Here is a 72,089-nt window from a genome sequence, read left to right on the forward strand (position 1 = left end):
CATCAGGTCAGGTCCTGTATTCCAAGACCTCATATTAAAAAATTCAATATTGAATGAGAGCCAAGGATAAAACTATATCAAGGCACTATTGGTTCAGTTCCCTTTCTCCCTTCTCACATTCTCTCTATCCGCTTGCCACTTTTTCAGTCATACGTATACATGAGTCAGTATATATTGGCAGCCGGAAAACTGATCTATGCCCTATCTTACGTTCTTTTCTGATTGTTATTAACCTCATCATCCAGAGATGTGGGTTCTGTATGATGAGCCGACTGGAGTTAAACCAAGCCAAACCAAACCCTTTTTGAAATTCAAAGCAAATTTTTCTTTCTCTCAAGTGCCTAGTTATTGCAAATCAAAAATTGTTTGCCTTCGGTCGATTGTGCCTGATGTGAGTTGAAAATCCATTCAACTCAACAGATATCTTTGTTCTGCTCTCTAACCTACTCTTCCTGAAGCAATGAACACCTGTGATTAAATGGACTGGGAATGTTAGGCTCAGCAGGAACAACAGTGACTACAGAGATCAAAGCTACTGATTAATATTTCAGAAATTTCATCCAGATACAGTCATGCTGACTATTGAAAATAACCAAAAACAAACAGTAAAAAAGAACCCACTTTTTTTAAATGGGGGCTTTGCATGTTTCTAAATGTAAATTAAATAAGAGTTTGCTGTTTTTACTGGTATTTTCATCGCTTTGTTTCGAGCTTGGCGTCAATAATTTATACACATAAATATAGCAAAATTTCTTCTCTCAAAGAGCACACATACAATAATAAAAATTACATTACAATGTCAAGAAAGAACTTTCTTCTTGTCTCTATTTTCTGGACTTGATACAGCTGAGAAAATATTCTCTATATTTTTATACCCTTGGAAGTTGTGCTGGGGGAGGAAATTTCAAACTCTTCACCTGCAGATTGGGTAGCTCACTTGGTAAGAGTCAGATACATACAGGATCATAGTTATTAGGGGATGGAGTTTGATCCATAATATACGCTTTCATAGGTGAGTCACAGAAAGAAGAAAAGAATCAAATATTGCTTTGGGTTCTTATTTCCATTAGGTAAGCTGCCTACCTTCTAGAATCAGTCTGGAAGAGTCTATATAGAAGCTTGAAGATACAGGAAGGAATGGAGAATAACAGAAATGTTAAATATATGGTAAACAAAAATTAATACTAACTAATAATGCAAGAATACTGTTTTCTGAATATTAAAATAGACATAGAATTGAGATACATGACAAATATATTATAAAGTCAGGCAAAGAAAAAATAGAGTTGAAATATTCTAAAACCCTTGCATTGATAAAGCAAAAATGCATGTTATGACCTCTTGAATAATCAATAAAGTAATAATAAAATGTATATAAGTGTCATGCTAACAGAAGAAAAAAATGTTATAATAAAGTTAATCTATAAAAAAGAAGACAAGAAAAATAATTGGTACAAATACAGAGCAGTAGTAAGATGGAGTTAAACTCAACAGTATCTTAGTTGATAATTACCAAGAATAGATTACTTCAATTAAATGCACAAATTGCCAAACCAGATTAAGAATAAGCAACTATATGCTCTTAGAAAATCATGATAGGTGACTAAAGATAAGAAGTTTAAGTAAAAAACGGGAAAAAGATAACCCATGCAAACACTAGCCATAGAAAACTATTTGCTGCACTGATATTAGATGAAGGAGAATGGGTTCAGGGTCATGGCATAATAAATAAAGAACAGATTTACCAAGAAGCTATAACAATTCTAAATGCAATTGTATGCAATATATATATATAGTGTGTATATATAAAAATTTATTTTTATATATAATTTATACTTATAGAATTTATAATATACATCTTATATAAATTATGTAATTCACATAAAGTGAAAGTTCAAAGAACTGAAAGAGAAAGAAAACCATCTATAATCATTGGGGAGATTTTAAAACATATATAATGCATATTATTTTAGAATATTTGTAAAAATTGCACATATCGGGCCTTAAGAAAGTTTCAGTGGATTTCTGATGAGTTAAATCATGACATATAATCTCTGACCATAATATAAATTAAAACTGAAATCATTTAGCATAAATTCTTCACAGTAGAATTAAGCTAAAACAAACTTAAAACGTGATTAAAATCACTAAACATTTTTTTTTTTACTGAGGTCTTTGTGTTAATTCATTTCTTTTTTAAAATACACTTCTTATTTAGAATGTTTTTAGATTTATAGAATTATTTTGAAGATAGTACCAGAGTTTCTATAGACCCCATAAGCAGGTTCTTCTATTATTAACATCTTACATTAGTATAGTACATTAGTCACAATTAGTGAACCAATATTGATATATTATTAGAAACTAATGTCCATACTTTATTCAAGTGTTCCAGCTTTTTCTTAATGCCCTTTTCATTTCCAGGATTACATTCAGAATACCACATTACATTTTGGTATTCATGTCTCCTTAGGCTCCTCATGGTTGTGACAGCGTTTCAGACTTTTCTTGTTTTAGATGACTTGGACAATGTTGAGGAGGACTGGTTGCTAATTTGTAGACTGTCCCTTTATTGGCAGTTGCCTAAAATTTTTCTTGTAATTAGGCTGAGGTTATAGGTTTGGGGATGAAGACTGGAGAGGTGAATTGTCATTCTCATCACTTCGTATCAATATGAATTACCCTATTGAGGTTAGCCTTGATCACTTAGCTTGAGATAGTGTTCATCAGGTTTCTGTGCTATAAAGTTACTCTTTTTCCCTCACCTTCCCACACTGTACTTTGTAGGAGAAAAGCACTACGTGCAGCCCAAACTTAAGGAATGAAGAGCTATTCTGTCTTTTATTAAGGGTAATTACATCAGTGATTTGAAATTCTTCTGAATGGGAAATCTCTCTCTTCTCTCCATTTATTAAATTACTCAATAGTTTACATCAGTTTGGACTCAATAATTTGTTTACATCAGTATGTATGGACTGAGTCCATAGTATGGTCCGTAGTAGAGTATAGTCTACACTATAAAATATAAAGTATGTTATACTTTAGGTTAAAATACAATACTGCTTTATTTATATTATTGCTCAAGTTGTTCCAGCTTTGGAAAAATGGAAGCTCTTTCCATTGATTTCTTTGTTACTTAGACACACTCCATCATTATTTGTTGCATGTTTGTTCATTTTTAGCATTTTCTTACTTTCTGTCTCCACAAGATGCTCCAGGATCATCTTGTCTCTTTCCTACCCCAATCCCCAAGTCATCCATTTCTCCAACCAGCCCTGGCTTCTCTTTATGGGCAATAAGTAATATCAGAGACCAGTATCTGGGCACTTGGTATGCCTGGTAAGATTGGGATATTATTACTCTTAGGTCCTCCCAGTTGAAAGAACAAGGAGATACAAATGTGTGTATCTAAATATTTCAATTCGAAACTATCTGTGTCAAGCTAAACAGAACTTCATACTGATTTATCGAACTCTGAATCATTATCACAAGAATGATTTTTAAGATCTTCCCCTTGGTTTTCTCTAACCTCCCGCTGCACCACTGAAAAACCCATCTTCCACCCTCTACTGTTGACTGAATTGTTCAATTTAAGTATGGACTTATAATGTTTTCAGAATTGTTAAACAGTACCCCATAGGGTAGAAAAACTTTGTCAACTATAGTAAAATGTTTACATACTCTTCCTTTTCTTTAGACTTATAAACTCCACTCATTTCCAAAGTCACTGAGGTCAGCACTTACTCCCTCACCCTCTTCACCGAGGGTGAAGAGACAAATATACATTTGTCTACATTTACATGACTTTCTCTTATTCTGAATCCATCTTGGGATTTCGAATTTTTAAAACTTTACATGTATTAAAATTCACTCATTGTGCTATAAAGTTTTAGTTTTAGAAATGTTTGATTTATTATATTTACCATTAGAGTATGCTACAGAATGATTTCACTGCCCTAAAATATCTGCTGTACTTCACCTCTCATCCCTGAACTCCTGGGAACCACTGATCTTTTTTATTCTCTCTATATTTTTGCCTTTTAAGAAAGTCATATTATTGGAATTATATAGTAGGTAGCTTTTTTCAGGCTGGATTCTTTTACCTGTCAGTATGATTTAGGATTCATCAGTGTGTTTTTGTGGCTTCATAGCTGTATGAGCACTTACCTTATGACAAAGACAGCATTGCTGAGCAGGGGTGATAGAAAGGCCTGGCTAGTGAATGGTACTGGGTCAAAGAATTATACAGATTACAGTTCTAAAATGTTAAAGGCCAAACAGACTTCTGAAGATACAGAAAAATATTCTTACAACCTTGAATTAGAAAAAACATTCAAACAACTCACACAAAAAATTAACCATAAGGGGGAAAACTTGATGAACTAAATTAAATTGTAAAATTTCTGTCAATTAAAACATAGCATTCAGAGAGTAAAAAAAGAAGCTTACAGAGCAAACAGTGAATTTACAACTCATATATGTGATAGGATTTATATCCAAAATGAAAAAAGGACTCCTATGGATTAAAAAGGAAAAGAAAGACTTCCAATATAATGATTGATGAAGTGGTTGAACAGGCACTTCAGAAAAAGAAGACATCCAGTTATCTAATAAACATAGAAAAAAATGCTCAACCTCATTACTAGTAAGGGAAATACTGATTAAAAGAGAGATTAATGAGATACCATGTCACACTCACCATTGATGCATTTCCTAATTAAAAGAATGATGGTACCAAATATTAGTAGACACTTGGGATATCAGAACTCTCATACACTGCTGGAGAGAATGTAAATTGTTACAACTTTGAAACCCAATTTGGCTTATCTTCTGAGGTTGATCATGTAATCTGTGACCCAGTAAAGCCAATCTTGGGTATAAACTCCACAAGAAGTTTATATGCATACCAAGAGTCTTATATATGAGAATGTACCTAACTGAAATATTCTTAATAGCCAACACTATTAACACTACTTAAAACCCAAATACTAGGAGTAGAATAGGTTAAAAAACTGAATGACCCATTAATAAAACAGAATAATATGCAAGAATGAAGATGAATTAGCTGCAGCTACAAAGAGCAATCTTTACAAATTTCTTAAATATGATGTTGAAGAAGCCAGATATAAAACAAAACGTGCCTTAAACAAGACATATATCTACATTAGACACGAAGAATGTGCTCACATGGACAAAAGTCATATGAAGACGCAGTCTTCAAGCCAGGGAGAGAGACCTCAGAAGAAACTCCTTCATCTTGGATTCCTGACTTGCTGAACTATGAGAAAATAAATTTATGTTATTTAAGCCACCCAGCCCTGGCATTTTGTTTTGGAAGCCCAACCAAATTCAATACAGATTATATGTTTTATATAAATAAAATATACAATGCTAAGAATCAAACCAAACTAATCTATAGCTTTAGAAGTCAAGATAGTGGTTATTTCTTGGGAAAAGAGAGTAGTGACTTGGAAGAGGCCCAAGAAAAGTTCCTAGACAATATAGATATTCCATTTGCAATAATTCATTTTGCTCTCTGCATATTTTGTGCATTTTTGGAATACATGTCATATACTAATAGAAATATGTATATTATCTATGTCTGTCTGTCTATCTATCTATTTATCATCTAGCTATCTCATAGAAATAGCAATGTCATAAGAGTTTAAGAGCACTCATCCTGTACTTAGGGTCTATTTCAGGATTTAATACAGATTTATCTTGGAAAAATAAATCAGATCAGTAAGCTCATAATATTTTGAAAAGAGAAGTATAACTGTGTATCCGATCTTCCAGATATGCACATACATTTAAAAGCTACATTACATAGCTATTAGAGCACATCAGTGGGTGTTTTGATCAATGATACATACTTGCCGACTCTAGTGTTTAAAATATTTCATAAATCATGTGCAAGAATTACTAACTAGTAGGAATGGGTATGTGATAAAATAAATAGTACTGAAAAAGTAATCCATTATTAATAAGTAATTTATAACCCAACTTTATGCAAAATTGAAATAACTGTCAGGTAGATTTTCTTAAATAAGATAGAGTTTAAAATATTAAAATATTTCCTAAAATCTGACATGGATATTAACATAATCAGATGGCAAGGGATTTTGTAGTAGTGAATATAATGTATTGAAGAAAACTATTTGATATAGTCAAAAACATAAATTCCAAACAGCAACCCAAGTAATAGGTTTTTATATGCGTGAATGAGAAATGATAATGTTCTTAATATTTAAAGAGTTTATTCAAGAAACAGTATAGAGTAGAATTTCAGAACTCTGATTTAAGAGTAGACAAGTTTGAACTGCAGCTTAACTACGTGTTAGCCATTTTACCATGGAAAAGTTACTTGATCTCTTTAAATATTAATAGCTAATGTATAATGTAGGTATAATAAGTATCAACTTCTTAGTTTCATAAGAAAGATCAACTAAAGTAATGCAGTGTTTGGCACATTGTAAGCGCTCAGCTATTATTGATACTATCTCAGTTTTTATTATGTTATAAGTTCGTACATATTTTCACCATAATAGTAAAGACATAAATATAATATTCCATTTTTCTTGTCAAAGTGGTTTAGGTAAAGAAAGAAAAAAATATTATGTTGTATTGATGATATAGTACAAATTGCTGCAAGTTTCAAATACCTAATTTAGTCAAGAACCTGAAGAATGTTATGTTCTTCCACTGATATGACTTCTAGTGCATTTTTAAAATTAATCTGTTTCTTTCTTAGACAGCCTCTTATTTGGTTTGACTATCTTATTTGTCTCTGTGTCTATCATTTCCTTTGTTGTTTTAAAATATTCATTCTGCTTCTCTTTTTTCCTTTTATCTTGAGACCTTTTCTAGTCTGGTTTTAGTTTGCTAATTCAATGTCTGTATTTCAAATTTTCCCATTATTGCTTTTAATGTGTTATAATTTTTCTTTTTAAATACTTTTTCATCCCTTTTCATTTTATTTTTATTGCTATCATTTATGTTATCTGATTCACTTGTTTTATCAACTCACATTTATCTGATATTCCCCCCTCCCTGCCTTCCAATGTTTCTTTCTCCTTTTTTCTATAATGCAGATATAATCTAGATTGTTCTTTGGCTTTCTGTTGTAAATATTTATCCAACACTTGTCTTGCTTTGTAGTTTTAGAATAGTTTCTGTCTTTAAGTCACAGAATACCTTTTGAATCGAAATGTTGGTTTTTTTTCCTGTTTATTGATTCTTGAATTAACAGTAGTCTATCAGGTTTGATATTTGTGCCTAAGATAGTGTCAGTAGATTACTTTCCCCTACATTCCATTGCTGTCTACTTGAACATAGAGAATACCAACCTCTCATTCTCAAATCACATAATAAACTGAAGCATCCCTAAATGCACAAATGTTAAGTTCCTGGTATATTAATAAGGTAGTTTAACTTTGTTGATGTGATAAATCTGATTTTGCCTAGCCAATTCATTAATTTTGAAAAATACAATATATTTTGACTGTATAGAGTATATAAAAACTATTCAAATACACTGTTCCTGGTGCTCTGAGGGCTAATCTTCATGAACAGTTCCTTTTGTCTTTATCCTTAACAGCTCCTAATCAAACTGTTTTCCCAAAGTTTCTTAGGTCAGCCCTTCATAGAACCTGTTTCACTGAGGTTGTGTCATGTAATTTAAAAGTTTGATACAATGGCCACATCTTGCACTGCATCCCGGGATTAGTGTGTATATGCACGCATGTGTGTATTTATTTTTTATACATCAAAATTCACTTTTCGTGATGCATAGTCTTTTGGGTCATGATAAATGTATACGGTTGTGGATCCACTACCTCAGCAGCATACATAACAGTGCCATCATTCTAAAAATTCCCATGTTTGTCCTCTTCACAGTCAACTTCCCTACCCTATCAATCCCTGGCAACTGCTTTCCATTTTGTAGTTTCTTTCCTCTCTTTCTTTCTTCCTTTCTGTAGCATGCAATCTAAAAGGGATCATGCAATCTGTGACCTTTTGGATCCAGATTCTTTTACCTAGCAAAATGCATTTAAGATATATCCATGTTGGATGAATCAATAGCTCATTCTTTTTTATCAATGAATAGTATTGCATTCTGTGCATGTACCACAAGTACTTTATGTATTCCTCTTTTGAAAGACATCTTATTGCTTCTAGTTGTTAGTGGTTATGAATTAATGTGCTGTAAACTTTCATGGACAGGTTTTTGTATGAACATAAATTTTTAATTAATTTGGAGGAATATTTAGGTTTACAATTGCTCTATTGTATAAGTCTATGCGCAACTTAAAAATAAAAACAATAAAACCTTGCCAACCCATTTTCGAAAGTGTTTATACAATTTTGCATTCCATTGCTACTGAACGGAAATTCCTTTCATTCGACATCCTTGTCTACATTAGGTATTGTTGGTTTTTTGGATATTTCCGATAGGTGTATAGCTGTACCTCATAATGATTTTTAATTTGTATTTTGTTATTATTATTTGTTGATTGTCTTTTCATGTGTTTATTTGTCATCATATAGCTTCTTTGGCAAAGTATCTTTTAGATTTTTGCCTTTTTAAAAAAAGTTTATTTATTTACTTTATAGAGAGAGAGAGAGAGAGCGAGAATGAGCACAGAAGCAGGAGGGGCAGAGGGAGAGGGAGAAAGAATCTGAAGCAGACTCCTCACTGAGCCTGGAGCCTGACGTAGGGCACAGTCTCACAACCCTGAGATCATGACTTGGGCCTGAACAAAGAGTTGGATGTTCCACTGACTGTGTCAACCAGGTGCCCCTTCTGCCTTTTTTTTTTTTTCTTTTTAATTTCGGTATTTGTTTTTCTAGATTTGTTTTCATTTGACCTTCTAATATTCTAACATCCCCAAGGCAATGAGAAAGATCCATGTAGATATGTCTGGATCACATTACTCCCATTCTTTTTTTTTTTTTTTTTTTTTTAGATTTTTTATTTATTTATTTGACAGACAGAGATCACAAGTAGGCAGGCAGAGAGGCAGGCAGAGAGAGAGGAAGGATGAAGGGAAGCAGGCTCCCCACTGAGCAGAGAGCCCGATGTGGGGCTCGATCCCAGGACCCTGAGATCATGACCTGAGCCAAAGGCAGAGGCTTTAACCCACTGAGCCACCCAGGTGCCCCACATTACTCCCATTCTTAAATCCCATTCACAATGTCCCCATTCTACTAAGTATAAAATACAAAAGTAGGAACATTCTTGCTTTCTTCTTCAACACCTCATGTGCTATTTCTACCTCACTATACTCTTACCACACTTGCTTTGAATTCTTCAAATACTTAGTCTTTCCCAATTCAAAGACTTGGAATATATTTATCCCTTGGAAACAACTACTCTTCCTTCATATTTTACATTTCAGTTTAAATATCACTGCTTCTGAGAAAGTTTCTGTAATCACACAAAATAAAAAAGATACACACACACACACACACACACGTACTTTCATTGATCATACTACCTTTATTTATTTATTTTTAAAATTTGTAATATTTGTCCTATCAACTAAGCTTCAGGAAGTGAGCTCTAGGAAGTCAGGAACTTATCGTTGTATGTCCTTCAAGAAGCCAAGCAAACAATCAATGAATACTTCGTACACAAATGAATTAACTTAATGAAATGGTAACAAGAAGGTGATACGAATGTTGAAAAGTATGCATATGGATAGGTATTTGAATTTGATCTTGATAATGTATAAATATGCACATCTCTCCTATAATAATTTGAGTCTCCTTGAAGTCCAAAATATTCTTCTTTAGTAGGCAAAAGTTATCAAGGCAATCAAGGTGATTTGTAATGTATGCCTTCTGCTTCAAGAAAACCCCAGTAAAAATGATTTATCTTAGTGGTTCTGACCTGATTAGCTATTGTAGCAGTCAAAAAAAAATTCTTCATGGGTTACAGTTTCTATTGTAAGTTAGAACATTGTAGGAAAGTCTCATATCTTTTTTATTTGAGATATAATTGACATATGACATTATATTAGCTTCAGGAGCACAAATAATGACTTGATATTTGTATACACTGCAAGACAATCACCATATTAAGTCTAGTTTCCCCTGTCACCATATAAAGTTAATATGTAGTATAATATTATTGACTATATTCACCAAGCTATACATTAGATCCTTATGATTTATTTATTTTATGACTGGAATTTTATACCTATTGACTCCCTTCTCCCATTTTGCCTACACACCCAACACCATTCCTCTGACAACTACTAATCTGTTATCTGCACCTTTGAGTTTTGTTTTGTTGGTTGGTTTTTTTTTTTTTTTTTTGGTTTTACATATAAATAAAATCATACAGTATTTGTCTTTTTCTCTCCAACTTATTTCATTTAGCATAACATCCTCAAAGTTCATCCATGTTGTTGCAAATGGCAAGATTTCATTCTTTTTTTTTATGGCTGAATAAATATTCCATTGTATGTATATATATTACACCTTCTCTATTCATTCATCAATCAATGGACACTTAGATGGCTATCATATCTTGGCTATTACAAAGAATGTTGCAACAAACATAGGTGTACTATATCTTTTTGAATTAGTGTTTTTATTTCCTTTGGATAAATACACAGAAGTGGACTTACTGGATCACATGGTAGTTCTATTTTTAGTTTTGGGGGGAACCTCCATACTGGTCTATGTAGTGGCTGCACCAATTTACATTTCAACCAATAATGCATAAAAATTCCCTTTCTTCATGTTCTTACCAGCAACACTTGTTTTATTGTTTGCTTGTTTTATTTTCTTGTCTTTTTGATACTAGTCATTGTGGCAGGAATGAAATGGTATCTCACTGTGATTTTTATTTGCATTTCTCTGATGATTAGTGGTGTTGAACATCTTTTTTATGTGTCAAAAGAGATCCGTATGTCTTAGGAAAAATCTATTGAGATCCTAATCTTTGCCCGTTTGGATTGTTGTTGTTGTTACTAAGTTGTATAATTTCTTCATATATTTTGGATATTAATTCCCTATTGAATATATGATTTGCAAATATATTCTCCCATTCAGTAGGTTGCTTTTTACTTTTTTTTGATGGTTTCACATTATATTAGTTTTTGAGGACTGATTTTAACCAGCTGCAACCGCAAGTTCCATTGTGCATGTGCTCCCATTCCAAGAAGCAAAAGCCTGACCTGATGTTGAGGTCTCAGCCTTGCTATACTCATATTTAGAGTGATTAAAAAATATGAGCATCTAAACAACATTTTTTGAGGATCATGATCAAAATAAAAATAAATTTATCATGGTAAAAATTCATGGTCAAAAATATACAGCTTTAAGATTACTTTACTTGTTTTCTTACAGGTTTTTATAACCATGAATCTCTTTTGTATAATCAGTAACTTCAAGCACTTAATTTCATCCTGTCACTAACACTAGATCTCAGCAAACCTCCATCCAGCAAACCTTCCACAAATAAGTTGAATTTACTAACACATAAGTCTATTAAAATGCTCTTTTCTTTTACTTTTTATAAAGAATAAAAGCATGAATTTAAAATACGGGGTGGAATCCTGAAATAAATGTTTGAATTTGACTGTCACATTTGACACTTGACTGTATAGACTACTCTCAAACAACACAAAATTAATGATAATAATACGGAAACATGACAGTGATGTGTAATGCTTTAATTTATGTTTACCCTGCAAATAAAAAATTTCAGCTTCATTTGACCATGTCAAAACTAAGTTCAAAAGTGGAATCATAATGTGTTAAAGAAATCACTCAAAATAAGAAAAAAAACCCAGAAATATTCTTTAGTCTTGCGTAAATAATATATATTTAAACAGAAAGAACTATTTTACTGAACTTGCACTTTCCAAACCAAACATACAGACTCTATTCCTACTTCTGTCTTTCTGTTATTAGTTGGTATGTCCTAGGAAGATTGTCTTTCCCATATTTTTCCAGTCACATCAGCAGTGCTTTCTTATTGGTCTCCTGTGCTACTGCAATACTCTTGTACATTATTTGACTACATTTTGGCATTATTTTACAAAATGCACTCTATGATTGCTTGCCTTTGAAATGTATGGTTGATAAAAAGAAGATCAGTTGTTAAAAATTGTGTAAGGTGCTGCATACATTCTCCCTTTCCTGTAAATGTGTGATCCACTATAGCATATTAACATCTATGAGATCTTCCTGCTGGGCTCCCAAATCTGTTGTCTTTGTTTTACTTTGCTCCAGAAATTACTAGTAAAGAGGAAACAGGTAAATATAAGGAGAAAGTTGCAGTGGAGAAGTAAATAGCTGTTGACTCTCTTAATTCCTCCAGCTGGCACATCTAGGTCATTGGTCTGGGCAGTCCATATGGATTGAAGCATTTGCCGGGTCAGAGGAGCCAGAACAGCAAACTCGCTACGTGTTATATCCCCAAACTTATCAGTACCCAGAGGCAACTTACGCCATCCTATAAGGCAATGATACTGCTTCTCAGCAAGGCACATCTCAATGTTCTAATGGTTTGATTCTATACCTTGAGCATCCTGCTGTGTCAGCACAAGACACATCTCCATTTATCTACTTCCTCAAAACAGGGCCAAGAGTTTTCCATTTTTATTTCCTTAGGGGATTTTATTACACATTGCCTATTAGAGCTCTAAAGTAAAGCAATCTATCTAATTTTGTTTAATCCAGAGTTCCCAAACAGATCTGACTAGAGAACCCTTTCTTTCCAACTTACAACTAGTGTCTGGTGTAAATATCGTGTGGGGAATTACTTAGCTACAATGAACTCTCCCTGCATTTGTGTGCCCACAGAAATCCTATTAAGAATAATGGATTCCAAGAGCTGAGACATTTGTGTGATTTCTGTGAGCTCAAACCACAAAATTGCAGCTGGATTTTTTATGGTGCATATTTTAATAAGAACACTACATAGCACAACAGATACTAATACAAAGCTAAATATCTAAGGCAGAATGTGGCTTTTCGTAGCAGCCTCCTATATCTCTTCCTTAAGGAACTTTTAACAATATTTAACCAGTGGGTTTAACTAAGAAGAGAGTTCCAATACAATTCCAGATCTTTCTCTGAACATTTCATTCAGTTTTGTGTTGGAATCCTCCTTTCTCTTCCCCCTCCACTTCCTGTTCCCCTCCCCCTTCTCCTTCTCCTCCTCCTCCCCCTCTTCCCTCTCCCCCCTTCTCCTCCTTACCAATCAATCTTTGCTGAATTTTTTAGCATTTTACTTGTATTACTTGTATTTACATTTTACTTGTATTACTTGTATTTGTTTAGTTATTTGTAAAAGTATTAAGACCACCTATTCCCCACACTGCCTGCTTTTCTTTTCTTCCCTCTTTGCTTCATGAACTGATTTCAGTAAGTTGGTATGTATTCCCCTATAACTTTATACTTAAATAATTATATCCCTATATATACACCTATATGTACTTTGTTTTAAATAAATGGATTACATATTATAAATGCCTGAAATATTTCTTAGCTTATCATTGAAATTCAATAGATATAATTAAGCATGGTTTGCATGTCCTAGTATTGTGGAGTATTATGTAATGATAATACTTATGACTAGTGGGAATATAGAGGAAAATATACACTGTAGAATAAAATGGGAATTGATACAGTTATTTTGGAGATCTTGTATCCATTAAAAAGATAAATGTATTGGGACGCATGGGTGGCTCAGTCGGTTCAGCTGATGCCTAACGCTCAGGTCATGATCCCGGAGTCCTGGGATCGAGTTCCACATCCGGGCTCCTTGCTCAGTAGGGAGCCCGCTTCTTTCTCTGACTTTGCCGGCTTGTGTGCACTCTCTCTCTCTCTCTGATGAGTAAATAAATAAATAAAATCTTAAAAAAAATAAATGTATTAAGGAGGGCACGTATTGCATGGAACACTGGGTGTGGTGCATAAAAAATGATTCTTGGAACACTGACAAAAATAAAATTAAGATGTTAAAAAAGATAAATGTGCAGTGCTTTATACATATATATGTATATATATGAATTCTACAATATAATTTGTGAGGATGACACAAAAACTATTAATTAGGGGCACCTGGGTGGCTCAGTGAGTTAAAGCCTCTGCCTTCAGCTCAGGTCATGATTCCAGGATCCTGGGATCGAGCCCCACATCGGGCTCTCTGTTCAGCAGGGAGCCTGCTTCCCCCTCTCTCTCTTCCTGCCTCTCTGCCTACTTGTTATCTCTGTCTCTAAAATAAATAAAAATAAAATATTTTAAAAAACTAGTAATAAAATGTATATTAATGATTATTTTTTTAAGATGGTGGTGCAATAGTGTTTTAACTTGATGTTACCTTTCTCTTGACTCTATCCTTAAGTCTACTTTTAAAAGAAACCTTTCTGACTTAACATGTTGCTAAAAAAAAAAAAGAAAGAAAGAAAGAAAGAAGCCCACATATATCTTCTCTAACTTTCCACTAAAATTGATAGAAGGGCATCATGTCAAGAGGCAGTTGAATATGTAAGTTTAGAACTCAGAAATCCAGGGGTGAATATTCAAAATTAGGACATTTCTAGGGTCATGGTAACATTCTGGTTTAGGGTTAGAGTTACCTAGTTGTGTTTTTATTTTAATTTGGGGGAGCTGCACATTTATGGCTTATGTGCTTTTCTCCATGTATGTCAATTCCAATAAAATTTAAATTAATACAAAAATTTTCCTACTTGTTAAGTTTGGCTTCCCACAGTATACCAGCTTTAAAAAACATAACAGACTGTACATTGTCTGTCTCTTCTTTTTTATCTTCTAATTATAAACATGCTCCTAATTGGCAACCATTTTGGGAGGAGAGAGGGGAAATTTAGATCTAGATCAAGGTTTCTCAACCTCAGCTTTATTACCTTTTTTTTTTTCCTGAATAATTCTTCATTGTGGGAGGTTATCCCGTGCATTGTAGACTATTTAACAGCAGCCCCGTTGCATCCAGCAGGATGCCAGTAGCATTCTCCCAGTTACAGTAATGAAAAATATATCCAGACATTGTCAAAAGTCCCCTGGCAAGGAGCACTGCCCCCTGGTTGAGACTAACTGGTTGAGGCAAACTAGATATGACAAAGAAAGTCTGCGCAGAATCCCAAGTGATGAAATTAGATCATTATCAAGATTAAAACTAGGAAGGGAAGCCTGCTGAAAATGGGTCATTGAAGAGAATTAGATCAAATTTCAGAAAACTTAACAAACTTCCATGAGTAGAATTTATACTCAGGGTTTATAATAGCATCAATGTCCTCAGTCACAAAACCAATATCTGAAATCCCAAGAGAGGACTAAATTGTCATGCAGCGTTCCTTTGATAAAAGAAACACCCATAAACTCCCTATTAGGATAACTGATTGCATTTATTTCTAACATCTAGCAATGCATACTCTTTAATCTCAGAAAATAATATTTGTTTTTCCTTTTATTTCTTTTTTTCTTCTTATTGTATTATGTTAGTCACCATACAATACATCATTAGTTTTTGATGTAGTGTTCCAAGATTCATTGTTTATGCACCACATCCAGTTTTCCATGTAATACATGCCCTCCTTAATACCCACCACCAGGCTCACCCGTCCCCCACCCTCTCCCCTCTAAAACCCTCAGTTTGTTTCTCAGAGTCCACAGTCTCTCATGCTTTCTCCCCCTCCTCCAATTCCACCCTCCTTCACTTTACCTTTCCTTCTCCTAATAATTTGTTTTTCTAACTTCATCTGCATTTGGTCAGTTTTAGCTTTCTTGGATATTATGAAATGTACTCATGGTTTTGAGGAGCAGTATTTCATGCACATGATCAAGTTACCCTTTATAATTAAGTAAGCGCTTAGGTGAACAGTTCTTGGTTCAGCATACTAATATTTTATACCAGCTACTATGGTGAATGGTGTAGCACCTAATTATTTCTTATTTCCTGTAGCATCTTTAATGAAAAATGTCATCCATCAGCTACTGTACAAAGTTTCGATCTAAATGGTTGGATTAACCAGGGTGACCCTGGAAAGTAAGGAAATGAATGCATCAGTGAGGGTGTAGCTACTGGCAATTTAAGATTTTTATAGCTTGTATAGTTAAAATTCCCCCCATATTATTATGAACTGTTGTGTTTTAAGGATTAAGTGTTTTCATCGGAGATGTCTCCTTTTGTGTGAAATGCCTTCAGAAGACAAACTATGCATAATGCAAAACCTTGTGAATGAGGTATTTACTATTACACATGAGCAGCAGACTGCCGCTTAAACTTACAGAGTAACAGCGGAGCAACACACCCACAGATGCAGACAGGATTAAATTTATTGTGCTCCTTCAGGGGTGAGAGACATACTTAGAACATTTTATATGTAATATGGCTTGAATTAATAGATGCTTTTAATTAGCCTAGCTTTCAGAAAAACTGAGAGAACATCAAATCCCTATTTGGGCACAAAGAATGTTTAAGCAAATGCACTGTCAAAACAATACTACCATGTTTTTACTAGAGATATTATTATGCTGTATCTCAATTAGAACTTTTATCTTATGGATATTAAAAAGCTTGCAGCAGTGTTTTCCAAGCTGCACAAGGAATCATCCTATTGAACACATGTTTTGGGAAATCAAGCCACGCTTAGGCTTAGCATATCCTCCCCATTCTCTATTTTTCTTTGCCTTCCCCACTGTAGTAATTTTACACCTACATTGAGGACATTTTGCCCGGATGTAATGTTCCTGAGTTTTCTGTTTTGCTGTTGAAAGTGTAGGGAAAAAATGTATAGGAAAATATCAGTTGACAAAATATTTCCATCAGCCTGATGTAGATTTACTAGTCCTCATTAAGAGATCGTCTCTATTCAGACTCTCTGGATTTATCGTGTGTATACGTACAGGGTTTTAGGAATTCCAAGGGTTTCTGAGAGCTTTAGCTCTTCCTGTGACTGGATGATCATCGGTGTGTGAAGTGTCGGACACGATCAGAGCACAGGGGAAATATTTCAGCATCTCGGTCAGGTGCCAGGAGAAGTTCCAGATCTTGAATAAATTTTCCCTGCGTAAACAGAATGTCCAAGGCAAATTCAATCCCAGTTCTGTTTTGTACTCTCCATGGCTACAAGTGGAGATAGGGGATTTTAGGGGAACAGTCTTTTTTTTTTTTCAATGGTTTGTAAGATTTACCGGTCTTTTGTGGTCATAGATACTTTGCTGTGGTAATGAGAATAACCTCCAGACCAAAGCTGGCCCTGAGGTCTTTAGGTTTCTGAAATGCTATACTAAATTGAATTTATTTTATGAATAATTATGTGCAGCTGGCTCTGCTCCCTGCCTGGATCAAGTATTGGATGACAATAGGAAGCCTGGCTGGGATTTGGAATTAGTAGTGGTTTTAGGCTAGGAGCCCTGGTAAAGAATGAGATTGGTTTAGAGAAGGATAGAGGAGAAATACTGACAGACAGTTTTGTAACACGTGTCTTTATGTTTATAGACAGCTGATTTTGCTCACAATTGATGACGTTATTCTTACCATAGATTGTAGAATCATAAGACCTGTTTTCTAATCATGGATCTTTCCTTACTGGCATTTTTCCATTTGGTAATTTTCTTAATCTCTCAAATGCTCTATTTTCTTTTTCTTTTTAGAATTTAATTATTTATTCATTGGGGAGGTAGTGGGAAGGAGCAGAGGAAGAAGGGGAGAATATCCAGAAGGAGCCCAACACAGGGCTGCATCTCACAACCCTGAGATCAAGACCTGAGCCTAAGCCAAGGGTCAGTCGCGCAACTGAGTAAGCCACCGAGGCACACAGCTCTATTTTCTTATTTATAATAGGATGTAGTGATTCTATTTTAACGAGGGATATCATAAGCATTAAGCACCTTTAAGATGACTAAATGGTTAGCAAGGAATTCCAGTTGAACACTGGGTTCATTCTCTGTGGATAACACAGAGGACAATGGATCTGTAGAAAAAAAAAATTAATATATCAGGCTGTGAAATTCTGAGGATAAGAACTACATCTAATATCACTTTGCATAACATTCAACGCAGTGTGGAGTATATAGTGAATACCACACGTGTTGAATCAATTGAATGATGTAGATCCAATTGTAAGAAGAGAGAGAAAGCGGGCAGCGTACTGTTACACCCAGTTATCTGCTATGCAACGGCATTTATGAGACTGGACTCGTCGGTTCCAAAATTTTCTCATCATCATAAGTGTGAGTTATTAGTTCACTGACCACAGTATTCTTTTCTTGCCATTCTTTTAGACTCAAAACATATCAATATACCATTTTAGATAATTTGAGGAATAAAAAAAATATTATAAGTAGGTAGTGGAGAATCTATTACCACGGTACTATGTTAACATTAAGAAATCCCTGCCAGAGATATAGTTTAGTACTTATGAAAACATACCCTAAACACTAAAAAAAGTTATCCATTGCCACTGATAGTTCTTTATACACTTACAGAAGATGTTTCTCTATTTTCCCCTCCCAATGAGATTATTATGTTGGACTTTGATGTGCAGTATAAAAACTGTGCTTGTAAAAGGTGACAGTAGAATAGATAATTCATAAAACTTGTTTCTGCTTATTTAGATAGATTTTTCTGTATACATCTCTTTTTTAAATTTCAGCTTCATTGTAGTTTTTATTTATTGGCTTGTAAGATCTTTGAACTGTTAGCAAAGTATTACTGTAATATTGACATATTACTAATAAAGGAATTTTATTTCCTAGAGAAAGTAACCATTTCAGCTTCATTTTTTAATTAATAAAAACTGTAATATGGTTTTTCCATTTAATATTTCAAATAATTCTTAAAGGATAGGTCCCCTAAAAAACAAAAAAATTCCTCCCACTTAGACTTGAAGAATTACATAGTATATGTGCCATGATGAGTGCTGTGAATTGTATGACTGATGAGTCACAGACCCCCGAAACAAATAATACAAATTATAATATAATAAAACATATTATAAATATGATAACATATAAATAATACAATATAAAACATATATAATATAATAAAGCAAATTATATATTAATAAAATTTTTTAAAAAAGAATAGCATAGTATAAATTTAACACTAGTTTATTTCTTTTATTTCTAAAGAATATGTTTAGCTTTATATTTAGCCTCCCAGAAATTAGGATAATTTATCTGAACTGTCTGGGCCTATATATGTGTGTGTGTGTACATATATTTTTAAAGATGTTTTATTTATTGAGAGAGAGAGAGAGAATGAGCAGGGGGAGGGCAGGGGAGAGGCAGACTCCTTGCTGAGCAGGGATCCCGATATGGAGCTTTATCCCAAGACCCTGGGAACATGACCTGAGCTGAAGGCAGGTACTTAACTGACTGAGCCTTCCAGGTGCCCCAAATATCCCCTTTTTCTTATATGTAGATTCCTAAAGATTGAGATGACAGAATCATTTCAGTAATGGCCAGATAGAGGCAAAGAATCTGGGAGAACATACTTCCAACAAAATAAGACAAAGAAGGATATTCAGGGTAAAACACTTTATTTTAATAACACTTTATTATTCATTTGTTTATTTTTAAGAATTTCATCATCTTTAGACTTAAGGAGTGTGGATACAGACTACACCAGGCCCAGGGTTTTGAGTCTGTTGGGAGTAGACACAGCTATGGCAAACACAGGGAAATGGTGAGAGGGGAGGGGACACATAGTAGGCCTTTAACTTGGCAGGGATGGTGGAAAATTGATGATCATGGTTGGAAATGAGGAACAGCAAGAAGAAAGTTGTCTAAGATGGGGTCTGGGCAGACCCAGAGGGGCAGCCCCCTTCCCCTGGGGCTCATAGTTGAGAGGGAAGGAAAATGAGGCCCTCCTCTCAGTGCTAAGGACTAGGCTCTTGGCTCAGGTTCCTTCTGCCCTACTCTCATCCATGGAGGAGATAGGGTCCTTGCCCCCTGGCTCCTTTCAAGAACCCAGAGGCTTTTCCCCATTGAGCCTCTGGAAGAAGCTTTTGCTGAACTCAGCTCATAAGAGCTGATCATGATGACGCAAGAGGCAGGGGTGCCCCTGAAGATCCTTGTCCTGAGAAGGAGGCCTGGTGAGTTCCCCCGACATCCCTCAGCTGGATCCTCTGTAGTGGCAACAGTCAGGTGGAGTGGGTAAGGGAGGGGTGTCACTCACAGCCTCCAGAGCTCTCAGTGTGACCTGGCCTTGAGTCTCCACCCCGGGGAAGGGTGGTAGAGTCTGCACAGCTTCCAACTGCCGCCATCCCTGAGATGCCACCAGCCACAAAGCTGATGCCCATGGGTGCTTGGTCCTTTGGCCTGAGCCCACTCAGTCAGCTCTTCACCAGCTCATAGTTGAACCAGTACAGAGCAGAAAAGGGTGCATCCTGAAGGGCAGTGGGGTCCCAGCCCAGCCACACTGATCACCAGGTGCCCTGGGTCACGGCCATCTAGACAAGAGCATCAGCCACGGTGTAACATGTGCAGAGCTAGCAGCTTTGTCCACACTAGCTCCAGGGAGCTTGTCACTGTCACGGTGCCCATGCTAGCCAGTGCCCCCACCACCCTGTGTGCGAAGAGGTCAAAAGCCGGGTCAACCAAAAAGGAAGGCCTTGGGTTGGGTTGGTTGTAGGCAGGGAAGTACGAGGCAGAGGTTGGCAGAGTCACAACCAGGTGGCTGGGAGGCTGCTCCACAGGGTCCTGGTGACTTCATGTCTCATCATCTTCACCACGGCAGCCATGGTGCCAGAGAAGGGAGCATGTCCTGAAACTAGGTGGCACAGCAGGCACTGTTTGGGAACAGGAACTGGGGCTCCAGGGCACCACTGCAGTAGAAGTGGTACTTCCTCTTGGCCTAGCAGAGGCTCCAGAGTCTGCAAGAGGGCATTGACTTATTGGCCACCTAGGGACACCAAGACTACAAGCATACCTTCACCACACCCAGGGGTGTCATGAAGAGGGAGGTGACCACAACCCCAATGTTTGAGGCCACCATTCACTGGAGGGGCTACTGTCCCCAGGGTCCTGGTCAAGTTTCTTATAGCTTCAATGCTGGCTGTAGGCTGGTGCTCATGCAGCAAGGTGCCCATGGTGGCTCCTCAGCCAGTGCATTGTCCACATGCCCTCCACTCTCTTTTAATACTCTCTGTATTTTAGATAATTATTATCTCTGAAATAAGAATTTACCTGGGGCTTGCAACCATCAGAAAACAATGCCAGATGGAGAGCTATAACTAACAAATTGGTTTTAATTATGATGTCTATGCAAGCAGTGTCCAAATGGGAAAATTTCATTTCAGTGGGATTCTATTGAGTCAGATTCCAGAGTCAAGCTTCCTCACCTACTTGCAGAAATTTCCTAGAGACTGAGATATACATTGGAACCTTTCCCTCTTTGCAAATCGTTACCTCTCCCAATACTTCCAAGTAATCTTTCATTCTACTTTCCAGAAAAAAAATTGAAGCTATCATTTTCTACTCATCACTACAAAACTATAAAGCTACCCAAATCTTACCCACCATTAGATGTTTCACTTTATACATACAGTACTTTTTTCTCCTATGTAAAGATAATCTTTCTAATGTGCTTTAGACATATTTCCTCCAGATCCCTGCCAAATATCAGTGGCCTCTCAATTTTCCTTTTCTCCAATACATTCTTTTGTTGCTGAAACATTAAATCTCATTTCCCCCATAACAGCCAAACTTAAACAAACAAACAAACAAACAAACAAACAAAAACTCTTCTAATTTTTTTTTTTTTCCTATTTCACTTGCTTTTCAATCTGAGGAAGATTTCTTCTACTACTACTCCTGAATTAGTTCTCCCTAAGGTTAGCAAGCCTCTCTATGTTGCTAAATTCAAAGGACTGATTTCAAAATTGGCCTAACTTAATTCTCAGTGATTTTTAGTATCCCATTGTGCTGTGCTTTATTCCTACTTGTCTGGTAGTTCTTTGCCAACCCAACTTGGTAGTTCATTTTTCTCTAACTGGTAATTAAATATTAAAAACAAAAGTTTGCTAAGGCTTTCCTTGGTCCATATTCTCCAAACTTAATCAAACCTTTGGTTTCAGTCACCATTTCAAGGACTTCCAACTTTTTATATACAGTTCAGACCTCTGTTCCGAACTCTATAGATTTAACTCTTAATTCCATATCTTCACTTGGATTTTTCCCTTATTTTTCCTTTAGTCCCCATATACAAATCATCACCAAGTAGTACATATTTTATTTTCCCACATCACTGCTATGATGGTCCAAGTATGGACAGACACAATTAATTATTTGTAAGGAATAAATTCTTAACTAATTTCACTGCATCCATTTTCATCTCCTCATATTCGGTCTTAGAGGTTATCACCATAACAGTCTTTAAAAATCTCAAAATTGATTTTATTCTCTATCGCACAATTAAAACCTTCCAGAAACTGTCATTGCTCTTTGGATAAAGAATAAATATCTTAAATAAGCCTGTGTTTCAAGCATAGTCTCCATGACATGCCTGGACTCTGCATATCTCTCCATCTTCTTCTCGTACCAACCTCCAACTTTTTCTCTGAAGTTGAGATGTACTGGCCTCCATTCACTTCCTCAGATTCCTGCACAGGGTTTTTGCACGAGTTGTACACTCTGCCCAGAAAGTTCTTCTTTCAACTGCCTCACTTCACGTATTTTAGCTCAAGTCTACTTCTTTATAAAATTGTTTCCTAACCTCTTACTATAGTTATTCTCATTTTTAATATTTTTAATTAAGGCATTTATTTTTCCAATTTTATTGAGGTATAATTATCAAATAAAATTGTATGTATTTAAGGTATATAACATGATGGTTTGATATCAGTATACATTATAAAATGATTACCATAATCAAGCTAATTAACACATCCATCACCTCACATAGTTGACATTTTTTGTGTGTGGTTAAGAACATTTAAGATCTACTCTCTTAGCAAATTTCAAGTAAGCAGTATTATTAACTAAGTCACAGTGCTGTTCATTAGATCTTCAGATCTTACTCATAACTGAAAGTTTGTACATTTTGACTAACATCTCCCTATTTTCCCCACCTCCCAACCCCTAGCAACCACCATCTACCCTCTGCTTATGTGAATTTGACTTTAGATTCCACATGTGAAATTATACAATATTTTGCTTTCTGTGTTTGGTTTATTTAGTGTAATGTCCTTGAAGTTCATCCATGTTGTTGTGAATAACAAGATTTACTTTGTTTTCGTATGGCTGAATAATTTTCCATTATATATGTATATGACATATTTTCTTTGTCCATTCATCTCTTGATGGACACATAGGTTGTTTCTATGTCTTGGCTATTTTGAAAAATATTGGCTGCAATGAACATAGAAGTACATATATCTCTTTAAGATATTAATTTCATATCTTTTGATATATACCAGAAGTGGGATTGATAGATCATGTGGTAGTTGTATTTTTAATTTTTTGAGGAAACCCCATTTTCCAAAATGGTGTACCAATTTATATTCCTAACACAGGGTACAAGAATTCCCTTTTCTCCACACCCTCACTGACACTTGTTGTCTCTGGTCTTTTTGATAATAGCCATCCTAACAAATGTGAGATGCTATCCCCCAGTTTTAATTTGCATTTCCCTGATGGTTAGTGATGTTGAGCATCTTTTTATATACATACTGGTCATCTGTAAGTCTTTTTTGGAAAAATGTCTAATATTTTTTTCTTAAAATCATGTTGTTTTTCTTCTATTATCTCCATTTGTAAGTATACTTTTTCTCATATCTGTGAAAACTTGCATTTCTGCAACACTGCATCCTCACTAGTGTTTTTAAAAAACTTTATTGAGGTATAGTTGATACTCAAAATTGTATACATTTAATGTATATATCTTGATGACTTTGGGTATATGCATAATCCTTAATACCATTGCCACAATAAAGATATTTATATATCTATCACCTTTCCTTATGTTCTTTTGTGTATGTGTTTTTGGATTTATTTGTTTGTTGAAAAAAATCACTTAGCATGAGCTCTGTCTTCATGTATTTTAAAGTGCACAATATATTACTCTTAAGTACAGGTACTCTGTTGTACAGCAGATCACTTCCAGTGCATTTCCAGAACTTCCAGTGCATTAAGCATCAATACCACATGACTCAGGAATTCTCTTCTTAGGTATATATCCCAAAGAATTAAAAGCTGGTGTGCAAACAAAAACAGGTACATGAATGGCTGTCACAGGATGATTCATAATAACTGAATGGTAGAAATAACCCACATGTCATCAACTGCTAAATGGGTAAATAAAATGTGGTACACCCATGCAATGTGAAATTATTTCAGTCATTAAAATAAATGAAATACAAATAAATGCTACAAATTGGATCAAAATTGAAAGTGTGCTGATTGAAAAAAGCCATAATAGATAAATTCATAGAAATAAAAAGCAGATTAGTATCAGGGCTTGGAAGAGGAAGGGATTGAGAGTGACTGCTTAATGGGAATGGACTTTCCTTGTAATGTGATGAAAATATTCTGGAACTAGCTAGTAGTGATACTTCCCCACCATAATGAATATATTAAATACCATGGAACTGTATACTTTAGAATGATAAAATTGTTAAATTTTTATATGTATTTTAATTATATAAACACACACACTGGGATGCCTTGGGTGGCTCAGTGGGTTAAAGCCTCTGCCTTCAGCTCAGGTCATGATCCTGGGGTCCTGGGATAGAACCCCACATCGGGCTCTCTGTTCAGAGGGGAGCCTGCTTCCTCCTCTCTTTCTCTCTGCCTGCCTCCCTGCCTACCTGTGATCTCTGTCTCTCAAATAAGTAAATAAAATCTTTAAAAAAAAGAATCATAAATTAATTGACTATGTCATGGAGGGTTTTTAAATTACCAGATATTTATTGAATCCAAGGCTGTACTCTAGGATCGAGGGTAAAATGGAACAAAATCAGCATTGACCCTTCATTCTTGTGGAACTTACACTCAAGGAAATAATGAGTCAAATTACTACAGAAATAAAAGTATTATAATAATCTAATTAATATGTGTTGTTTGAATTAGACACATTGAAAATACCCAATAAAATAATAAATGCCAAGTTATTATTATTGTTTTTAATTTTCATACTTACAATAACATTTCCACAGAGTGGATATGTTATTGTAGCCATCTTGAAAATCTGTACAGTGAGTCACAGGGATTGACACCTGACATTTATGGCTCATTCAGTGGAAGCCATCAGCATCTCTGAGATTTTTTTTTTAAGATTTTATTTATTTATTTGACAGAGAGATCACAAGCAGGCAGAGAGGCAGGCAGAGAGAGAGGAGGAAGCAGGCTCCCTGCTGAGCAGAGAGCCCGATGCGGGGCTCCATCCCAGGACTCCGAGATCATGACCTGAGCCGAAGGCAGCGGCTTAACCCACTGAGCCACCCAGGCGCCCCTCTGAGATTTTTAATATGTATTCATGTAGGTAGGTGTTAAAGCACATTCATACATGTACAGTACACACACACATGCACACATATAGAATAATATTGCTGCAAACACTCAGAATTCTTTTTTGTTATGACTGAAAACAGCTTATTCTAGTGCATATTTTCAATCAACTCACTTTTCTTGTGTTTATTTTCTGTATTTAATTTTTTTTTGGGGGGCTTATAGACAACAGAAACTTTTTCAAAGACCTAGAAGCTGGGAGTCTTATGAATTTCAGAACAATCTGAAATCTTTATGCTCTTTTCAAACATAATATCAACTCCCATGCCTTGGTATGTTGTTGGATTCTCTGAAACCACAATTCCATGCACTGTATTTGAATTAAATCTCTTGCAGGTATCCGGCTACTTCAGATTCTAACCCATGTAGAGTTCCTTGGTGGTAAGTCTTTTATCTTGGAATCACAAAGAGAAACAAATTCAAACCAATTTTACATTTAAACACACGATTACATAGTAGACACTACATAAAAGCAATAAACATTTGAATTCTAAAAATAGATTGATTTATTATTAGTAAATGGCAGAACCTCATGAGCCCAAACATTATTCTTCCTATTGCCCCTTATTTGGCATGGTACAATGAACTTGCACTGCTGGCAGAACAGGAGCTCCTGATTCATTCCAATCAGCTAACTATACATTCTCACAGTGCAATAATCACCAATTCCTTTCTTTTGTGCTATGCTGGTAGCATTTCTAAACACTTACATATATTCATTGATCTCATGACATTTGTATTGGATAGACACTATTGTTATTCATAATTTACTGGGAATAATAAGGTCCAGAAAAATTAAGTAACTTTCTAAAAGTCACATGGTTAATTAGTATCAGAGATGAGATTTGAATAAAACAATCTGTTTCCTGAATTCAGTCTCTTCCTCTACTTCAAGCGAAGCTAGTTGTTTAGTCTGCTGGGACTGCTCTAGCAAATTACAATAGACTGAGTGAATTAAACAACAAACTTATTTCTTCCAGTTCTGGAAACTCTGAAGTCCAAAGTTAAGATACCAGCATATTTGGTTCTTGGTGAGAATTCTCTTTCCAGTTTGTGGGTGGATAGCCATCTTCTTGTAGCCTCACATGGTGGACACACAGAGAGAGAAGCAAACTCTCTCCTGTTTCTTCCTATAAGGTCACTAATCCTATCCTGTGGTCTCCACACTCATGACCTAATTACCTAATTACCCAAAGGCCCCATATGCAAATACCATCACACTGGGGAATGAGGTTTTAACATACGAGTTTTGTGGGGCTACAAACATGAAGTCCGTTACACTAATGTTTCTTGAATTTTTCACATTACGACTCACCTTGAGAAGGTCTGAATCTAGGATCTGCCAGGAGGTGGTATTTCCCATCTGTGGAGAATGGCAGCTTAAAAAAAAAATGAAGCCAGTGTGGAGAAAGAAAGCATGCTGAGAGAAAGAGTACTGGCAGTATTAGGGATGTGTTATGATTGCTCTGGAGACCACTTACATGCTAGCATTTTTCTGTGCTTTGGGTGGTCACTACTTTTTCTTTCTGGCAATCGAAATGGGTTTTCTAAAGCACTCATCTAAAACAGTGTTTTATTAGTAGCAAGTAGACTTGTTGGCCACTAAAATAGATAAAAAGGTGTTCAGAGATAAGGTCAGAGAGGCAACAGGAATAGGGGCAGGTGTCACAGGACTTCGTACACCATTGGATAACTTTCCCTTATATTCACAGTGAAGTTGGGAGCCATTTCAGATTTTTGAGGAGAGATGTGGTCTCATCTCTGTTTTGGAAGAATCACTTATAGTGCTAAGTTATGTATCAGAATAAAGGAAAGAAGAAGGGAGACCAGTCGGAGGCCTTTGCAATGAATCAGGTGAGAGGTGTTGTGCATGGCCGAGTGTAGTTCCAGTGGAGAGAATGAAATGTAAGGTGGAACCAGGGGGGTTTCTTCATGGCTTTAGAAGTAGGGTGTAAGAGAAACTGACAGTCTAGAATGACCCCCAAAGATTTAAGTTTGAGTAGCCAAAATTTTGCAGTCACCAGCAAGTGAAATGAAGAAGATTGTGTAAGAAGTTATTAGAGGGAAGATCAGGATTTTAAGAATACATGAGCAGAAAGAGTGGTCAATAGTATCAAACACTATACAGTTAATCTGTAAAATAAAGGCTGAAAAAATTCCAGATTTATTTGATTATTAATGCTGAATTTGTGAGAGCTGATGCACTGCACTGTTACATAAAATACCAGATCATAAAATTGGAAATAACGAATGATAGGTAAGGATAGGGATCTAGTGGTGAAAATCAACATTTTCAAGAAATATACTTCTAAAGAAATGGAGATAAAATTCTAGGCAGAGAAGGACAGATGATTGAAGAGGATACTTAAACATAATTTTATAGAAATGGAAAAAATAATTTCTTACATATTTCAAAATATACTTCATTACAGCATATTTACATTTCTTATGTGTGTGCAATGCATATGGCTATAATTTAATGGAGAAATGTAAAATATTTCCCCGCTTTTCAGAATATTTATCTCGGGATGAGTTAAATCAGGAGCAATTTTCAGTGAACATGACTTTTTCACCTTAACAAATTATAAAGGAAGTATACTTTCCTGGGTACTCTCCAATATGATTAAACTAATGAAATGTAATATCTGTGAGAATATCTACTTTCCGCCACCTATTACTTTGTGTTTCCTGAAACTTTGGCTCTCCTCAAAAGTGTTTGTAATCAGCTGGTGACAGACTATGTTTTTAAAAATTAATAACAGTCTATTAGTGACACAGTTCTTTGTCTTAGTTATGTTGTATTACCTCACTTTCATTAAGGTGATCATTTTTTCCCAAATGATGGAAGAATAATTCGTGCTAACTCTTTCTTAAAGTTCCTTGTGGTGAATGTGACATTTTAAAACTCACTATTGTTATTTTTAAACCAGGAACCTAAAAACTGTTACTGTTTCCCCTGTGCCATAGAGATTGATGGCTGAACAAAACAGCTGTTTTCTCCTTTTTCCTGAGGCAAAGAATCTCAGTGTTTTTAGAGGGAGACACAACTGTTCAAAGTGAGTCTTTTATTTCCCGAACGTCTTTGTTCCAAGTGATTGACATACGACTAATTTGGGGTCAAAGGCATGAATAGAAACACAGGCATACCTTGATTTATTGAGCTTTGCAGTTATTGTTTTTTTTTTTTTTAAACAAATTGAAGGTTTATGGAAACCCTGCATTGACCAAGTCTATTGGCATCATTCTTCCAATAGCATTTGCTCACTTTGTGTCTTTGTGGCTCATTTTGGTAATTGTTATAGTATTTCAAACTTTTTTTCATTATTATTATATCTGTTAGGGTAATCTGTGATTAGTGATCTTTGATATTACTGTTGTCATTGTTTTGAGGCACCATGAAGCACACCAATACACAACAGCAAATGTGATTGATAAATGTGTGTGTCTGGACTGCTACATCCACCAGCCATTCCCCCATCCCTCCTTCTTTCCTCAGATCTCCCTATTGTCCAAGACACAACAATATTAAAATTAGTTAATAATCCTATGATGGGCTCTAAGTGTTCAAGTAAAAGAATCATACATCTCTCACTTTAAATCAAAAGCTAGAAATGGTTAAGCTTAGTGAAGGAGGCATGCCTAAAGTTGAGAGAAACAGAAAGCTAGAGACCTCTTGCACCAAAAAGTTGGCCAAGTTGTGAATGCAAAAGCAAGTTCTTGAAGGAAGTCAAAAGTGCTACTCTTGTATTCAGAAGATCTAGCTAAGGTAATTCATAAAGGTGGTTGTGCTAAACAACAGATTTTCAATATAGACAAAACAGTCTTCTATTGGAAGAAGATGTCATCTAGGACTTTCCTAGCTAGAGAGGAGAAGTCAATGTCTGGCTTCAAAGCCTCAAAGGCTAGACTGACTCTCTTATTAAGGACTAATGCAGATGGAGACTTTAAATTAAAACCAGTGCTTGCTTACCATTCTGAAAATCAAAGGGCCCTTAAGAATTATACAAAATCTACTCTTTTTGGCTCAATAAATGAACACGAAAGCCTGGAAGACATCAGTCAGTCTACACAGCATGGTTCACTAAATATTTTAAGCCCACCACTGAGAACTACTGCTCAGAAAAGGAAGATTGCTTCCAAAATATTACCACTCATTGACAATACATCTGGTCACCAAGAGCTCTGATGCAGATGTGCAGTGAGATTAATATTGTTTTCATGCCTGCTAATGCAATATCAATTCTGCATCCCATGAGTCAAGGACTAATTTCAACTTTTAAGTCTTACTATTTAAGAAAATTTTGTAAAGCTGTAGCTGCCATAGACAGTGATTCCTCTGATGGATCTGGACAAAGTAAATTAAGAGCCTTCAGGAAAGGATTCACTATTCTAGGGGCCATTAAAAACACTTGTGATTCATTAGAGGAGTTCAAAATATCAACATGAACAAAAATTTGGAAAAAAAAATTGATTCCAGTCCTCATGGATGACTTCTGGGGGTTTAAGAGTTCAATGGAGGAAGAAAATGCAGATGTGGTGGAAACAGCAAGAGAAGTAGAATTAGAGTGAAAGTGTGTATGTGAGGGAGAAACAGGGGGATAGGTAGAGAGAAAATCTCAAACAAAGTTCCCGCTGAGTGGGGAGTGTGAAAGTGGGCTCCATCCCAAGGCCTGAGATCATGATCTCAGCAGAAACCAAGAGTTGGATGCTTAAACCGACTGAGCCACCCAAGAGCCCCAAGAGAAGCGGAATTAGAAGTGGAGCCTGTATATGAGATTGAATTGTTGCAGTCTCAGGAAAAAAATCTCAAGTTGCTTTTATGCGTGAGCAAAGAAAATGGCTTCTTGAAGTGGAATCTACTCCTGATGAAGATGCTGTGAAGATTGTCAAAATGACAGCAAAGGATTTCGAATATTATATAAATTTAGTTGATAAAGCAGCAGTGGGGTTTGAGAAGATTGACTTTTGAAAGTTCTGTGGGGAAAATGCCGTAAAACAGCTTTGTATGCTACAAAGAACTCTTTTGTGAAAGGAAGAGTCAATCCATGTGGCAAACATCATAATTGTCTTATTTTAAGAAATTGCCACAGCCACCCCAGCCTTCAGCAACTACCACCCCGATCAGTTAGCAGCTTTCCACAAAGAGGCAACAAACTCTACCAGCCAAAAGATTATGTTTGACTTGCTGGAAGCTCAGATAGTGCTTAGCATTTTTAGCAGTAAAGCATTTTTAATTAGGTTATGTATGTTGTTTTAGACTTAAGGCCTTTGCGCGCTTAATACACTACAGTATAGTGTAAATATAACTTTTATATTCATTGGGGAACCGAAAAACTCATTTGGCTCCCTTTATTGTGATACTTGCCTTATTGCAGTTGTCTGGAACTGAAACCACACTATCTCCAAGGTATGGCTGTAGTCTTGTGGCGGTTTCTTGGACATTTATTTAAATAACATCTGCCTCATACCCTCTTTCCTTTCTCTTTATTTCTTATTACTTTTTATTACAATAGGGTGTTATTACTATTAAAATAGGGTGTTATTATTACAGTTTTAGCCATTTTCATGTGCCCAAGGACAAGCCTACCGTAGGAATGGGAGATAATTACCTAGAGTGAGCTGTATCCCTGAGGACTTTGGGGAGCAGAACTAACACAGCACCTCTGAACTTTTTGCCTCTAAATTTTTGTATGAGATAGAAATCAAGTTTTTGTTTATTTAAAGCTATTATTTGTGGTCATTGTAATTTATGACTGCATCTTAAATAATATACTGTGATTCTCATGAAATTTTGTAATGCTGAAGTGTAGACTAATACAACTTTAAAGTAACTCATAATTACTATCCTATTTTTATCATCCATTTAATAGCCATATTTTAATACTTCCTTAAAAAATTTAAGTGTTAAATATGCTGAGAAAAATGTGCAATCACTAAGGGAATTTAGCTGTGTAACCTGTACCCACATAAAGAAATAGAACATAAACAGTGGGGCAAAAGATCCTATATAAGCCCTAGGCTTTCACCATTTGAAGACAAATACTATATTGACCTCCAAAAGTATCTGTGGGTTTTGCCTCCTTTTGAAATGCAGATATTTAGAATCATTCTATAGACAGTCTTCCTTTTTGCAGGAAGGTCTGGCCTCCTTCACGTAATATTACATTTATAAGATTCGTGTGTTTTCATATAACAATTGTTTAATTTATACTCTTTTCATTGTGTAAAAAAATACACACATATATATACATATACATATGTATATATATAGTTAATGTAGAGGTGTGCCACCTAGATCTCTCAAGGAAGGGCTTGCTGCCTGGCTGCTGGAAATATGGTCAGAAGACATCCTTCAGTTCTCCACATTTTCAGGGTCTACGTAAGTTGCAGAGGGCCACTTTTTACCGAGCTCATATCTTTCTCCAGGGGAGCTTGCATCTGCTGAGAGTCAGGATCTAAAACCTGGTCATTTGGTTCCCATAATGGACAGTCTGATGGACAATATTCCCTCCGGATCTCCACCCCCCCAGAGATTACTGACATTATGTCAGACCTACATCACAGTTTAGTTCTTCTTCCCAATCATGCTTCATTCCTTTCCCCTTAACAGATGTTCATTCCTAATAAACATCTTGTCCATGTCTGTTTCCTAACCAGTGACAGCTGAAACCAAGAAAACAGGAGGTAAGATAGTGTTTTAGCACAAGATCACTAATGTTCAATTGACAATGAAGACTCCCTTACTGATGACAGGCAGAGCACAGACAACCCCAGCTATAAAGTCATGGTCCAATTATTGAAACATTCGCCAGTAGTGACCTGGGAGAATGTCACCGGTGAAAGAAAAATGAATCAGGTATTGAAGGAAGAGCCTAACAATAAGAAAAACAGACCAAATAGCTATTGCTGATTATCACTGGTGCTCTAGAACAATGGTTTTTAATTAAGGACAAGTTTGCTCCTGCCCTCTGCTCCCTGCCTCACATAATGATGATCATGAAGTGAATCCTATCAGAATCATCATTTCATATAGTTGAGGGCCTTATATATATGTCATTGTAAAATGGAAGTTGTTTACCTGGGATCAATCCCAAATAAGAATAGAGGGCCCAAGCAAGCAGCATGAGCAGATAACCAAGAATCCCATGGCACATACCAAGTCTGCATCAGTGCCCCTCCCTCTACTTACAATGTAGGCATGTGTGGAGTGTCTTGCAACTAGCTAAATGAGGAGAAAAAAAAAATGAACACGTTTTAGTTGACAGGTGGTTGGCTTGAAAACTGATAGTGATTGTAGTACAACCTCATTCTGAAGTAGCCATGAAAGAGATTATAGAAGACTAAATCTGCCATGGAAAGATCTTCAGACTGTGCCCCTGCCATCCAACTTGTGTGGAAGAAGAAGTGTCCCAAGATTAGAAAATATATAGACTCATGGGCAGTATTAAATGAGATAGAGGGCTAGTCAGAAACTTAGAAAAAAATAAAATTAAAAAATTAAAAGTGGAGAAATAGGAAGTGTGGAATAAAAACACATAAATAGACATAGGAAAATGGGAACAAAAAATGAAGAGGGGCACCGGGGAGCAGCAGTGTCCTGGGATCTGACCCCACATCAGGCTCCCTACTCAGCAGGGAGTCTGCTTCTCCCTCCCCCTGTTCTACTGCTCTCGCTTGTTCCCTTTCTCTTCTCTCTCTCTTATTTATTTATAAATAAATAAAATCTTTAAAATTAAAAAAAAAGAATGAAGAATCTATAGAGCATATGTATGTCTACCATGATGCACAAATCATGCAGCAAGCACTAAATAATGATGTAGACCAAAAAAATGCCAGTTGACCAGCCAGTCTTTGCCATCAACTACTCCAATGTTGGAACAAGGGGTACACAATGAAAGTAGCCATGATGGCGGAGATGGAAGCTATGCATAGGTTCCATGACACGGACTTTCACTTTCCATGGCTGACTTATTTACCGCCGTTGCCAAATGTCCAACCTTCCAGGAACAGAGACTAGCAATGAGTTATAAATGTGTTACTATTCCTTAAGGGGACAAACTGGCTAGTTGGTTGTAGATTGGCCATTTGGATCCTTCCACCTTGGAAGAGTCAGCAGTTTATTGCCATAGAAATAGACATGGATTTTGAGCAGAGATTTGCCTTTTCTCCTTGCATGCCCACAACCAGCACTACTATTCAAGGTGATTTGAAGCAGTTGAGCCACACATGGGATTCTACATATTTCTTTATATTAAGGGGCACTTATTTTAGCAAAATTGATACAGGATTGGGTCCCATGATAGTCCAATTGATCAGTTTCTCTCATTATAATTAGTGTATTTTGAGTACTATTTAAGAAATTCTGTGTATCCCAAGTCATGAAGATATTCTCCTAGGTATTTACTAAAAGCTTTATTGTTTTATATTTCCTACTTAGATCTATAATACATCTGGAATTGACTTTCTGTGAATGGTATGAAGTAAGGGCAATTTTCCCCCCATATGGATATTCAATTGACTCAACACCATTTACTGAAAAGTTCATCCCTTCCTTTCTACACCACTTTGTCACCTTTGTTTCAAATACAAATCTGAATATGTTTTGCAATTCTGTTTTTCTCCATGGTTTGATAACACAATCCTGTGCCAATACACACTGTCTTCCTTCTTACAGTTTTATTAAGTTTAGGTGACTAATAGTGTAAGTTATCCAGCCTCTTTAGTTCATCGTGACCCTTCTGGCTCCTTTGCATCTGCCCAGAAATTGTACCTTGGGTTTCTTAATTTCTACACAGAATACAAAACTGAGTAAGAAATTATTCTGATTTCATTAAATATATAGGTCAGTTTGGGGAGAATTAACTTTTATGACATCCAGTCTTACAATCCATCAACATTTATTAAGTCCTCTTAATTTCTTAATTCTTTAACAAATTAAAAATTTATCCATGGTAATAATTCCCATTTGCGTATCACCTGAGCTTTCCACTTCCATTGCAATTTGCAGTTCACCACTTAGGAATTGACTAAAACTTTTCTAATCAAGCTCACCAATGTATTTGTATTTGGAGGGGACTTTTGCTTCTTCTTTTGCTTAGCTACAGGTATTTGATACTACTTCTTGACTACTACTTCCATTATGAAAATTTTATTCCTTTGGCTTCTAGTCCATGATCTTTTCCTGCATTTCTTCCTACTGGTAGGGATGCTCTTTTTTTAAGTTTTCCTTTCCAGTTCTTTGCCATCTTTTAAATGTCACTATAATGCAGGTTTCTATCTTAAATCTGTTCTTTTTGCAATTTATATACACTGCTGAGTGTTCAGTGTTCAACCCATTCAATTTGTTTGAATTATAAATGAGATGCAGATTGTTACCAGTTTTTAAAATATCCAGTTCAAAACTCTTCCTAGGTATTAGACAATATATCAAACTGTTTATGAATAGATGTCTCAAGGGATAGCAAGATCAATGTATCCAGAATGAAACTTATAATCTAATTTCCCAGCCTAAGCCTCCTCATATGTTTCCTATTTTAGTTAATGACATCTCACTCATCCCATTTGCAGGAATATTAACACAATCATGACAAATTTCTCTTTTTAAACTCAAAAATTCAATGAATAACCTGATAATTTTTCTTTTAATTCTTTGGCACTACTACTACTACTACTACACACACACACACACACACACACACACACACACACATATATATATATATATATATATATATATATATATATATACATATATATATATAAAGAATTTGAGAAGCACTCCAAACAGGATTTCCTGTCTCCAGCCTTGATCATGTTGACATGTTGATATGGAAGATTATGTTGACTAACTGTGTTCATTGGGAGAGTTTACCTCACACCAGGATCTAAACACTTAGAATTCTATATTAGAAAGCTATGTATTAAGATAATTTAGAGTGCCTATCTAAGATCAAAACCAAAAATGATTGATTATCAAATACTCAAAATGAAAAGTTAACTCAAAGATAGTGTTGAAAGATTGCTGAAGCTAAATGGATAATGGAATTAAGAAGGTTAAAATAGGCATTAGAATTTGGGGTTTCAAGATCCCTGGAGAGAGAAATTGAGACCTGAAGCCTATGTGATGCAGAGAACCTGGACTGAACTTCTATGGTACAGATAAAACCCAAAGTAATGTCTTTTTCATGAAGTAGGAATTTTAAAATATGGCCCTGAAGCCTGATATATATTGAGATCTGGAATAGGACTAGATTCACCTGTGACTATTTGGTAATATTAAATTTGGATCACTTATGGACATAGAACAAAATGCCTATTGTTCAAGATATTGACATGAGAATAGACATAAAACCAGTGAAATCCATTAGTTTTCCATTAAAGATGGAAAACACAAAAGGGCTCTGCTGAATAGTATTTACAACACAGACATTCAAAAATTCTTCAGACTATCGCAGTCTGCACTCTGAACAACACACACTTCAGGTGAAATCACCGTTAAGAAAACAAACAAATAAAAAACATAGTATGAAAGAATGGAAAATCATTGAGTTGAGAAAGTCAGAGTATTTAAGCAAATTTATATATGAGATCTAGAGATAATAATCTAAGAGAGTTTGGAAATATTTTTAAAATAATGAGCAGAGGGGAACACAGATAACAGGATTGAATGCACAAGTGGCCAATTATGTGAAGAAAACAAATGGAGTTCTAGGAATAGAAAGTATCACTATTGCAATAAGTGTACTCAATGGATAGGTTAAGTAGTACATTAAATAAAGGAAGTGATTTTGTTAATGACAAAATATCTCTGAGGAAGTTATCCAGAAATCTGCACAATGAAGTAAAGCGATAGAAAAAAAAAGAGTGGGAAGGAATTTAGGGGTTACAGAAGCAAACAACAGAAAGTATGGAGGGAAAATACCATTCCAATTCATGATGGTTGAATATTTTTTGAAATTGAAAAAATATTTTTAATTTGAAATATGTGTTCAAATTTTGAAGAATCACATGTAATCCTGAATAGGATACATTTAAAAAGAAATCTCTATGTGGACACATGACAGTTACACTTTTTAAAGAAAAAAAATCTTAAAAGCACCCAAAGAAATAGACTGTTTACCTAAAGTGTAAGGCAAATAGAGTTATAGCCAACTTCTCATGAGTAACAACACACCCTAGAAGATAATGGGATAATATCTTCACAGTGCTCGTAAACAGTTATTAATCTGGACATATTTTATACAGAAATAATCTATCAGTGCTTCAAGAGTCAGGGTGAAATAATGACATTACCAATTATGCAAAAACAGAACAAAATTGTTATTTGCAGAAAAAAATGGCAAACTGAATCAAGATTAAATGTGAATAGATTTAAAGGCTGGCAGAATTAATGGATAAAGCAAGTAACAGATTTGATCAGGAAAAAGGGCAAAAACATGGTAATGTTGGGAAATCTAAATATGCACACACAGAAATTTTAAAAGAGCATTAATTCTAGGACTTTAACATCAAGGTAAAAACAACATAAACCTAGAAAAATGGAGGACAGGAGTTCAGAACCAATGTATCACAATACCATTCCAGATTCTGAAGGAGGATAAGTGTCTTTGCTATCTTTGCCAATTTGAAATGTACACACTGTGGAACTTCTTTTAGGTTCACAATTAGCTGCTTTGCGGAGTCTCCTATCTAGACTTTAACATGTACTGGGCTTTGTTTGTTTCACAACTTCAGCTGGTCAATTCTTAAACATTCCTTAGGTTTCAGTTTAAATGTCTTCTCCTCTTAAAAATGTTCCTTAATGATTCAGGCCCTCTTGGGGTTAATCTGAACCTTACATGTTCTATAGTTTTGTGAAATGATGATGGTTCTAATTGATTGCCTCTTCTACGAATCCTAGAACCCTCCTAGGGAAGTGTTTGTGTCTATCATTTTCACTACTTATTCTGTGTATCTCACAAAGTGAATGGCATATGACAGATGCTCAAAATGTTTGTTATTAAATGAACACATGAGTAATCTAATCACATAAAATCAAGAAGTGATCTTCAAAGGTCCTTTTAGAACTAAAATTCATAATTTTATAAATCCATGTATTAATTTTTGATTATGAAATGAATGAAATATATATTGAAAATATACAATGAAAATATACAAGTCTTAAAGTATAACTGAAGTTGTTTGTTTGTTGTTGTTGTTGTTTTAAATTCTGAGGTCAGTATTAGATATAGGAGATTCATGTGTTTGGAAATCAGTCCAGAAACTGGAAGAGCCATTTTTTTTAATCTGTTCGCATTAAATTTTAAATATATAATGTTCTTCTTTCCTTCCTATTCTTTCCACAGTCCACAGATTTGAAAATTAAGAGATGTCACACATGCTGAATGATGAATGAAAATATCCATGGCTCTGGAAGAGAAAAACTTGTTCTTTTTTTGTCAACATATCTGCTTTGTTCCTTTCACTCTATTTGGCATGCTGAGCCTTACATCCCATGGTAGAAGTAAGATGACTTAGCTACATGAATAGTAGTTAACTACAACCAAATTCCCCATAAAGGTCATGCATAATGACTGTATATATATATATATATATATATATATATTTTTAAGATTTTATTTATTCATTTGACAGAGAGAGATCACAAGTAGACAGAGAGGCAGGCAGAGAGAGAGGAAGAAGCAGGCTTCTGAGCAGAGAGCCCGATGCGGGGCTCGATCCCAGGACCCTGAGATCATGACCTGAGCCGAAGGCAAGCGGCTTAACCCGCTGAGCCACCCAGGCGCCCCTGTATATATTTTTATATAACACTCTGGGAGGCTAAAAATCTTGTATAACAGTCTAACCATAAATTCACATTACATATTGCCCAGATAATATTAATAACATATTTGACCAACAATTATTAATTATTTTAACTATTGTTTATGGGTCAATGAGTTTTCTCAAACATTTTATTCCCTAGATTGTTTAAGGAATTTCTGGAGAAGAATTCATATCACTCAAAAAAAAAATTATACTCCATGAGAAACTGGTTGGGGCAGAAGGCAAACGCCAGCAATCCAGGGATGGAGTTTAGTTTATGTCAATGAAAAGAAGTAGCCTCATATGAGTGTCATGGAGCAGTGAATTTCAGGAGATATTAAAAGATTAAATGTACAGGATCTGGTTAACCAAGAATTGTGGTGTACATAGTAATTCTGAGGTTTCTGTCAAGGAACACATCAATGTCCTTATGCTCCTTAAAGCGGTGGGGAGGTTGAGTTTGAAAAATGTGGGGAAATTTTTATCCCACTTCCATATCAAGTTTTGCACAGCATCTGTCTCAAACGTTTTACTGTCTTAAAATTGCCTGACACCCTGTCTTGGAATATGACCTCAAAGACATTTTACTGTTAAGTGTAATTCCTTATCACTTGAACTCATTCCATTTTTTTCTTCCCGTTCTTTATAAGGTTCCTCAGCCTCATGATTCATTCCTGACTCCTCCATTTCTTTCATACCTCACATCAAAACTTTTCAGCAAATTCTGTGAGATTAGAATGAAGAAATATCCAGAATCTAACCACGTCTGATCATCTCCATGGCTACCATCTAGGTCCAAGCCACAATCTTCTCTCACCAGCATTATCGTAATAGACTCCTAATGGCCCTCCCTGCCTCTCTCTTTGACCTCTTAAAATCTCTTCTCCACACAGCAGATAAAGTAATCCTTTTCATAACTCATCTGCTCAGAACTCTAGCAGTTACTCATTTCACTCAGGATTAAACCCAAAAATACTAAAATGGCCAGTCACATCTTCCATGAACTAGACCCTCATTACCACTTGGACCTCACGCTCCACTACTCTCTCCCTTGCTCATTCTAGGCTATCTCACTGCCTGCCTTGCTTCCGCTTTAACACATTAGCTCATTCCCACCATAGGGCCTTTTTACTGGCCATTTCCTCTGCCTAGAATTCTTTTCCCTCAGATTTTTACATGGTTAACCTCCATCTTCATTCAGGTCCCTGTTCAATTTTTGTTTTGTTTTGTTTTTTTTTTTTAGTACACCTTTCCCCTATTTAGAATTAGATCGCCATCCCATATAATATCCCCATAACACTGACCACTTCTTTCCTTCTCCCTTTTCTCCTCCTTCCCTCTCTCTCTTTCTTTCTTTCACTTGTTCTTCCCTTCCTTCCTTCCTTCTCCACTTGATTGAATGGTTACTTTGAATAATTGGATGTCAGTTTTTGCCAACTAGAATGTAAGCCCCAAAGGCAGAGTTTTGGCTGTTGTAATCACTGCTAGTCTCCAAGAGTCTAGATATAGTGACACCTATTGGCACACGCTAAATAAATTTTGATTTAAGGAATGAATTATCTCTTTCTTTCTTTACTAGAGGGTGGAGTAATGCCTCTCCAAGGCTAACATTGTTGTCTGTGCTATAGATTTTTTTCAATATATGCCCATTAAATACTCTTTTTTTTTCCTTCAGTCTTTACCTTTGATTACCTCATGAACATACGCAGATTTTCCCCAGTCCAAGGAAAGCCTACAGTTCTGAACCTCCTTATCCAACTATCATATGTTCTGGCACAGTAATTTGCATTTGGCACTTTTATCATGTCTTCCCATTCCCATTTCATTTCTTTGTAATCTTGTTTCTGTTTCTGGACTCTCCTTAAATTATGTAAATGGCTGTCATTATTAGCTTATCTTTTTTTTACCAATTCATTGATACATTTTCAGTCCCCAGATTTTTTGATCTCAGGATATCCTGAGCTACAGATCATTCTGTTCTTTGGGAAACTTCTCTGATTAATGAAACAGGTAGGAATTAGTTGAATTATATGTGGTCAGATTTAGTCTCACTTCCAGTCCTTTTCCTTTGGAAGCAGGAAGAGTTCTCAGGGCGTCCTTTCTAATTAGGAAATGCTCCTGTAGCTTCCCCAGGGAAATGAAAATGAGGCTAACAGCCTGAGGTGAAAGGAAATACTAGTAATGTTCTATAATATAATTGTCTAGTTAATATTTATTGAAAATATACCACAACATGGAAAGTTCAAGAAAAGGAAAGTGGGCTTTCTCTTCTTAAATTAGTATTTAATTTATTAAAGCCATTTCTTATAACCTCAAGGATAGTATAAAAGGAATAGAAATGACAGTTTTTAAGGACAGGAAATACATGTGGATATAACAGGAACTAGGTTTGCAAAGACAAACCTATAAAACCTTTTGCAGTAAAGGTACAAGATTCTGTACAAGCAAATGATAGGATGAAAATGTGAGTGATCATGAAAAATGTTTGTAGGAAGTTTATAGAGTTTTGATTTCATATTGTTAAGTTTTTAAAGTAAGCCTTTGATACACTAATGTTATTGCCATTCTGATGAACCTTAACTTCAGAAAGGTTATGGGATTCATAAAGTCATTGAGCTTATGAATCTTATTCCTTTTACTCCAGAGCTCAAGCTTCTTCTATAGGTCTGTTTATGTGGTTATGAATGTTTCCATTCCCAGAGCTTCCATTTTCTATGAGGAGAGATTTACACTAATGCGTTGACTCTCAAAGTGCAGTCTAGGGACCATGAAGATTTGAGACCCTTTCATAGGATCCAGAAGATCAAAACTATTTTGACAATATTAAGCTGTTATTTGCCTTTTTTCGTGCTTATTCTCTTATGAATATACAATAGAGATTTCCAGAGCCTATCTGACAATGCAACTGATATTGCAACAGACTGAATGCAGAAGCAGATGTAGGGATCCAGCTGTCTACTACGCAAGACATTAAAAAGATATGGGAAAATATAAAACAATGCCACTTACAACACCGTTTTTTAACTATAGGTATTTTTCATAAAATGTTATTTTAACATTTAATAGGTTTGCTGCTATTTTAAATAATTAATACTATTTTAGGTATTTTTTGGCTTAAATTTCCTATATACTATCAATGGATTTAAAAATTTAAATAAAAGCTCTTTAGAGTATCTGGCAATTTTAAGAGTCTAAAAGATCTCTGAGACTGAGTTTGAGAACCCTGCACTTGGGCAATAATTCTAGTAACACTTCCTGCTCCTTATTCAAACTTGCCCATGAAGTTATGGATTAGTAGGTTACATCTATTGTACTGTGTATTGACTCCTCCTTATCATCTCCTGTGCCTTACTTATTAATTGGCTGAACTTAAGAAACAGGCAGAGGGAGGTTACCTTTTGAAATAGATGTAGTTAGGAGACCAGAAGGTTGTGAATTCATTTCTTTTTAGCCTTAAATATTAGAAGAACTACTCTTCTCAGGGCATCATTTTCTTTATAAAATGAAAATGCTTGGGTGAACTATTTTCTAGCTGTATATTCTATAATCTTTTATTTTATATTAAAGCCATTTATATGATAATTATATTATACCAAAACATGAAGTTTCCTGTCCTCCTTCATCCAAAGTTTTATTTCTCTTGGGTATACTTAGAAGGAAAAGATGTACCTGCCTTTAGCAATTGTACCTCTGGATATAAACTCTGAAACACCAAGAAGTTTTAATGTGAAAAAATAGTTTGTCAAACATTAACGTAAATTAATAGTAGCTTTAAAAAATAATCTAGTGATTTATTTGAAGATAATTATTTGCTTAATGAAGGGAAAAATCATTGTGATGTTCTTTGCCTTTGATCAATACTTGCGATTTGAAGAACATTACTGGTGAATTATGTTGACCTAAGAATCACTTTCATAATACAAGTTTGATATTCTGTGCAAAAATCTGTTGAAAATTATGGGAAAATAATCTTAGAATTTTAAATCTATGCTTTGAAAAATACTTGTCTTGAAGAATTTCAAAGGAAAATTCGAAAGCTATCTGCCTAGATTGTAATTCTTGTAAATCAACCTAAACAAACGTGAAATTTTACAGAAAAATTAACCTGAGGATTCATTTCCAGATATTTTCTGTGAATGATTTTTTCTATATGATCAGGAATCAGGAAAAGCTATTCTGAGATTAATCTCATGTGAATATTTTTAAACTATGGGAAATGTATTAACCATTTATTGAACAGAAATCCATATTAGTGTTCAAAATACTTGGCTGACATTTGTGATTTCAGTGGTAAAGATGATTATGTTTGTTCCAATTCGACCTTTATTGAACCCATGGTAAGTACTTGGCAGTATGATAGGTAACCACATACCCAAAAGGTGTCAAAATAGTACTTTGAAACTTCTTAAATAAATCAAAATTAGCAGGTAGCAGCTAGGTGATCTAGAAACATATGTAAATATAAAATAGGAAGACATTGATATCACGAGAGAATTTAAGTGAAAATATAGCTTTGTTTCTCAGAGTAGCCAGAGAAGAAGTTGGAAATGGTTGTATTTAAGTCAAGCTTTTTAGAATATATGTTTTCCAACTAGAGAGATGAAGGAATTTAATAAAGACTGGACAGCTTCAACAAGGACATAGAAAATTAAAATCCCTTAGCGTACATGGCAGAGTAGATAATATAGCAGACTTGAATGTATTCAAACATAAGTAGCATTAAGAAGAGATAGGTAGACTGCCACGGGGGTAGCAGACATTAGACACGGTTGTTCCCTGGCCGCATCTCTTCGGGTTGTATGTTTTAGTGCATCCTGACCCATTTTCAACTGTCTGAGGGCTCTCTCTGGTGGCTGAAGCCTGCTCTGGAGGAAAAAATAGTAGAGTAAATGCCTACTGGAATCTTCCTTCTGCTTATGACTGGAGGTAGTTGGTGCATTAATGCTCCCGCTTCCTCACTTTGGGCTGGACAACTCTGAATATCATGGTCTATCCTGGTTCCTTGAGCTCCCTGGCAGGATGAGTTTCCGGTTCCCTCATGATAACGGTCTTGATAGTGCATTCTTTATTGGCTGCTCTCTTCCTGCCTTCTGTTCCTTCTTCCCTCTTGGTGTTGCTTGAGATTACACCTAAATAAGCTAAACACTCTCACTTGACTGTCACAGACCCTGCTACTAATGGAGTACAAACTGAAACACTTGGATTTAATTGATACGTAATACTTTCTGAGAGTCATTGAATCTAAGAGTCCTCTCCGATCCTGTGTGATGATTCTGCACCAATATCCCGTCTTCTCTTCTTTCAAGCTCACCAGCAAGGTGCATTTGACAAGCAGTATAAGTGTATAATTTAGTGTGATGTGGAAACTGAACATTTTAGTACCATGATCTGAGAAATTTGGTCCTCATTTCAATACCTTTATAATTTCCTTTACCTTCATTAAATGAGGCCACTGAGCAGGCTGCTTAAAAGCAAAAAATTGAGGGTCAGATCAATGTGAAGTTTTGTATCCCGTTTCTGTTTTCTAACTGTGTGATCTTTGGCAAATATTAATATTGCTAAGTCTGCTTTAATGGGAAAAATAAGAAAATTAATGAAAACAAAATGAAATAATCAAACCCTTTAAGAGAATTTCCACTACGTATAAGAATACTTATTGAGGAGCGCCTGGGTGGCTCAGTGGGTTAAGCCGCTGCCTTCGGCTCAGGTCGTGATCTCGGGTTTCCTGGGATCGAGCCCCGCATCGGGCTCTCTGCTCAGCAGGGAGCCTGCTTCCGTCTCTCTCTCTCTGCCTGTCTCTCTGCCTACTTGTGATCTATCTCTGTCAAATAAATAAATAAAATCTTAAAAAAAAAGAATACTTATTGAATATCATTTATCATGGTTGTTCCTTTGATTTTATTGTTTAGGCTAGATGTTAAGTACTCAATATGTAGGAAACTGAAAGTTGAGATTTTAGCTTTGAAATTGAAGCATATATTCACTTTCCAGGTTATTTCACTCACTATCTATTTAGGATCAAATAATAATATCTGTAATTTATTGAGCTTTCCTCTGTAGGTGCTAGACTCTGTTTTAAGTACTGTCCAAATATTTTTTCATTTATAACTCAACTTCATAAAAACCTAATGAGATATCCTATTTTGCCAATAGGAGAAATTAGGGCAACCAGCTAATCATCTTGGTTTGCTTTTAGCTGAAGTGATTCCTGTGACCTGGGTCTCTTAGTGCTAAAACGAGGAAAACCTCAAGCAAACAAGGACCTGAGCATCAGTGAAGATAATTAGCTTGTCCAACATCATAGATTTATAAGTGGAAATTTGAATTGAACTTCACTTGTCTGATTTAAAAAAAAAAAGATGCTTTATTGCCTTTTTATAGTAGATTCATCCATATTTTCTCTGTTCTTCGAAAAATGCTCCATGTTATAAATCTCAGAAAGGAGCTGAAGATATCTTACAGTTGTAACTCAGTATGGGTGATAATACCCTTCTTCTAGAAAGCATTTTTAAATCTGCAAAAGCATTTGGTTTGCCACAGTTATTGGTGAAGCACCACTGGACTTAGTGGAATGGTCTCACAACATGAAATTCTCCCAATTTTAACATGACTTTGAATGTCTTCTTAGTCATTCATACAGTTACCCTTTGAATCCCATTTAAGTATGAATAACAATTTTAATAAATTTGAGCAAAATACTATTATATATAAGAGAATAAGAAATGTAAATAATGGTAAAATTGTAATATACTGAAAAACTATAATATTACAAATATATGATGTAAACATTACATATTGAAATATTTACTTACTTGGGGTTGCCTATTTATTTTAGTATTCAGGAATGTCTTCAGAGGACTTCACTTTCTTTACCTCTTTGTTTACTTTTCCTTTCCAACTCATCTTCTATTACTCTTAATCAATTAAGATAAATTTTTCTTTTTTTTTTTCCAAGTTCTAGAGTCTGAATATATGTCTCGTTTTGACAGGTGGTGAGAATTTAGAATTCACAAAAGAAGACTTGTTTTCTGTATCACGTACATGCTATACCATAACATATAGAATTATGCAGACACTACCCTTATCAATAAGGTCCTTTATAACAACATAATATTTCTTGGTTTCTCTATTTTAAAAATTCTTAACTTGCTCTAACATTTTATTCCAACTTATTTTTTGTTAAAGATTTTATTTATTTATTTGAGACACACAGAGAGAGAGAGAGAGAGAGAGAGCAAGGAAGGGCAGAGGGAGAAGCAGACTCCCCGCTGAGCAGGGACCAGCCCCCCAAATGTGGGGCTTGATCCCATGACTCTGAGATCATGACCTGAACTGAAAGGACTTAACTGATGGAACCACCCAGGCACCCCATTTTATTCCAACTTAAAACAAAATTTTTTCTCTTTCTGTTACCATACACAAGAAATTCTGGTCCATTATTAACTTGTTAAAACAATAGTTCTTATTCTAATAACAATCTTTTTTATTGGAATTACTTCTTTTTTTTTCTAAAATAAATTTCTTTAGATATGTTTGACATATAAAAAGTGTGTAGACTTAAGATGTACCACTTGATGTTTTTATATATTTATACATTGTGAAAAGAACAACAATCAAGCTAAATAACACTTCTACATAGTTGCCTCTGTGTATGTTGAGAAGATTTGAGATCTATCTTTTCAACAATTTTCAGTTATACAATACAGTACTAATAACTGTAGTCACGATGCTGTATGTTAGACCTCCAGAACTCATTCATCTTGGATAACTGAAGTTTTTTACCCTTTGACCAATATCTCCTTATCCCAGCAAGCACCATTCTTCTCTCTGTGTTCAACTACTTTCGATTATTGGAATTACTTCTAATACTATTTTTCACATAACAAATATGTAAAATATTTGGCCACTCTATTTTGTTTTCCAGTGTGGTTATATGTGAGCATTTATATATTAAATTTCATATAATTTAATTATAAATTATTTCCCTTTTATCCTCCATTATATTAGAATAGACATTACTATTATTTAAAAATTATGCATGTGGGTAGCCTACATTATCTTTTAATTTAATTTTAGAATAATAGAATTAGTATTATAGGGTATTTTTTTTTTTTAAAGGAGCCATTGAGTCAGGCAGGGTTGCGAACACTGCAAAAGAAACAAGACTATTTGCAAATAATAATAATGGTTTCTAAGAAGCAGATGAACTTGATATAATCACCTTTCTCTCTTCTGTCATGACCAACTTTAATTTAAATTTTAGGAATTCCATTTAGATATGAAAATATATTCTTGACCACCTAAAACTTAAGATATATTTCACAGGGGGGGCGCCTGGGTGGCTCGGTAGGTTAAGCCTCTGCCTTTGGCCCAGGTCATGATCCCGGGGTCCTGGGATCGAGCCCCGCGTCTGGCTCTTTGTTCAGCGGGGAGCCTGCTTCCCTTCCTCTCTCTCTGCCTGCCTCTCTGCCTACTTGTGATTTCTGTCTGTCAAATAAATGAATAAAATCTTTTTTAAAAAAAGATATATTTCACAGGGAGGTGTTCAAATTTTGAGACACAGCAAAACCTAGTCTCTGAGCACGCCATAGAAAAACACTTCTGGAGCCAGTTGGCAAGGATTGTGTGAAAGGACGTGTGGGTAAGCTACAGCTATAAAGGTTTACAGAATCTTGTTAAAAGAGTAGGAGAAGGCGAGAGAACAAAGACCATGATCCTAGAGAATGAATCTCTGAGGAATAGTAGAAATAATGAGGCATATATGCGTGTAAAATAATACTATGGAAAAGATTAAGAAACAAGAAAAAACTAAATTTGGAATTCACATTTTTAAGAAAGTGAGTTGTGATTTATTGAGTGTTCACTGAAAGAGTATTGTTTGGTGATAGGGAAGGCTATAATTTGGAATATAATGAAGTCCATTGCCCAAAGAAACACTTGTAAAATATTGTTTGTTTTTTCTAGTTCCTCCAATAGAGAAAAATGTACTCTCCCGGTATGATTTAGCTATGTTCCGGGAAATATCAATAAGAATTTACTAAGAAATCGTTCAAGGTCTTTTCTGAGTAATAAATATTATCAAATGAGTACTTATTTTGTGTTAGACATACTGGCTAAGAGTTTTACATGTAATGTTTTTTTTTTTTTTTCCCCAAAAGATTTATTTATTTGACAGAGAGAGACACAGCGAGAGAGGGAGCATAAGCAGAGGAGGGTGGGAGAAGTAGAAGCAGACTCCCTGCGGAGCAGGGAGCCCAATGCTGGGCTAGATTCCTGGACCCCAAGATCATGACCTAAGCCAAAGGCAGACGCCTAAAAACTGAGCCACCCAGGCACCCCACATGTAATGTCCTTTATTCCTTTCAATGACATGTTAAGAATTGTTTTCCCTACTTTATGGATGACAAAACTAAGCCTAAACAAAGAATTTGACCAATATCAGAGAATTATGTACTGAGGTAGGATTGAAATACTGATGTAACCTTATTATTTCTTTGAGTATTCATTTATTGTAAAGTTCTATATACGTGCTCAAAGTAGGTGTTTGTTTAAAAACTACAATGACCGATTCAAACGCTAGGATAAATTTTACTGACATTAAGCAAAATTCAGCCTGCTATTTATAAATTAGGTCCTACAATTATGAAACTTGACCAAACATATCTCCAAAATATCTCAACTCTGTATATTCTCCACTCTCTTCCTCTTTTCTCCTGTTTTGCATTACATACATTAATACAGATCCTTTTGCTTGACCTTTTATCACCAATGACACCATTTTGCTTATTTGAAATAACTGATGTTTGCCTTCTATTTTATCTTTTAACCAATTAGCTTTTTCAGCAAATATTCACAGATTGTTTCATGTCTTCCAAAGTTTTTAGCATTATATGCTAATTGCATCTTTCTTTTAAATTCTTTTCAATTTAACTTATCTCCAGCTATTGACTTGTCACTCATAGTTGAGCTCCTGTTGTGATGCTCTCCATGGCCTTATCATTTTCATAGATCTTTCCAACCTCCACTGATACACCTGCTTCTGCCATAAGAGACAACACTCTATATCACAAATCTAGTTATTCTTCTTCATTCCTTTAAAACTTAAAGTGTTTTTTTAATTGCTTTTGGGATGGTGTTGAAATTCTTGCTTATGACGTATCATGCTCCTATTTGCTGATCCACATTCAGCACCTTTGCCTAGACTTTTCCTAACACATCCTATTTATAAATGCTTCACTGTGTGTTTTTCCTAAATACGCCATATTTTCCCCATGCATTTCTGTTTTACCTCACTTATTTACTCCACCTCCCTGCCCCACTCCACACATGTGCACACAAAACTTCCAGACCACCCAGTTCAGATTATTACTCTGTGAAATCATCTTCAGTCTATCCTTGTTAAATTGGTCAACACTCTTTTCTGTGCTCCCTCAATCATTTTCTATCATTGTCCATTTCACATTGGTTCATATTTCTTTGGTTTGCGTCTGTGACTCTTTCAGTGTGTGAGTACCTCCACTGACTACTCCAGACAGTGACAACACTGTCTAAACACGACCTTAAATACAGGCAACTCTTCATTATATAAGCTGATACACTTTGACTCTGAAGATAGTGCCAGTGCAGTAGACATCTATCTTTTTAAAAACTTGTAATCTAGAAATATCAATATTGAAATCAGTAAGTGTCCTTTGGCAACATTAGATCCTCAGTTTGGTTTTTTTTTTTAAGATTTTATTTATTCATTTGACAGACAGAGATCACAAGTAGGCAGAGAGAGAGGAGGAAGCAGGCTCCCCACTGAGCAGAGATCCCAATGCGGGCTCCATCCCAGCACCCAGAGATCATGTCCTGAGCTGAAGGCAGAGGCTTTAACCCACTGAGCCACCCAGGCACTCCTAGATCCTCAGTTTTGAGAAAGATCTGTGTCTACTTAATATGTTACCATTAAGACTTTCCGTTTATGGGAGAATCAAAATATTTGAATCCTATAAGATGAAACAGCCAAGACACTGGAGCGATGAAGATCAGAGAGAATAAAAGATCAAATTTATTGGAATTATTTTTACCTTTAGTTCAGAAATTTGAATTCTCTCCAAACTTTTGGAATGCTTGGTTAGTCGAGGTGGTTAATTTTAAAGGAAATTCATGGTCTCTTCCAACAGTAGTACATTGTTTGCATTCTAGCTCTCAGAGTTGACAGGTATGAAGGGGGGTTATATCTACATGTTAGAGATTTAAGAAATTAATAATTCAGTCACAGAAAAACTATGAAATATCTCCTTCTAGAACAATGTCCAAAGGGGGTTTCAACGTTATTTGTGTAGTGTTAAAGATAGAGACAGTTCTTGCTGAATTTAGGCGAGATAGTGAAAGTGAGCTGAAAACCAGTGGTCAGCCCAAAGTGGACTAGTTTTATAAGAAACACAAAACTGAAAGGCATGATAGACGTGGAGTTATCAGGAGTAAAGGAGTAGCAAGTGAGTGCAAAATATGATTTTTTAATCAAAGGGGAAACAACGTAGAAAAAAATACTTTTCATCTGAGGGTATCAGAATTTATGAACAGCAAGCACGTAGCATTATTTCTTAAAAGGGAATTGTCTACTCAATTGCTGTCCCCTGTCGGAAGAAGTTTCTTTATTTCTTGTTAGCCAGTATTTCACAACAGACTTTTAGAATTTAACTTCCATCTACCTTACCAGTTTCAAGTGGTCTTATGCACCTTATGGTTTAATCACATTGAATCATTCAGCATTTCTCAAACACACCAAATGGCAAATTCCTCTTTGCCTTTACTCATGCTGTTTACACAGCCTGGGAATGTTTCTCCCCTATTTTTAGCTGTATAATACTTAACACTTCCTCAAGGTTAAGTTCAAATTCATTACTACTATGAAAGCTGACCAGCCCAAAATTAACCTCTGTCTCCTCTGAACTCCTAAAAGCATCTTATTTCTATCTATACCTTTCTCCATTTCTTTACCTCAGTTAGCTTTTGAGGGCAAGTACTTTGATTTACTCAACATAGTTTCACAGTGAGGACCTGAACTTCATGCCCAACTTAGGAATTCAATATTATCAAGTTACTACTTACCAAGAGTTACATAGTTTCAGGATGTATTTTAAAGACAGAACTAAAATGATATTCCGATACTGAAGGTGGGTGTGAAAGAAGGAGAAGAATTAAGAATGAATCTGAGGTTGTTGGCTTGAACTACTTGAAGGATGGTGTTGATATCTTTTACAGTTGGGATGGGTATGGTTTTGTAGTAGAGATGAGGAAGACTTAGACTTTGTTTAGTATATATTATACTGAAATGCTTACTAGATATTCAAATATCAAAGTTGAATAGGCAATTGGCTATAAAAGAAGTTTATGTTAGATATCTGGGTTAGAAATGAAAATTTGTGAATCATTCATTTAGATGTTATTTAATTTCAGGAGGCTGAATGAGATTTTCTGGGAAGAAAAGGCATCTGAAGTTAGTGCCCCACATACAGAGGACAGGGGGACAAGAAGGATCTAGCCAAACAAAACAAAACAAAACAAACAAAAACACTGAAAAAAGGGTAGAGGAATAATCAAGAGAGAACAATGTCCTGAAATCACAAGAGGGTAGTGTCAAATGTTGCCAGTGGGTTAGGTGAGATGGAGCTGAGAATTGATCAAGGATGCAACAACGTTGTGGTATATCGGCAATCTTGACAAAGGTCTTTCAACTGATAGAGCTGGTTGCCTGATTTGAGTGGGAAAATGGGAGGAGAAAAGTGTGATAGCAGCAAACATAGGCACTTAAATACCATAGAGGAACCAAAAATAGTAACAACAAAAGCAGTGGGTAACCAAATGATAGTAATCACATTGTATTGTAATGTTTTTTAAAGGTTCTTATATCATGGGACAGCACTAGACAGATTTAGAATCAAACAAAATTGTACTTATCACTGATACTCTGGGTGTTCTCAAGAATATGTCAAGGGAAAATAGTGTTCATCTTTTATACTTTGTTGCCTATCATGGTGATTTAATAGAGTAAGTACTTCATAAATGTATATTGACTCTTTGTGTGGATAATGGATGGATGCGCAGATGAATAAAAAATTGAGACTTATGTATATTAGTTATAGAAGGTGATTTCCTGGCTGCCGCATATGGCAGAAGTGTCTTAAGAACTAGACATATATATGTCTTAAATACATGAAATATTGGGCTTTGGGAATAAAGAGAAAACAGTCTCTCTTTAAAAAGCTTAAAAATCGTACATAGTATAAAAACTCCCATTACTGGAGAGATTCCTGGGATCCTGAAAAACTATAAATTTAGGGAATTTTTTTTTATCAGAACCTTCCATCTTGGTACTACCATTTTATCTTTTACCATAACCCTATAGTTCTTCGGCTTCTGAAAAATTCTCTTTCTAGTTTTTCATAACTACAGAAGTTACGTGCTCCTCTTCTCTGTGTCCCATCATTTGGGAAGGATAGTAAGTCATGTTGTTGTGATCCATCACCCATGCTTGGAAAACATTCTTCTTTTGCTTGGAAACCTACCATGGGACTTTTGCCACCACTTGCATGGATGTCCTACTCAGTCTGCCCCAGCATGTTTCTTGTGAGTGTTTTCCATTCCTATACGAAGACCCTCTTTACCCTGCAAAGCTTTGAAACTCCTTGCTAGGTGACTGGCCCCTGACCTTGACCTGGACACATAGCCTCAAACCTTGCATGGCTTAACTAGTAACTTAGCTCTGAATTATGACAGAAGGAAGAAAAAATAGCAAGAAGGATGGAGGACAGCAAGGGAGAGAAAAGCAAGAAGTCAAAAGGGAACATGTGCATGGAAAAAGAAAGTCCTTGGAGCATTTTTATGCTTCCTGCTTTCATAGCACATATTTCTTCATCTTTTTACTTTCAAGAGAGCTGTTTGTCTCTTTTAGAAAGCACTGGTTCTAACTTTCACATCCAGTCTGAAAAGTTCTGCCTTTTGCCTTGTGATGTTAATTGTTGCTATGATGATGACGATATATATCTTCAGGTTTCACAGTTACTTAGAGTTAAAATGGATGACTTTATGTAAAACATTATAACTTTGCAGCAGTACCATTTTTTTCCCAGCTTTATTAACGTATGGTTGATATATAAAAATTGCACATATTTAATGGATACATTTTGGTGAGTTGGGCATGGTCATACACTGGTGATGCTATCACCATAACCAAAGGAACAAACAATTCCATCAACTCCAAATGATTTCATATGTCTTTTTCTGTATGGTGGGCATACATTTAACATGAGATCTACCTCTTCGCACATTTTCAAGTGCACAACACTGTATCGTTAACAATAAGCTCTTGTTCATTTTACAGCAGATCTCTAGAATTTTTTCATCATGTATAACTGTAAACTTACAGCCATTGAACTTCCCTTCCCCATCCCCCAATAACCACTGCTGTATTCCCTGATCTGTGAGTTTGACCATTCTAGATAGCTCCCACAAGTGGAATCATGCAGTATTTTTCCTTCTGTGACAGAATTATTTCGCTTAGCATAATGCATCCCAGGTTCATCTATGATGTCACCAATGAAAGAATTTCTTTTTTTTTAAAGGCTGAATAATATTCCATTGTGTGTGTATATGCCATGTTTTTTTATTCCTTCATCTATTGATGAACATTTGGATTGTTTCCATTTATATCATCCTGTGTGCTGTCACTGCCCTCTATATTATATCAGTATTCATTGTAAACTGCATATTATTGTGTTATGAGTTTTGCTTTAAGTAAAATTCCAAACAAAATTTTGAAATATATGTAGTAAATTTCACATTTATTCACATATTTGTCATTTCTGATATTCCTTCTTTTCTGTGGATCTGCATTTCCTTTTGGTGTCATTTCTCTTCATCCAGAATGACTTTAATATTTTTTAGTTCAAATTTGCAGACAATAAATTCTTTTTTAATGAACTTAACTTTTTTGGTATTTTTTGAAGTATAGTTTTAGTTATATATTTGGGATTAACAGCTTTTCTACTTCTTAATTTCAGAACTTTAATGATGTTATTCCACTGTCTTCTGTCCTTTATTACTTCTAATGAGCAGTTAACTCGTCATTGCATATTATCATATTATTGTTGCCCTATATGTATTGTACCATTTCTCTTGTAACTCCCAAGATTTATAATCTATCTTTGGTTGTCAGCAATATAACTATAGTGCCTTGGTGTGTATTTTCTTTTTATATTTGTATCTCTAAAATTTTTTAATTTTCATCAAATATGGTACATTTCTGTCATTATTTATTTAAACATTTATTGTGCCTCACTCTACTTCTCCTCCTATCCCCATGAATGTTAGTTAGACTGCTTTATATTGTCTTACAGATCACTAGGGTTGTGTTTAATATTATTAGTATATTTTGTGTTCTTCAGATTGAGAGATCTGGTTGATGGGCAATAGCTGAATACTCTAAGCTCTTTTAGCTTTTCATCTGTTGCTTATCATTGAGTTCCTTGAAATTTCCCTTAAAAATCCAAAGTCAGTGGACAAAGATTTGGATGGAGTTTACGTGCACATTTCAGGGCTTCACCCCTGTGAGTCTTTTCTTTTGGGGTTACAGCTATGAGTTTCCCATACCCACAAACTTCCCACTACAACTCTCAAGCCAAAAAGACTACAATTGTTATTTAAATTCTAGCTCTCTTGCATTGAATGGAATGGAGATTGCACTCACTGAAGGGAAATATAAACATAGATGTCTCCTACTATTCCCTTCTTTTAAGGGTCAAATAACTTTCAGTTTCTGTTCTCTTTCGTTTGTTTTTCAATGACAGTCGTTAGTGAATATCTAGTCAAGAGTTCATAAATTTTGTCTGTAGGACAGATGATTGTTAAGTAGAAGTTACTCTGCCATTACTAGAAGCAGGACCTTTATTTATTTATTTTTTTAACTTTAAATGCACAGTGCATACATTCATTTGTATGTCTGATCTATTTCCCAGTAATAATATAAAAATTGTAACAATGTAATTCATTATAATTGACCAAACAGGATCTTTGATTATATCTCAAAAGAAGAAAAAGAATGTGAAAAATTCATCATTTATTTATTTATTTAAAGATTTTATTTATTTATTTGACAGATAGAGATCACAAGTAGGCAGAGAGGCAGGCAGAGAGAGAGGAGGAAGCAGGCTCCCTGCCGAGCAGAAAGCCCGATGTGGGGCTCGATCCCAGAACCCTGAGATCATGACCTGAGCCGAAGGCAGAGGCTTAACCAACTGAGCCACCCAGGTGTCCCTCATCATTTATTTTTCATTCATTGCTTACTTGTATAAGAAAATGAGATGGGATTGAGGATTTAGAGGAAAGATAGACCTGGGATAGAGGTATCCCTGCTGGCCCCAAGTGCATCACCTTGGAAAGTCTGTGCCCCAGGGACATCTCCCTGGAATCATCAAACTATCATCCCTGGTGCAGGCGAACATTCCCAACATGTCAACCTCTTAGGCCTACCACATCTCCTGAAGAGGGAGCACTGGCCCGTCCTTCTTTCAATTAACATGCATTTCCTTGGGAGATGGGAGAAGTCTCCCCTACACTGAGATTGCATTTAATCTGATCAACCAGTGGTTTTTGTTTCCTTCTTAGGCCTTTTCCCAGATAGATCAGAAAGAAAAAGTAGAACAAAGGAGAACAGTGAAAGCAACTCTTCAGCACAAAGAAGGCAAGAGTTGAAGATTCACTGGTGAAGAGAGTCTCTCAAACCGCTGTTACCTTATCCTTTTAAGGATGCCAAAATGATGTTGCCGGGTGAAGTGGGGAGACCCTCAGCACTGAGGCCTTGACCCAGCTAGACCCAAAGGAATCCCTGAAGGTTCCTTCCTGGTCTTGTCACAAGAAGGAATGCAAGGACAGATATGAAGCACAGAGTTTGTAAAAGAAGAGGGGGAGTTTATTAAAGCAAGAAGTACACTCTCGAGATCGAGAGCAGGCTAGCTCAAGAGAGAGGTGCACACCCTAGGGGTTGGGTTTCTATTTTTTATTGACAATTGTTAACTAGGGGGTGGAATATTTTATTATTTGGGGGTGGGAACTAAGGTTTGGCACTTTGTCTTTAAATCCAAATTGACTCCAATGTGTTAGAGACAGCCCAAAAGGGAATCCTTTGGGATTGAGGAGGTCGATCCCATAGTTATATCCCACAAAATGAGGAAGATGTATTACCTAGGAGTTCATTATCAAAATCCCTCTCAGCTTCCAAATGGCATCCCATCAAGAATATTGCTGAAAGTTCCTGGGATTCAGAGTGGCAGGAGGCATCACTCTTCTAGACCATTCTGACACCTTTGTAATACTTGAGAAGGGATGGGGTGCCTGGGTGGCTCAGTGGCTTAAGCCTCTGCCTTCAGCTCAGGTCATGATCTCAGGGTCCTGGGATTGAGCCCCTCATCAGGAATCTCTGCTCAGCAGGGAGCCTGCTTCCCCCCACCCCCTCTCTGCCAGCCTCTCTGCCTACTTGTGATCTCTGTCTGTCAAATAAATAAATAAATTCTTAAAAAAAAAAATACTTGAGAAGGGATATCGACCTTCCTTCCTTTCCTACCACATCCTAGGCTATAGTAGGTGCTGGTGGATGAACTGAATGCCACAAACATTGATGCTACATCTTTCAGTTTTGAGAGTTAATATATTTGGAGACCAATAATAATACCTTTGTAAGCGATGAGGTGAAGGTCTGGCCTTCGTTGAGAAGGGGCAGCTATTTTATATCAGTTACGTGTCATATATCCAAGCTAGAAGGGTCTTTAATCTGAGAGCAGGACCAAGAGTGCCCAATAGCCCACGGGTAAGGACAAATGAGAGACATGAAAAAAACAAAAGTGTAGAAATCCAACCTAATCCCAGCCACTTTCTCATGAGCTTTATCCATGATCCAGTCCCAAGGGTCCAGCTTTGAAAGAATGCCCCAGTTGGGTAATGGGCCTGATGGTTCCTTTCAGGAAGCACCCAGTCAGATGTATCTTGGATTTTCTGCTCTCAAGGGTTCATACCAGGTTATCAGGAGGAAATCTTACATGGGGGTCAAGATCAGCAGCCTTCCCAATGACACGAAGGATTGTCCCATGCCAAACAAGAATACAAGTATTAACTGGTAAAACAGAGAGAGTGATTTCTGAGCCCAACACATTATAGCCAAGGTACTGGTGTCTAGGTGGGCTGAGGGAGCAAGTTCCTCCCCGTAGTGTAGCCATGAGCAAGAAGTTCTCTCCTGAGCACTTGGGCAAGGCACATTCCAATGGGTCGTACTATTCAGGACATCTCCAGAAAAGAATATCTAACGAACAAAGACTGGGGGTAAAGAATGCTTACGAAGCCACATAAAAGCTCTTGTATTTATTTTTGTCACTTTCCCCATACAGGCCATCAAAAATGATGTGGGATCATCGACTGCAATGGTCAAGAAAGAATTCTTGAGACATTTTATGGTATAACTTAATTTATTTAAGTAACGTGGGGACAGGCCCCATGGGCAGAAGGAGCTGTGGAGCAAGAGAATTTTAATGTACTTTTCGTACAATCCCAGTTCAGATTTCTCAAAGATATTTTTGTGAAATGAAATGAACATATTCTAAGGTTTTGTGTGTGTGTGTGTGTGGAAAAAAATGTCCTAATAACTAAGTCCAGTTCTAAGAAACAAGAACTAAGGGGAAGAATGACTCCATCAGATTCTAATGTACAATTGTTTTTTATTTTTATTTATTTATTTATTTATTTATTAAAAATATTTTATTTATTTATTTTACAGAGAGAGATCACAAGTAGGTGGAGAGGCAGGCAGAGAGAGAGGGTTAAGCAGGCTCCCCACTGAGCAGAGAGCCCGATGCGGGGCTAGATCCCAGGACCCTGAGATCATGACCTGAGCCGAAGGCAGAGGCTTAACCCACTGAACCACCCAGGTGCCCCTACAATTGTTTTTTAAAAAGCAGTAATGTAGATTTGCAGGAAATGAAAGCAGATCAATAAAATAGAATGTAGAGGTTAGTCACATGTTTTATTATAAATAATAAATGTGGCACAATAATTCAATGAGAAGGATTATTTGATCTATGGCACAGTTAGTATTGGTTCATTGCCTATATGCCTATATAAACAGCTCATTAACAAATATAGTTATACTTCTACTTTGCATTGACAAAGGTGAGGATGGGCTACCCCAAAATATGACAATTTGGCATACTGGATATTTTAAGCTGAAGGAGTTTGAGAAAACAGCAGAAACAAGCTCACTCATACCTTCCCCCTACCCTTCCTGCAACAGATCATAAAACCCATACAGGTGCCTGCTTTCCAGGTGCCTGGAGGAGAGGAGCATTCTTGTCTCCAAAGACACAAGGACACCGAGAAAATTGAACAAATAGGCCTTCCTAAATTTCTCCCAGTTTAGTATACTTATCTCATATTCTATAACCTATTACATTTCTCTATGAATGTTCACTTTTCATCAAGTTCAGCATAATGATAAATAGGTCTAACTGTTTCTTTAGATCTTTTTTCCTCATGCAGTTTCCTATGTCATATAAAACATAACAGTAAGTAGATTTGTATACTATTCTGTTGTCAAATTGTCTTTGTTAGTTTAATTTTCAGACTCAGCCAAGGACCCTAAGAGTGTTGAGGAAAATTTTTTCCTCCCCTAAAGCATCATATAAGCTAATTGGGTAGACTAGATTGTGTCTAAATTACATAGATAAAATTACAGTACTAACAGAAAAAAGTATAGTAGGAGAATGTTTATGTGATCTAGAGTTTGCAAAAGGAAACCTAAGGAGAACTCAAATGCATATAATAGTGAAACAGTCACAAAATTAAGGATTTTTATTGAATGATGACACAAAATATCAGGTAAGTGACAGGTGATAAATTAAAAAAAATGTGCAGTAACGAAACCATTAAGTAAAACTGTTTTACTAACTTTAAGAAGCCTTTGATTTTTAGATACTTTATCATTTTATATACTACTAAGAAAGGAAAAATGCTACTAAATAAATTATGGTACAACAATCTACCATTACTTAGAATTTTTTTATTTATAAATATCAAAGCCATTCACTTAAACTTATTTGGATATGAAAGTACTGCCTATAGGAAAAGCAATGGCCAAGTTCATATGTTATAAGACCCATCTTAATTGCTGAGATGTTTTAATGTGTAATTAAGGTGCATCTTATGTATGGCATATAATGATATTTAGAATAAAAAAGAATCCCTCTAAATCAGCAAGAAATGTATTGATATCTAATTGGAAAATAGGAAAATAATTTGGATAAACAAAAAAGGAAATCTTAATTGGCTATTGTAATACAAAGAGGTATATCAATTTGTTAGTACCAGATAATTGCAAATTTTAAACACTAGACGTTTTTTTAAAGCCATCAGATAGGCAACAATTAGAAATGTACAATACAGTAATATGTTAGTACCTATTTAACATCAATATTTATTATGGTGTAATCTCTATTCCACTCCTAGGTATATGAACTCACACAAGCCCACAAACTTGTATAGAAATATTTCTCACAATATATACTAATGAAGAGTGAGGTGCCTCGGTGGCTCAGTTGGTTAAGTAGCCAACACTTTATTTCAGCTCAGATCACAATCTTAGGGATTGAGCCCCACATCGGGCTCTGTGCTCAGCATGGATTCTGCTTGTAATTCTCTCTCCCTCTCCATCTGTCCCTTTCAACCGGTTCTCTCTCTTTCTCTCAAATAAATAAATCTTAAAGACAAAACAAAATAAAAAACACAGTATATACTAACAAATGGCCAAACAAAACCTATGTGTTCATCATTAGGGGAATGGACAAATGAACTGTGGGAGTGACACGCCATAGCTACCAGAAACAAAGGGCTATTGGCAAACTGCAACTAGTGCATACACTACTTTGTGTATTCTTAAGATAGAATTTAATAAAATATGATATTAATAAGTTTGAATGAATTTAAGGCAAATACATTTATCCAAATCAAAATATGAAATAAAAAATGTATTTTGCAAAGATACATTCCTGTTTAAGGGCATGTAACAAAGACACTAGTGGGATGCAACTGAAATGGCAAATGAAAACAAAAGAAAAAAGATAAGTAAAAAGAACAAAAATCTAGCTTTATGGACAAAGGATGGAAGTAACATAAAATGAAGAGCATGATTAACTCAGTTTTTACTTTAACCAGTCATATTCACAGAACTACGTTCTTCTTCTTGATTCTTCAGTTTCCTATTAACCTCTGCAGCTGTTTTTTTGTCTTGATAAAAATATACAGTGGTAGGCAGGATTCACTGATTTGGACATATTAATATCTGCTCTACATGCATCTTGACTAACCAAAACTTTCTGGTTACCTTTTCACTTTGCTTCATTTTTTGCATGGTTACCATTAGAAAATGTGTTCCTGTTTCTTACAGTCAATTACGCCATTAAAACCTGCTTGCAATTTTCATTATTCTCAGATTTTCACCTTGTTTTGTAGGCAGTGTATGGGTCATTCTATTAAGGGGCTAACATGGGGCATATGGGATTATAGGCATGAAAGTTCTTAATTCTTTTAGGATGTAAAGTACTCAGACTAAACAAAGGCATTGTTTAGTATTTTAGTATTAGGTATTTAGTATTTTAGTATTTAGTACTTTAGTATTAGGTGGTTGAATTTGACATAAAGTATCAAGAGAATTAACAAATATAAGGGGAACAAACCATTCTGATGAAATTGAAAAGGAAAACTTGCTTCAAATTCCCTTATTCTCTTTAGAAGAAAGTGCATACCAGATCAGACAAGGGGAAAAGATTAGACAAAATTTATAGTAAAACAATATTTGTTTTATAAATACATGGCATACAGAATTTAGAGATTAAATGAGGGTTCACAGTAAAATATAAATCTTCCTAAACGTTCCTCCAAGTTCCCAAGTTTTCTTCCTCTGAGGGATTCACTAATTAGTGAATTTTTAGAGTTTTGTGTTCTTTTTAAGGACATTTCGCATTTCGCATTCACATATTTGTATATGTGTATTTGAATAGAGATAGATAAAGCTCTTAAAGCATATGACTGCTTCATTGACATTTTATTCATCCAAAATAATTCTTTATAAGATGAGACAGAATAAAAATTTTTGAATGAGTATAGAAATGCTTTACAAACCACAAAAAGTAGCTATTATGAGACCACGAGGTGCTGGTAACCTGGTTTATCGTCTGGTTGCAAAGTCAGTCATTATGTATTGAATCTCCCCAGCTGCTTCCTGTGTTTAGCGCTCCTGTACAAAAGTTCACTAGGCACAGACCTGTTAAAAGTTTCACACTGAGGGTTACAAACCCTACTGTTATTTGAAAAGTTTATGCCCTGGTTGCAACAAAACCCCTGAAATTTTAACTAGCAATACATTGAGGGACCAATTTCCTTTTAAGCTCTAGGAAACACAGATCTAACCCTCATGTGGTGCAGAAAGTTTCCCAAGCATACCAAAGTTTCTTGTTATTGAGACTAGAAATTTCTTTCCAAATTGACTCATATTCTCCTTATGCTGCAAAAAGGTAAAGGGTAGAAATCGATTCCCTCTAATAAAATTTGTTTATAAAATATAGGTACCTGAAACTAATGTTATATCCTCTCTCTATCTACCTTTCTCTCTCTCTCTCTCTCTCTCCACACACACACACACACACACACACACGAGTCTGTATGTACATAGTTAAATATATGTACTGTTGACCCTTGAAACAATGAGGGGGTTAGAGGAGTCAACTCCCTACACAGTGGAAAACCAGCATATAATTTTTCATTCCCAAACTCCCCCACAACTTAATTACTAATAGCATACTGTTGACTGGAAGTCCCACCAATAACATAAACAGATAATTACTGCACATTTAGTATGCTATATGTATTATATATTGTGTTCTTACAATAACCTAGAGAAAAGAAAATGTTAATTCAGAAAAATCATAAAGAAAGGTACATTTGCAGTACCTATATGATTTTTGCATATATGTGGATTTTAAAAGTGTGATTTTAGTGTGATGACAGCATCAGAGCTCACAGAAGACATGAAATATTACAAAAGAAAATAATAATTATTCTGATGTTATTTAACAACTTTTTACTGAAAGCACAGATATTTCTAGAAAGTTTCAAATGCCTATCTCATTTGACATTATTAATATACCACTTCTCCACCAAGATAGGCATTCTTTCTTAGTTGCTTTTAGTGATCCCCAAAATATTTTATTATCTTCTGTGCTCTTAGGAGCTTCAAAATGACAAATAAAAAAGAAATCTGGAAAATTGGCCATAAACTTAAAATCCAAGAGTATAATGTCCCTAAAAAGACATACGCTTCCAGTTGCTAAAGGAATAACAGATGTAAATTTTCCAATTAGTTTTAATAGGGAAGACTCTCTTTCCCTAGAAAAATTAAATATACTCATTATCAGAAAAGTGTTTCACCTTGGTGCCATTTGATTATATGGTCGAGAACATTTCTTTTGACATTTAAGCTTCTGGTAAAATGAAAACTGGGAGCAATAAGTAATTCTAACCCAGCCCTTGAAAGCTCACTGCATCATTTGCTAAATTTGCACATCCAGAGAGGAGACACAAGTGTGGAGCAGCTCATGAATTCTCAATCGTATGCAAGCCTCTACAAAAGTCCTTGAAGCAGTCATATAGAATCTGCCATATGCTGATAACTGCATTCAGAAAACTCACTCATCATAAGAAAGGATGATGAATAGTTATGCTGAGTCAGTGGTTACAAGTTGGCAATAAACTTGAAGAAAATTGAGGTCATTTGTTAGACTACAGTAGAAAGCTTTGCCTTGAGACTCAAAAAATTCCATTGACGAAGTAGAATTGAAAGTGGTTATAGGATACTATTTCTGGGGCTGAATTCTGCAAAATGGTATACAGAAAGCAAGGAGTATTGGTTAACCCAGTACTTTATTGCTAAGCAGTAGATAACGTGTCAATAGTAGGACCTCAAATTTCAGAATGAACCAGATAGACCAAATTTTACCTCCATTTCTAGAGTTTAGACAGAGTCATGCAAACTACAATTTTATACTGCTATGCTCTAAGTTACATTAATCTGATTACATTTAACAACTATACAATGAAGAACCACATGCAGAAAGTCTGTGTTAGTGATTACACAGAAAAGAATGCGATTTTGCTTTCAAAAAAGGAATATGCTTACTAACTCCCATAACTTTCTCTTGGTACATGATCCAACATATTATTGATATTTAGTTCTTTATTCCTCATCCCCCCTCAAGTATAATATGTTCTAGTTCAGGAATCCATTGGTATTCATCTTTGTGTTCTTAGTTTCTAAGATAGTACCTTATAAACCAGGCATAACTTATTCTTGAGGAAATTGATCTAAAATGGTCATTTTGCTATTGTTTCTGAGATTATAACACTGGTGCAAACATTTCAGAACATCTTGGAAGTGTTATGATCTGCATGATACAAATTCATCACTTCACTGGGCTCAAAAACAGTTATGTTTCTTATAAAGGAAGTACGGACTGTACATGGCTTCTTTTCCTCTGATTTTTTTCCTGTCTTCTTCTTTCTTTTTTTTTTTTTAAGATTTTACTTATTTATTTGGCAGAGAGAGGGGGGAAACAGGCTCCTCTCTGTGCAGAGAGCCCGATGTGGGGCTCAATCCCAGGACTCTGGGATCGTGACCCAATCCGAAGGCAGAGGCCCAGCTCACTGAGCCACCCAGGTGCCTCTTCTTTTTTCTTTTTTAAAAGGCCTTTCTTTACCTTATATTTTCTTCTCTTCCTTTCTTCTTCATATTGAAGTAATTTCCTCTGATAATCTCATTGACTTTAAATATTCAGTAGCTTCTTCTTTTTCTATTGGGATACAATTATCGTGTAACATTCCATTAGTTTCAGGCATACAACATACTGATTTGATATCTGTATACATTGAGAAATAATCACCACAGTTGTCACTATACAGTGCTACAAAAAATTTTTTTTTGCTTGTGATGAGAACTTCTAAGATTCATTCTTCTAACAACTTACAAATATGTAATACAATATAATTGACTATACTCACTATCCTACACATTACATCCCCATGACTGATTCATTTTATGACTGGAAGTTCGTACCTGTTGATCCCCTTCGTGTATTTTCCTATTCCTCAACCCCACTTCCTTCTGGCAAACATCAGTCTGTTCTCTGCATCTATGAATTTTTTTTTGTTTTGTTTATTCATTTGTTTTATGTTTTAGATTGCACATGTAAGTGAAATCATATAGTATTTGTCCTTCGCTGTCTGATTTCTTTTACTTAACATTATACCCTCAAAGTCCATCCATGTTGTTGCAAATAACAAGATTTCATTCTTTTTTAAATGACTGAGTAGTATTTCACTGGATATACATCCCATATCTCCTTTATTGAATTGTCCATTAATGGACACTTAGACTGCTTTCATACCTTGGGTATTATAAATGAAGTTTCAATGAACATGGGGGATCATATATATTTTTGAATTAGTGTTTTCATTTTCTTCCAATAAGTGCTCAGAAGTGGAATTGCCAGATCATATAGTAAGTTCTAGTTTTAATTTTTTGAGGAAGCTCCGTGCTATTTTCCATAGTGACTATACCAATTTACATTTCCACGAACAGTATACAAGGGTTTCTTTTCTTCTATCCTCTTCCAGTACTTATTATTTCTTATCATTTTAATCTTAGTAATTCTGACTGGTGCAAGGTGTTATCTCGTGGTGGTTTTAATTTGCATTTCCGTGATGATTAGATATGTTGAGCATGTTTTTATGTGTCTGTTGGCCATCTCTGTCTTCTTTGGAAAAATGTCTGTTCAGGTCCTTCGCCCATTTTTAAAATCCAATTCTTTGTTTTTTTGGTGTTGAGTGTTGAACTATATAAGTTCTTCATATATTTTGGATGTTAATCCCTTATTGGATATATGATTTGTAAATATCTTCTCCCATTCAACAGGTTGCCTTTTCATTTCATTGATGATTTCCTCCTCTTTATAGAAGCTTTTTAGTTTAATGTACTCCAGTCTTTTTTGTTGTTGTTGTTGCCCTTGCTTTTAGAATCAAATCCAAAAAAATCACGTCAAGAGTATTAACAAGGAGCTTGGTGCATATTTTTTTTTTAGGAGTTTTATGATTTCAAGTCTTACATTCAAGTCTTCAATGCGTCTTGAGTTAATTTTTGTTTGTGGTATAATATATGCTCCAGTTTCATTCTTTTGCATGTGGCTGTCGAGTTGTCCTAATACTATTTATTGAAGAGAATATCTTTTACCCACTATTAATTTTTGCCTCCTTTGTCATAATTTAATTGACCATATATATGGCATTTTATTTCTGGGCTTGCTATTTGATTTTATTGATATATGTGTCTGTTTAATGCTAATACCATACTGTTTTATTACTATAGCCTTTTTTTTAATCATTTTTTTAATTTATTTTCAGCATAACAGTATTCATTGTTTTTGCACCACACCCAGTGCTCCATGCAGTCTGTGCCCTCTCTAATACCCACCACCTGGTTCCCCAACCTCCCACCCCCCCACCTCTTCAAACCCTTCAAATTGTTTTTCAGAGTCCATAGTCTCTCATTGTTCACCTCCCCTTCCAATTTCCCCCAACTCCCTTCTCCTAACTCCTCATGTCCTCCATGCTATTTGTTATGCTCCACAAATAAGTGAAACCATATGATAATTGACTCTCTCTGCTTGACTTATTTCACTCAGCATAATCTCTTCCAGTCCCGTCCATGTTGCTACAAAAGTTGGGTATTCATCTTTTCTGATGGAGCCATAATACTCCATAGTGTATATGGACCACATCTTCCTTATCCATTCGTCCGTTGAACGGCATCTTGGTTCTTTCCACAGTTTGGCAACCGTGGCCATTGCTGCTATAAGCATTGGGGTACAGATGGCCCTTCTTTTCACTACATCTGTATCTTTGGGGTAAATACCCAGTAGTGCAATTGCAGGGTCATAGGGAAGTTCTATTTTTAATTTCTTGAGGAATCTCCACACTGTTCTCCAAAGAGGCTGCACCAACTTGCATTCCCACCAACAGTGTAAGAGGGTTCCCCTTTCTCCACATCCCCTCCAACACATGTTGTTTCCAAAATTAGCAAGACAGGAAACTATAGCCTTTTAATATAGTTTGAAATCAGGGAGCATGAGGCCTCCACTTTTTTCTTTTTGTCAAGATTGCTTTGGCACTTTGGGATCTTCTGTGGTTCCATACAAATTTTAGGATTGTTTTTTTGTGAAAAATGCTGTTGGAATTTTGATAAACATTGTATTGAATCTGTAGATTGCCTTGGGTAACAGGGACATTTTAACACTATTAGTTCTTCCAATCCATGAACACAGGATATTTTTCCATTTATTTGTGTCTTCTAACAGCTACTTGTATGTAGTGATTTATAATACATATTTTGAACTCTCAGTGTGTTTCTGAGTTCTATTTTGAAAACTTCTTATAGTTGATTGACATCTTTGCTTGGATATCAAAATTAAATCAATAACTCAGCATGTTCTTAATCGAACTTATAATTTTCTCCACCTGTCTGTATCCATACACATAAGCTTTTACAACCTATACATCTATTTTTGTTATTGACATTATTATCATGTAAATTTGAAACTGTTACAAGTTCATGAACTGTAACTAAATTGCGGACATAATATAGTACTATACTGTATCTCACTGCTTTTCACAAATTCTTTATCTTTAATTCTAGTGTTGTGGTTTTATTTAAAGATGAAAGCTTTGTGGTTTTCTGACATGGATTCCTACCAGAGTAGTTGGCTTTACTAACTCTATGCCCAGCTTTGAGTCTCAGTTTTCTCATCTATAATATAGATATAACAATAACCGCTGCACATTGTTGTAATTATTAAGTGAGATAATAGAAGAAGAGAGAGAGTGGTTAACAGCATTTGTAAAATAGCAAACTTCAACACATTGTAGTTAATTTTATTTACTAGCAGTGTTACCCTGGTTTACCAGCTCATCAATTCTTTAATAGGAATATTTTAATTATAAAAACCTAAAAATACATCGAATTGAAATAAAAACCCACATGCTTGATGCCAATTTCTGCCATTAATATTTTACTATAGTTGCATCCCACCTATCTGTCTATCCATCCTTTGATCCATGCATCAGTCTTATGTCACAGTAAACTATCAGTGCAAATGTCAGTGCACTATCTGTTCTTTAGATTCCATCATGCATATTTAGCATTTGTATTTGCTTTCTAGTTTTACTTTTGATGTAATATATATCTAATGCTATATTTAATGATGTAATGTAATATATATACAGATTTGCCTTCCAGTTTTACTTTTGATGTTACACACACACACACACACAAATACAGGTGCTGTATAGATATAGATGCTATATAAATATGTATATACAGATAGATATATGTATATTAAAAGATACATATTACTTTTATTATCTCTCTCTGCATACATCTTCAGAGAAAGAGAGATCCAGAAATATTAAGAGTGAAGCACAAATTCTGTGTAATACAAACTTCTATGAAGTTATCAAACATTAGCATCATCCCAGGAAGTGTCCTCCTGCTTCTTCCCAGTCTGTTCTCACCCTCATCTTTCAGAGGCCACCACTGTTCTAACATTTTTTCACCATATTAGTTTTGCCATTAGTAAGATTTCTTTCACTCAGCAAAATTCTTTTGAGATTTATCTGTGGTGTTTGTGTCCATAATTCTTTCTTTTTTTTTTTTTTTTTTTTTTTTAATGACAAGTTAGTTTTTCCACTCTGCTATTGATGGGCACCCAGGATGTTCCCCATTTGGGGCTAGTATGAATGAGATTCTCTGAAAATTCTTATATATAGCCATATGTTTTCATTTTTCCTGCATACATACTTTGTGATGAAACTGCTACATTTTAAGTTAGATATATATTTAGGAATGTTAGAAGCTACTAATTTTTTCCCCACATTGGTTGTATAATGAACAGCCCTATAAACTATGTATGAGGTTTCAGTTGCTCTATTACTTGCTCACATTTGGTTTTGTCTGTCTTTGCATTAGTTTCGGGTGGCTGAGGGTGTTCTGAAGTCTCTCTGATTTTTCAGTTCAGAAAAATCTCCAGTTTTATTTTAGTTTCCCCAACGGATACAGATTTGTCTTGCCCCCTGACTAACAGCCAGAAAAATGGTTGCTCACTCAGTGTCATTCCCTTTTTCCAAATTTAGACTCCCCTCTAGAATCTGTCTGCTTTTGATCATGTTCCAGTTGCTTTAAGCTTCATTTATTTCCTCAGATTTTATAATTATCTGTGAGAGGGTTATGCCCAGTAGGAACTTGCTCAGCTACACTGGAAGGTGAATGCTTCGAGTCTCATAGGCCTATTTCAGTATCATTCTAATTGTTCTTCTGAGCGTCATTTTTCAAGATTTCTTACCCCTAATTAACATCAATCCCAGATGAAACATACTAATGCATGTAAGCCTTTCCTCTGTTAAAAATATCTTTAGCGGTTCCTTTACTCATGGAAACAATAGTTCGAACTCCCACAGTCTTAGCTTAGTGTTCAGGATTCTCCATTATCCAAATCTATACCAGTTTTCAGTGTATTTTCTCACAATACACATAGTTTTTGAGAGAAAAGATCTACCAAAAACCTATTCTTTCCAAAATATTCTACATGATTACTACTGAGAACATCCTTACAATTGTGACCTCTAATTTTATAATCTAGATTGTTTGGGTTTGAGTTCCAGCTCTATCATTTATTAGGTATTTATTGTTGGCAGTGACCACTCCAGTAATAGTAAGAATATTAATAATAATATGGGGCGCCTGGGTGGTGCAGTTGGTCAAGCGGCCAACTCTTCATTTTGGCTCAGGTAGTGATCTCGATGTCCTGGAATTGAACCGTGCGGCAGGCTCCGCGCTCAGCACCGAGTCTGCATCAAGGTTCTCTTTCTCCTTTAGCTCCTCCCCCACGCTCACTTGTATTCTCACGCTCGCTAAAATAAATAAATAACTCTTTTAAAAAAATACTAATAAAATACCAGTTATGATTTATTAAATTCTTAGTATATTGGAGAAATCTTATTACTAAAAGTTGTAGAATAAGCACTCAATTTTAGATAAGACTATTAATATATTGCTTAATCTGTATATCTTCTTCCCCCATAAGATGAAGCTTTCCAAATTAAAGGGGAGAAAGTTCTTTTTTAAAACTACACAGGGGGGAAGTTAACCAAGATGCTCATTGACATAGGAAGCTCTTGAGCTCCCTTCCTTCTATTGATAACGCTGAACGGACAGCTCCATGTAGAGAAACTCCCTCTGAGAGAGGAAACTAGCTGAACCACTCCTTAACACTAAATGAATAGAAAATATCCACTTTGAGACAAACTCTCACCATAAACTCCACACACAGCACAGTGACGTGGAATCCTGAGGGAAAGCCCAACTCCCAACTTATTCCTGAAGAATGACGTACTTGGACTCACACCTAAAGCCCCAACTTTAAAGACTTCCACTGAGGGACAAGTTCCCAAACATCAAGCTCTGAAAGCCAATGGGGCTTATGTCCAGGAGACACATAAGACCATGTCAAACAAAAGCAATTCTTAAATGGGTGTGCTAGCACACCACAGCTCTCCCCATGAGGGCTCAGGGCAGAGGCAGCAGGCAAACCACCCATCTCCCAGTCTTCCCCTAAAACAGGTATATCTGCATACTTTATAAGCTGTTGCCAAAGGGCCAGATTTCTAATTTAGCAGAAACTCGGAGCTGGCTGTGACACTCCTCAAAAAACGTGAAGCCAGCAGCTTCCTCTCTGGCCCTCTCTTCCCAGCTTGCTCCAGTAATAAAACCAAGTCACCAGTGACTTCCCTGGAAGGAACTTGCACACACATCTGGTGCTCCAGCTTTGGCAGCTGCCACCTGAACAGCATGCACCGGAAACTCCTCGCTCTAATAGCCAAAGGAGCCGAAGGGGCTTGCATTCACAAGTCCCGCACGACCAAAGTGAACAAAGAAACGCCTAAATTGGCACAGGTGTCCCTCCCTCAGCCCACCCCTCCCCGCTGCATCATAGCTATGCACGTGGGCCCAGCTCAGAGGGAGCAAATGAAAAAGTCCATCCCCTGGTTTTTCTTTGGACAGGGCTTAACTATATGCTTTCCTAACATATTGTTATCTAGGAGGTGACGGTGCTCCTCCTCTGTGGGACACTGATGAGTCTAGACATACCCTAGAATACTGAAAGTCACCAAGTACAAAATAAAGTGGCTTGGTCACCTCTCAGAGTCAACTGAGAGCTCTGGACAGGCTGACTGAGGAGATTCATCTCCTCCGTGAGACCAGTCAGTGAAAACTGGGAGAGCTGGCTTTTTTATCTAATGTGTAGGAAGCCACACAGAAGGTTAAGGAAAATGAAGAAATAGAATATGTTCCAAACAAGAGAATAAGATAAATATCCAGAAAGAGATTTATTTAAGTATTTAAATTCTAGTTAGTTAACACAGTGTAATGTTAGTTTCGGGTGTCCAGTACAGTGATTCAACACTTCCATAGGACAACTGGTGCTCATTGTGACAAGTGCGCTCCTCAATCCTCATGGCCTATTTCTGGTAACCATCAGTTTGTTCTGTACAGTTAAGAGTCTGTTTCTTGGTTTCTCTCTCTCTCTCTCTCTCTCTCTCTCTTTCCCTTTGCTCACTTGTTTGCTTTCTAAAATGCCACATATAAGTGAAATTGTGTGGTATTTGTCTTGCTCTGACTTATTCCAGAAACAGAGCTTTATGAAACAGAGATAAGTGATTCCCTGATAGAGGTTCAAAATAATGATAAAATGAATGAAACAAGATGGGATCGGGAGGGAGACAAACCATAAGTGACTCTTAATCTCACAAAACAAACTGAGGGTTGCTGGGGGGATGGGGTTCGGGAGAGGGGGGTGGGGTTATGGACATTGGGGAGGGTATGTGCTATGGTGAGTGCTGTGAAGTGTGTAAACCTGGCGATTCACAGACCTGTACCCCTGGGGATAAAAATACATTATATGTTTATAAAAAAAAATTAAAAAAAGATATAAAACAGATAATAAAATAAATAAATAAAATAAAATAAAGCAATAAAGCTTAAAGCAATAATAAAAGCAAAAATAAAGCAATAATCTTAAAGATGCTCATCTAGGTGCCTGGGTGGCTCAGTGGGTTAAAGCCTCTGCCTTTAGCTCAGGTCATGATTCCAGGGTCCTGGGATCGAACCCCACATCGGGCTCTCTGCTCTGCAGGGAGCCTGCTTCCTCCTCTCTCTCTCTGCCTGCCTCTCTGCCTACTTGTGATCTCTGTCTGTCAAATAAATAAATAAAATCTTAAAAAAAAGAAGATGCTCATCTAAGAGCAATGTGTGAACAAAGTAAGAATTTCAATGAGAGGTAGAAAATAAACATCCTAAACAGAAATCAGAGCTGAAGAATATAAAACCAAAATAAAGTCCCTTGCTATTATTGTATTGCTGTCTGTTTCTCTCCTCAGACCCATTAACGTTTGCTTCATATTTAGGTGCTTCTGTGTTGGGGGCATAAATATTTACAAATGGTATAACCTCTTAATGAATTAACCCCTGAAATGAAACTACTTAAGTGTCCTGTGGTAGATGAAGGATAAAGAGAATGTGGGATGTTTATATCTATATCTCTATATCTATATATTTATGTAAAATGGAATATTATTCAGCCTTTAAAAAGAAGGCAATCCTGTCATTTGTGACAACACTGGTGAAACTGGAGGACATTGTGCTAAATGAAATAAGCTAGAAAAAGAAGAGCAAATACTTTAAGTTATCACTTTGATCTGAAATTTAAAAAAAAAAGTTGAATTCATGGAATCAGAGAATAGAAAAGTGGTTGCCAGAGGCCAGAGAAAATAGGGAGAGATTAATAAAAAAAGGGTACAAACTTTCAGTTATAAGATGAATATAAGATGAATATAGTCTGAGTATCTAATGTTTAACATGGTGACTATAGTTGATAACACTGTATTGTATAATTGAAATATGCTGAGAGAGTAGAACTTAAATATTCTCTCTCTCTCTCTCTCTCTCTCTCTCACACATACACACACACACACACACAAAGCCAAAGGAGAGGTTATGGATGTGCTGATAACTCTATATAGGGAATCCTTTCACAATGTAGACATCTATCAAATTATCACATTGTACTCTTAAAATATCTTACAATTATATTTGTCAATTATACTTCAATAAAGAAAAACTTACACAGGAGATAGGATCAAATGCCTCATAATAATCTCAAATAGATATTTAGTATTTTGTTTTCCTATCAGAATTATTTGTAGAATTTTTCCAACCAAATTTCTCATTAACCTCTAAATTGCCAAACTAATTGTTGGAAATTGAATTAAGAAAGATAAATTTAATCTCCAAATGAAAAGTAATTTTTCCAACAGTGTGAATTTTGATGAGGTCTGTATGCAGTAAGTACAATTTATCTTCTGGATTAGCCACATTCCAAATGAAATAAAAGAACCAAGTTTGCAATTTTTTTTTTTTGCTTTTTTCTAAACTTCTTACTGGTTGAAGCGTGTGATATGAGTGAAAATAAGTGTTTTCCTCACATAAGGTTTAAAGTATAAGGTAGAAGAGTCAGGAATGTAAAGTTTTATAAACAATTACATGTTTTTAA

At 35.6% G+C, this 72,089-nt stretch overlaps 1 pseudogene; it reads right to left on the minus strand.

Moving 5' to 3' along the window:
- Positions 1 to 19,948: 19,948 nt before the first annotated feature.
- On the minus strand, positions 19,949 to 39,121 carry LOC125097235 (probable mitochondrial glutathione transporter SLC25A39; annotated as a pseudogene).
- Between the last annotated feature and the right edge of the window lie 32,968 nt (positions 39,122 to 72,089).

The sequence above is a fragment of the Lutra lutra genome, chromosome 4, assembly GCF_902655055.1.
Source record: "Lutra lutra chromosome 4, mLutLut1.2, whole genome shotgun sequence".
Taxonomy (NCBI): domain Eukaryota; kingdom Metazoa; phylum Chordata; class Mammalia; order Carnivora; family Mustelidae; genus Lutra; species Lutra lutra.